This window comes from Nyctibius grandis, chromosome 10 (genome assembly GCF_013368605.1).
Source record: "Nyctibius grandis isolate bNycGra1 chromosome 10, bNycGra1.pri, whole genome shotgun sequence".
Classification (NCBI taxonomy): domain Eukaryota; kingdom Metazoa; phylum Chordata; class Aves; order Nyctibiiformes; family Nyctibiidae; genus Nyctibius; species Nyctibius grandis.
The window spans coordinates 3,486,262-3,558,157 of record NC_090667.1 but is presented as its reverse complement, the minus strand read 5'-3'; the positions used below and the strand labels follow the sequence as shown (position 1 = coordinate 3,558,157).

At 41.1% G+C, this 71,896-nt stretch overlaps 1 protein-coding gene across 5 annotated transcripts; it reads left to right on the top strand.

Moving 5' to 3' along the window:
* Positions 1 to 20,519: 20,519 nt before the first annotated feature.
* MACROH2A1 (macroH2A.1 histone) lies at positions 20,520 to 67,769 on the top strand. Of its 5 annotated transcripts, none has more exons than XM_068408429.1 (9): positions 20,520 to 20,610; positions 28,751 to 28,951; positions 42,163 to 42,269; positions 43,663 to 43,860; positions 46,426 to 46,533; positions 54,524 to 54,614; positions 58,456 to 58,545; positions 61,702 to 61,876; positions 67,033 to 67,769. In XM_068408429.1, exons 2-9 carry the CDS (start codon positions 28,780 to 28,782, stop codon positions 67,196 to 67,198), a joined length of 1,107 nt encoding a protein of 368 aa, XP_068264530.1. In that variant the 5' UTR covers positions 20,520 to 20,610; positions 28,751 to 28,779; the 3' UTR covers positions 67,199 to 67,769. The 5 variants fall into 5 exon arrangements, with proteins under 5 accessions (XP_068264530.1, XP_068264528.1, XP_068264529.1 ...); XM_068408427.1 differs by lacking the exon at positions 54,524 to 54,614 and adding an exon at positions 52,940 to 53,039; XM_068408428.1 differs by having other exon boundaries at positions 46,423 to 46,533.
* Positions 67,770 to 71,896: the final 4,127 nt, after the last annotated feature.

Below are 71,896 nucleotides of genomic sequence, written 5' to 3'. Positions count from 1 at the left end.
GTTTCAAGTTAAATATCAAACAGATGTGCACCCATTTTTTAAAAAAATGTTTAATATTAGAGAGCATGCCCTCATATAAGACTGGGAAAGCCTTTCAGGGAAATAAGCCTTTCAAATAAAAAGGCATATTAGTAAATTTTAAGGTGATTTTAACTGTATATTTTCAAGCATTAAAGGAAACAGATCCAGCAAGCCATAAAGTGACAAGTGGGAGGTGGGGAAAGATATATGGTACTAGTTTGAAAGAGAAATTAGACCTGGAACAGGGTGGAAAAATCCACCTCCCCTGGAGCTATTTGGATTCACCGGTTTGGGGGTAGGGACGTTGGAGCGAGGGAGGGAGGGCTGAAGACTGGAAGGCGGCATCAGCTCCCTCCTTCACCCCCTGGTAGATGCAGGTTGCCAACCAGCCAAATCACACCACAGAGAAGGTGGCAACCTCCAGGCTCATTTTATATCTCATGACTAAGAGGTAAACAGCAGAGAGTGCAGGTTTTTTAAAGCCAGCTCGCAGTTTGAATATTGTGCTGTGCCTCCAGTGAAGGCATCAATCAGCTCAGTACAGCTTTGCTCCAGCTCCCCTCCTGACTCTGCAGTGCCGATGGTGCAGGGCTGCATTAAACATTCCACATCCCCTAATATTTCTTGGCATTGCACATATTTAAAGTTCAGAACGAAATTACCTGGCTCCCATGATCTGCACCAGCCATCTCCTCTGATGGTTAACGCTGAAATTAAAGTATTTCCATGTGGCTGCTTGAATTTCTTCTCCTGTAGGAAAGGCCTTGCTCTGCTGACACATGACTCCAAATTACATTTCCATTTGGCACAGAAGGCAGTTTACATAACGTTACTCTATTCTGGGGCTGTTTTATTTGCAGTTTGTGGCACTGGGGAGGAGGGCTGATACCTTTGGTGTTTTACAAAACTCAGGTTGGGTCTGTTTGTACAGTCCAGGAAGATGCAGCTGGTTATTACTCCATCAGGCTGCTGTAGCAGTACCTGAAACCCTGAATAATCTGAAGTTGTTTTCCTTAATGACTGCTTAAGGGAAATGATCCCGTTTCCACTTAGCTTTGACAATGCAATCAAGAGGGGTCTGCAGGAATTAGAGCTTTGAAGACTCGGGGAAATAATTCACTTGCTTGCGCTCTCTCTCTGTTTCTTTTACAAGCCAGGCTGCCAGCTCGCACGTCCACGGCAGTCTCACAGACTAACTGTTAACTTCACTGCAGTAAATGAAATATGGTTTCCTCAGCTTTGGGCAAAGGAAAGGACATTTCTGTCTCTTTTAATCCCTTTATTTCTCAGCAGCAGTTGAAGTGGTAATGGAGCATAATTTACGTTTTGAGAAGTGTATTGAGGCTCTAGGAAGTTTATTCCTGACTCTGCCGCTCTTGCTGAGTGATCTCTTGGCCAAGGTCTCCTAATTTGGAGGACTCTGGAGCCCGGGGCAGAAGGCAAAGCCTGTGTTTAGGCAACCTTTGCATACCCCAGGAATGGGCCAAGCAGAGCACAGGCACCCGGAGGTCACAGCAGCCACGGGATCAGCTAACGGACCAGATCCATCAGAAGTTGCATTCCCAGAGCCTTGCAGGGAAGGGAGGTTAGTGTGTATTGGCCACGCTAACCGAGATGGCCCACCACTGCAAGGCATGTCCATTGTATCATGAATTTTAAGGTGAGAAAGCACTACTTTCATCCAGGCATATTTGTTTCTCTGTTCACCTACTTAGTTAAATTATGAAGTCTACCACCACCACTTAGGTCCAGCACGGGGTCATCAGTCACAGAACTAACACTGATTTTGTTTGTGTTCATTCACAAAAGAGCAGCTCAGCCATTTGGAGGCCTTCCAGCTTGATCCATCTCCCAGCAAGTCAGTGGAACTGAGGTTGGGCCCTTCATGCTTTCATCTGGGAGGGAAAATTAGCACAAGTCAGGCTGGAGAACGGGAGCAGTAGAGTACGCAGCTGCATTATTGAGGCAACTCAAATCACGACCCAACAGAATTCAATAGTGTTTTTTAAATTCAGTCCATTAAATCAGGACAACCCAATAAAACCAGCTTTTCACCCAAACTATTGAAAAAGAACAATGAAATTATCGCTTCTTGCTGGACCTGTTACTCAGCTCAGTAGGATTTTCCCATCCTTCGCTGAGAACAAATACAGCGGCTGCCAGAATGTCAATGTGTGGTACTAAGCAATGAGAATCATTTAGATTCCAAGCCATCCCATCCTAATCCTCGCCTCCCCACCAGCCGAGTTATTCGTTGGATAACCAGAAACACCTGGGTACAAGGAATTTCCTGCTGCAATTCAGCCTTAATTTCCTCAGATAGTAAAAACCCAAGGCTCGCAAAGGTGAAAGAAACCAGCAGTCAATCAAGTAAATCACCACCACCACCACTGCAGCAGTGATAGTACATTCTAAATTAAATTTTAATTCCCACCTGATGGTTCAGCAGGAGTTACTTTTATACGAACCATTCATCTGACCCACCTTTGTATTTCAGGCGATTTGTTGGGGTCCCATTAGTTATTAACACCCATCCAAGTTCCAGAATGGCTTTTTTCTGTGTTTGTGATCAGAATCAAAATGAGAAGCAAAGAAGGCAAAGTCTGTACGTATTAGCTGGACAGATACCTTAAGGCTACACAGACAATCTTACTGTGGAAAGCAATGAACAACAAAAATGCCAAGAAACCCCCCAGGTTCAAATATGAAGTATAAACGGGAGCAGGTTTGGGATCTTCTATTCATTTTTGGGTTAGAAAGTGGTTATAGTGCTTACTGGGATCATGCCTAGAGATGAGTTTTGTCACCTCTCCTTGTGGTGAGCAACAAAAATATCTGAGAATTTGGCACAAACTGCATGACATTATTCCTCAAAGAACCTCAGACATGAATTAGGAAAGGTGATCAGGGCTGAGGCATGTGGCCAGAGCTGCCCCAGGGAAGGCAAGGGAGGGCTTTTCAAACCAGCACTTTCAGCCTCTCATCACCTGGATTAATTAATTAAAAAAATAAAAGTAAACCAAGCCTTTAAATCCAGATTTTTTAAGAGGGATATTCATGGAGTTTCCATTTTCACATGCTCAGCATGGCATCTGCAGTCATTTCTGTTTGCAATTCTGCCAGATCTGTCAAAGCAACACACACAATTAAATGATGTTTTGGCAAAATTTACCACAAAAAAAAGCTGAGAGGGAGGAAAAATTGAATTCAATAGAAGATTCACCCAAAATTGCTGACATTCCTTTTTTCTTCTCAGTAAATCTCCAGATAAATATTCACAAATGTCTATGAAAACTAGATTCTTTATCCTAAGATGACACTTTGCCAGGCAGCTTCCTAACACGCTGGAAGACTATCAAGAGCAGGGAGCTGGCTGTCCTCGCTAGGCAGGGGACACCAGCCCATGGGGTGTGTTAACAGACAACTGTCAATACCAAACAAGGGAGACCTCCCCAGCGAAGGTGGTGGTAGGTGTTATTGGCAGGACCCATGAGACAGGCATTTCAACAACATGTATTACAGCTCCAGCATCCCAGGCACCGAGAAATGTAAGAGCACCCTTCTGTTGTGGGAGGCCCTTTGCCTTCTGGGGCAGGAGAGGAATATAGCTTTCTCGATCAGCTTTGTGATTATTCTGAGCTAACAAATGTGGTTATCAATGTGAATGCAGGAGCATCTTTAAGGAAGAAATTCGCTCTGACACGTTGTAATGTGTGCTTTTTAAAGAAAATACTATTTTAAAATAGTCATATTGTTTGTGTTTGAGGAGCAACAGCGTGGCAGCTGGGACGTCTATTTCAGTGGTTCAGTAACAAACTTTACGCAGCAGTTGCCTCTCACATCAAGATCAGTGCAAGGCAATTGAGATCTTTCCAAACCCTGAGCCACAGCAACGATGCACATGTTGGTGCTTGCAGTGATAAGCAGTGTCTAACCAAAAGTAAAAAGGAAGAAAAAGAAATACCCTACAACAAAGGCATAGGAAGTTCTGCCATTGCAAACGAGGAAGCAGCATGGGATGTTACAGCAACAACTGAGTGATGTTCTGCCAGCGTGAAATTCATGTTGGAAAACTGGAATCCTGCACTCACCAGGAGAAAACAAAGCAGACACCACGTTCAGGTCTTTATCCTTTCTGATTTCTGTCATGCTACAAAGCTGACCACAACCAGGAAAGGCTCCCAGAGCCAATGTCACCGTAAGGTCTCATACGTACTGCTGGGACCTTCTGAAGGAGGAGGAGGATCTCGAGCAGATGCCTCTGTAGGGTCCAGCTCCTCACGGATCAATTAACTCCCCGGGACCTTGTTCAAGTGAAGCCAAAGGAAGACCTGTCAAACTACAAGGGCAGCATTTCAAATCCGCTTGGTCCCCATTACTCAGACCAGAACGACAGGTCAAGATAAGCCCTGGTCTTGAAGGGAAGAACATCTGCAGTGAAGAACATTTTCCACAGACCAATTTCCAGCCCATGACAAGCCGATTTCGCAGGCAGAGTGTGCTTTTCATTACTGCTATAATGATACACATATACACGGATGACCATGTCCAACAAACAGACTTTAAGAAGGGAAAGGTAATGGGTTGACTGAACAAGGACCGCACCAGGAATAACAAACACAATCATATGAAAATAATTAGTGCCCTTTCTCAGGGGAGGAGCCCTTCTCTTCTCTCCCCTTCTTCAAGCTTTTCTGTATATTCTTCCCTCTCAGTTAGCCTGGGCAATTTTTTAAATTCATAAACTATATTCTGTAGGCGGGATTTTCCAGCCTCCTGGCTGTTTATAGCAATTAGGGTTGCCTCTGTAGTGATATCATGTCTATTTTAGAATGTTTATAACTCACTACTTTAACCGAATTTCAAAGCATATCTGTGTTGCCCAGCAACAGAAAAAAGCTGGCTGCTGTTTCCTGGACAGAAAATTAGGAGTGTAATCACCTAATGTCATCCTGTTCACTGATAATTAAGCAAATTATGTTCAAGGAAATGCTTTATATTAAAGTCACAGCAGTGATTTTTGCTTCCACCTGCAGGATCAGATCTTGGCTCCTCCTCTGTGGTTTGCTGAGCAACCTGAAAACCTTAATGTTTGATGAAAAGTGTTACTCCTAAGCCCTAGTCACTCATGAAGCCTCACAGCTGTAACTCCAACCAGTTCATGAGAGGGAGGGAGGAATCACACTCAGACCTCTTGAAATTCATCTCAACACCCCAACCACAACATGAGCCTATCAGAACAGTTTGCAGCTATTTTCTCTAGGTCTTCATTGTACTCTTTCCTTCCTATGGCCAGGAGACCTGCCTGACTCCAAGGTCCTGCATACACCCACAGCTCAATGACACACCCAAAATGCTCCTTGAGGTCTGCCCTTCCCAATGGTCCTCTTGGCCTTAATTCAAGCGGACTGACTCCTAAGTGTCGCTGGATGCAACGTGCTCCAGTAACAGTTATACGCTGTCTTTGGTGGTACTGATGACCCCAACGAAGCCTGGTCCCGTTGTGCAAAGGATGATGAGAACTGGGTCCTCCAGTGCTCTTCTCAGTGCCCAGGAGAGGAAGCCATGGGCATCCTGAACAGCTTAGTCTTCATAAAATAAGGCACATTAGTTTTAATCCCCACTAGATGGTGCAGGAAGTCAATAAATGTCAATCGTCCTCTAACACTGGCCTTGTCTTTCAAGCGCTTCCATATTCTACTGCAAATACCTCATCAGATGGTTTCTTTCATGAAGCCCCAAGCAGGGCTGGAGCTGGAATCTGAACAGCACCTAAACTCCCTGCTGTGCACCAGAAAGAGTTTTTAAACACCTTTTGGGCATAGTTCTGTGTGTTTGTACAGCACGTTATCATTTTGAAGAATAATAAAAACAATACTATATAGGAATAACTTGTAAGACTTCACAGAAATCTAGTTCTGCTGACATTCAGAACTTCTCTATGCGATTTAATAGGCAATCACATCCTTTTTCTATAATAGGATGGTTTAATGTATCAAAAGACAAGATCTGTTGTCTTATAATTAGATTGTAAATGATTTGAAAGTACAGGCTGTACAGCTTCTGGTACAAATGGTCTAATTCATGGTTAAAGATCTCCCAAACACTTGGATAATATAAAAATATACGTAAAGATAATGAAATCCTAATGGATTTTATAATTACTTCTGTCTTGCAAGATTACAATATCTTCATACCTCTATTTCAGTTTTCTGAATCTCAGGCCATAAACCAGAGGGGTCTTGCAGGATCAATATGCAAGTTATTTAGAAGAGTGTTTGATGCACATCTGACTTTCTGTAACACCGACACAAGGCAGCACGTAGATCTAAAACCAACAACAAAACATGCACACGCTTGGGTAAGGATGAAAGAGAGAATGAGCATGGCAGATGTTAGCTGGATCACATAATGCTTAGCTGGAAGGCACTCAGATGCTCTCTGGTGATGAAGGTGGAATAACATCCTGTATAGATGAGAATGCAATTTACCCAGGGAACTTGCAAGTAAATAAAAAAATACAGTACCATACTCATGAAATGAGCCCTCTCTCCTCAGTCCTAAATTTTGCCATGAGGCAGTGCTCCCAAATATCGCAATCTATATGGGTCAGATGAGTTTCCAGCTCTCTGAACAGAAATCAAATCCAAAGAGATAATGAGCCAAACAGAGACATTAATTATTTTTTATGTTGTCATTTATTTTGAGATATTTAACTAACGTCATAAAAATATATAATATACATTTTCAATAGAGAATTCAAAGTACCACAATCAAAGTTCACATGACCTTAGTTTCATTATGAAAAGTACCTGGATTCAATAAAAAGAGGACATAGCTTTATCCTAGACATAAATTTGGTTCAGGCAGCAATATTGAGAAAGGTTAAACGGTAAAGAAAACTAATCTCTTAAGGCAATATGAATCATAGGAAAAGAGGTGGTGGTAAAGCGATAATAAAAATCACAGCTGTAATTTTCTTCTCACCTACTAGCTAATGTACAGCATTGCCAGTGCCGCCGTACCATGGCGGTGGGCTCATAGACGTGACTGAAGAGGGACCAAATCTGCAGCGTTGGTAGGTCATGCGTGGGAAGTGAAGACAGGAGCAGATGCAATCTGCACCATATTAAGCATCGAACATCTCCTTAACATGGCTGGCTTGCAACCTTCAAAGCATCACCAGGGTAAAACACCGTGAGCACGTCATTTTCTGGTGTCAAAGGGTGCAGGAGCAGTGTTTCGGTGGAGCTGTGCCAGTTTACCCCAATGGACAACTCAATCCAATGTATTTCCAATTAGTGTAGTTGCTTATATTTTTGAAGCCAATTTAGATTAATCAAAGACAGTTTAAAACTTGTCCTTTACTCTTCACTGTTTACTCTCTTTGCTGTCGGCCTGAAAATGAGACCACACCAAAGTAAGTTGGTTTTATTGCCATTTGTACAACAGCTTCAGACTTTGATGTGTTCAAAATTTGGAGTCAAACTGCAAAGACCCACCTCTTGGACAGACATCTGGCCAGTCACTGGGATTCTGGAGCACTAATTTACAGACACATAGAGGAAACGTTCATGTTGTTCTGCTTTGCTTTCCAGTTGTTTCCATTATTTATTCTAAACCTTGGCATGGTTTGGGTTTAAGTTTTTTAATAGTCTCTTTGGGGGGGTCAAAACTGATCTGAAGAAGTAAAGTAACTCTTCTGCTAATGCTCAAATGCCATTCAGAAGCAGCTAACTGCTTGGCACAGCGGTACAGGCTTGCCACATAAAGGCCTTTAATTGTTTGAAGTTGAAGCAACGCTAGCTCTCTGCAGCAACTTGCTTTTTCTACAGAACGTGATAAAAGCTTCTAGGAAGGAATGAGCTTAAAAAAGAAAAAGAAAAAACAATGTCCTTGTTCTTCAGATTTATTTTGGTTTACTTTAGTCTTCTTGAGTCCAAATTGGAAAAACACAATAATGTGTGGCAAGGTTGTCAATACACAGTGAAAAAAAAAACGTTGTGTCTTGAAACTATTGCTTCCCGAAGGGTGGAACTGCAACATGTCTTCACAGATTCCCAAAAGAGATGACTCTCTCATTCGGAAAATGCAGTTTGGTTTCCCTGCTGCCATCAGAGAAAGACTTGCTTTAGACTATCATTCTGAAGGACAGCAAAGACTTGGATTAAATCTGCTTCCTTAACAAATGAGTCTGTCCCTGTATTTTCCTGATACCTATATGAAAATCTTTGCTGCACGTGCATTATCCTGCTATCAGTGCCTAAAACCACAACGAGTGTCTCTGGGATGCCAAAGGCACTAGCTCCGTCTTATATCTGAACCTCTTTGATGAAAACATTAATTGCACAGGCTGGAATTGAGTTGGCTCATGAGGAAAGGCTGATACTTCCCAGAAATAAAAATCCCACCTCTGTTACTCACCAGTTGGATGTGGACAGCATCAGCTCATATTCCTAATAATTTTCATATATGGGCATCAACCAGACTACGAAAGGGATGAAACTTGAGACCTCCTGCAGCGAGGCCTCTCCGGATTTGGTGCTCATGCAGAAAAAGAGAAAGAGCTGAGCGGGACTCGACTTTTTTAAGCTCTTGAGCAAATCAGAGGGCTCCTATCATGCTGGCTGTGCATGGGACGTGACCTTCTGTCACACCACTCTCCCCCTCTGGCACCCTTAAAATGGCAGTAAAATATTGGATTTAGTCATAATTTCTCTAACCCTTTTACTATTTATTGCCAGACCCTGCGGAAACCATTCCAGCATCTCTTCATTCCCATTTCTCTGGCAGCTCTGCCGCTATATTCAGGATTTATTTCTTCTTGAAAGCATAGACTAAGTCCTAGACACAATCACACTGCATCACTGCCCTGTGCAGAGGTTGTCTTCACATTCTGCTACGTTCCCTGAGAGTTTCTATATTATTTTAACACTGAAATTTTGTTTAATTACATTAACTCTGCTTTTATAGCTGCTAGCTCATCTGATCGCCAAAATATGGTCATTGGGGTTGTACATTTAAGTGTTTTAATATAGCACCATATCTCCTGTATGCCTTCTGGAGGAACAGATAGAGCCCAGCTAACATAATCTGGATAGTGGGAGTCCAGGAGCCAAGGAGAATGTTTTACACAATCCAGAGCCCTGACAAATAACAATGTAAGCAAAATAATAAATACCTCATGCAATACACTGCAAGTACTGCCTAATGAGAAAATACACATCTTCAGGATGTACATCTGACAGAGGTCTTTATTTGATAAAACCAGCAAACCCTGCTCCGATGGATCCTCTTGCAGCCTCAAGAGCTTAAACCTGCTCATTCCAGCTGCAATGTTGTATCCGTTTCCTTCTCACGCTATAATCCCCTCTTCCAAACAGTCAACGGCAATTCTTACACTTTGCCAACTGATCCCAACCTCCTCTTTTTAACTTCAGTAGTTAACCCAGTCAGACAGCAAAACCAGAGGGCTCCCCTTGCCTTTTGAGCAACGGCTTTTCATGGCTGTTGAGCTATTCCCCGGATTTAAAGAAAGGAGCATTGGGAAGCAGAGCTGCATTTGCATCGCAGCAACCTACGGCACAGCCATCTGCGAAGGAACAGCACACACGCACGCCCCAGCGACAGCACAAACACTGCTCTTTGCAGCAGGAGGTGAACGTTTCACCTAGAAACCAAAGGTGATGGTCTTCTATAATCCTCTCCCACGGCCAGTTCCCCATCTTCCATTTCTCCCTCCTCATTCCCTCTGAGTGGTAGAAGTCAGCAAAGACGCGATAACAATAAAACACCCGCTGTCTGCTTTGTGTGCGGATGGCACAGATCTCTGCAGAACACAAAAACTCACTGCTGATGAAGTAATTTTAAAACCATCTGTTGTAATTTACTGACTAATGAAGTGAAGGCTTGCTCTCCCCAGCCTGACTGCTATTTGCCATTTTTTTGGCACATATATAAAATGCCACTGGCCTCTTCTAGAAGTCTCCGGATACGATGGCACACAGACAGGTTGTGGTGTTTCAGCCCTGTGAGGTGACTGTCCTAACACTCTTCACCCCTGGCAAATGTAAAATCCCAAAACATAGTTTGACCCTCACTGAAAAACATTACAATAGAGGCAGTTTTGCAATACTCCAACAGTAAATTCTCTCCCAGTGGCTGGTCTGCTGGCAGTAAAGGACAAGATCACAGAAAATATACAGCAAACCCGAGTAAAACTGGAGTTCATGGCACAATTGATTGACAGAGGTTCAGATGCAACTCAAAAGGTAAAATCATGTGTTACCTCACCATCCCTTCTTTTATCTTATATAGCAAATCACCATCCTTGACTTTGAATTCCTTCACTCTTCTCTGATTTTAATGCCTGTTCATTTCTTTTGATGCCTGAAATAAAAATCAGTGTGCTGGAAATATTGCAGTTAATACATGGGAATCCAAATATCGCATTACTAGTGGGATCCCATCTGATTTCAGGTGCAACTCATTGACCTCATACCCCATACGCTGGCAGCTAGATTTTGTTTAGAAGCTGAAGAAAATGATATGAGAAAAGTTTATTTAATTAACAAAAAAAAAGAAATGGCCTGAGCTTGGCAGAATTTCCCACTTGTAGTTTAGGGAGGTTTATAGCTCGCCAGTGCCTGCAGCGTTCGTCCTTTGCACATTTCTCTCCCTTTGTGTCTGCAACTCCTTTCCATACCAGCAGGTATAACAACGTTGGGACTGTAAGCACCAAAGTACATGAGTATGCTGACATCAGGCCTGAAGCATTGCAGCAGGAGACTGGAAAGGCATTTTATAGCGTATCGTTTCGAGAGCGGAACGCTATAGATTTTGTTTGCTTTTTTGTAGCTTTCTTTAAGAAGCCTTCGTGGCGCGAGCTGCTGATTCAGCATTGCCTCCTGCGAGCTATGAGAGAGTGATGATGTGAAACTGAAACACTAGACCCGGGACTGGAACAGATCCTTAGATCAGCAAAGCCAATCTTCTGCTCTGGCAGCAAGCACATCACCCAGGCCCTCAGATTACAGAGGTTTTCTAAGGTGGCAAGCAAAATACCGTTAATTTTGCAGCCAGTGAGACAGCAGGAGTAAACCAGGGCTCGCTCTCTGAGACCACCCAGGCAGGGATGGCCTGCCTCCCAAAATGCTTCCCAGCGTTATTTATGACAGTCCCCGTGGCCACAGCGGCTCGCCTGCTCCAGCATCAGTTGCCAACTTTCCTTTTTTTTGGCGCTTACTATGGAGGAAATTCTCCCTTTTGCCAGGTGAAATGTATCCACTCGACTGAGGGTATTTGGTAGTAAATTCTTGCTAGGGCTTTGTTTAATGTTACTTGGGTCTGGTGCGATTTGTCCATCTGCTCCCTAGCTGCTGCATCCCTTCTGGGGGCCGAGATGCTCGTTTTATAGCTCCTGATATTTCCTTCTGTCTTCTACGACATTCTGCTGTGCAGGTGCCTGACTGATTTGAGTATACAAGCGTGTTTTCAGAGGCAAGGACCTGACAGACATTTCAATTCCTCCAAATGCCTGGGCATTTTCCAGCAGTTCTTCTGCAGCCTGCGTCATCTGCTTTGACCATGCTTCTTGTGGTGCTTTGCATCTCTCCTTTGAGTCCTTTGTCACAGGTTTAGTGTCACCGGTTCAGGATCAGACCTGGTTTAGATTAAATCATTAGTTTTTCTGTAGTCTCTACAACTGAAACTTCAGCCTGTATATTTTTCTGCTGCGTTGTGCCTGTAATTCGCATTGTCTCTGCAGCAATCAGGTTGTGTCATCATGTGCTTTTAATGGCTGCCAATTCCCTCTCTTCTCCTGAATAGCTTGGAGGAAGTCAGGGTAACCTGGCAGGCCCTGATCTGCCCGGCTGGTTCGCTTTCCCTTTCCTCTCTGCATGCTCCTGCCTGTTTTTTGTGTCCAGTATGACTTTAGATTTTATAGACTGCATCTCCACGAGGTTCTGCAAGCCATTCCTGTCAGGAAGGTGCAAAATTTCACCCTTCAAATCACCACAGCATGGTGTAATGTTTTATTTTTCTTTTTTTTTTCCTGAAAACTGTGACATAAGGACTTGCCTGGTCGCCAGTACTGCTCACATCTCCATTAGCCAAAGCAAATCCCATCATCGTTTTTCCTCGCAGTCTTACACACTTCTTACACTGATTTCTGGATTACAGCAGAAACTGCCTCCAGAACAGAATTGCTCGTCATAGCACCATTTATAAATCAGGTCTTGTCTTTAACCTTAAGCCAGAACTCATAGTGTAAGATAAAGTGGTGCCAGACCACACAGTTCATCTCTAAGATGGAGGTATAAGCCTTCGAGTCTGGCTTCATTCCTGGGCAGATGCCAGCCACAGCCATGCCCTGCCCAGAAGGGTCAGCCAGCTCTAGTTTCTCTTGCTTTGGCTGTTGTTCAGCACTAGATTCATAATAAAGCTTAGTGACAGATGCAATAAACCCTTCTCTCATCTACCTCCCATTGCTACCAATGCAGCATCATGATCTTTGTCAGATATATCTTGACCCTCTCATCTCTTCCAGTGCTTAATGCAGCTTCTAGTGAAGCACTGCCATCAAATCCTACCCTAATCCCATCCTAATCCTATTTTTTGCCATCAAGGCAAAAAATAAAAAATCTTAAATTGGGAGTTCGGTTCATCTGAGTGCTCCTGCTCCCTTCACATCTGTTCAGGTATATATAAAATTGACCGCTTACTTTTTTTTAAAATTAATTCACACATAGTGACAATTATTTAGCACTCGTCCACATTACCCCAAAGCCAACGCGAGCAAGTTAATAAACTGTACATGCCACCTTTGCAGCAGCGATGTGGGCAACACATCAACGGTCTGACAGCCGATGGAAGCTTTAACCACCCAACGCTCTTCCAGAACTATCAGTAAGAGGCATTTCCAGTAGCACAGTTCCAGCTAAACCTTAATCCGAGTCTAAAGCTCTGCTGTTTAAATGCAATTTAAACTCCACCTGCTGGCTGAGCTCCTTAACGGCATCATGTCTTCCCATCCAGATGGTAAAGGTGCTTAAGGATGCTCCTCTTTCAGTAGTAAGGGGTTTAAGAAAGATCTCACGATACATCCCATTAAGAAAAACACTAGGCAAGACTTTCTAAAGAGATTGATGATCTCTATAGCTCTGTTTAATAGAAACATGTCTAAAAGATCTGATTTGCAAAATCCCTAATCACATTTGAAAATGTTGGCCACAACAGCCCAGAAATATTCTGAAACGCAAATGGGTCTAAGGAGAAGAAACAAATGTCCCCTCAGTTTAAAAAAAAAAAAAAAAAAAAAGGAATATATTTCATGAAGAAGGCTTGAAATAGTGGTTTGAATGACCAGATGTTGCTTTTTTTGCCAAATCCAGTTTCCAGACATATATTTCAAGTACTTGTATAACAGTGGACTTTACTAATGGTACATACACACAGAGAACACGATACATATGCGTGATAACGAGGGTAAGGGGATTGGTGCAGAAAGCTGACATTTACTTCTGTTGGGATTCCTGCATGCCTGTGTTCTTACAAAACCATACATTGAAAGGAAATTAGGATTTTGTTTTGTCGTCTTTATTTCAGTACCCAAAAAGCAACTTCAGTGGAAAAAGTATCCATGGAGCAGTTTAAGAATATGAGGTGCATTCAGGAGAAATGCTGTGCACTAGTAAATGCTTCCATGTGTGATAAGGGTAATTTAGCATAAAACTACACATCTCTTATTTTCTCAAAACTGGCTAGACCTTAGAAAAACGTTATGATATTAATGAGATGGAAACCTCTGAGAATTCAGTGCATAGCATATAGGGAAATCAAAAATTAATTTAAGAGGCATATTCCCAAGCTATAGGGGTTATTCACAATAATCAGTACACTCAGGAAGTCACCAAATAATAGTTTCTTCTCAAAATAGTACATAGATTTAGATTTTCATTTTGTTTCATATTCATATTTTGTATTCATTTATTATCCAAAAAACAGTTTATGTGACCGTATTTCTATTGTATGAATTGTTTGGAAAGTATTCACCACAACTTTCACCCAGAGAATGCTTCACTTTCCATAGTTCAATTTGGGGGACAGGTCAACTGACACTTGAGACTAATTCTGCTTGCCTGGTTGATCCACAAGCCCCAGAATGGCCCTCTATGCACTTCCAAGCAAATATCCTGGCATATTTCTTATCAATATTCATCCCATTGCTTTCCATAAGCCATTTTTTATGGACAAAAATGTCATTAGATGACTTAGCAAGAAGCAAGTAGAAGGGAATAACATATCCCAAAATGAATTGTAGGGCTTTATTTAAAAGAAGCAACAAGGAATACTTTTCACCAAAAAAAAAAAAAAAAAAAGAGAGATATGTATTTTTATGTTACTGGCACCTGCTTATTCTCATTGTGTCTAGTGACATAATCTTAAGATGACAGAAAAAATGTCTGTGTCACATCTCTAGACTTTTGCTTGGGTTCAGCATAGGGACGTTTTCCTCCCTCTCTGTTTGGTAAAACAATGTGGTTCCTTCTTCTTGCAGGGACTATGCAGAAGGAGTTGGTCTGTCAAAGCACAGAAGGACAGACCCGTTTGCCTGGTGATATACAGTTAGTTGCATGCTGGTTACGCCACCAAAAGTGGCACATGTAAGCACAAACATATTGCAAAGCCCGTTAGAACAAAAGAAAAAGCAAAACCCAGCGATAATCATTGGGTTTCTCATTGTGTAAACTCTTTACAAGCACAAGTTCTGAGCAGTTGTCAAGTAACCAAGACTTTAATTAGAAATACTTAGTTATGGTTCATACCCTCAGCTTCTGTCCGCTGCCAGCCCACACAGCCTGTCTGGAATTAGCAGGAGCGGCTGACGAGGCTTGGCCCACCGGACTGGGAGTCAGCACTGCAGGAGATTTCAGCTGCCCAGAGCCTGGGGGTGCAATACAGGGGACTCCCGTAGAGGGAGATGTTGCTTTGTTTCCCCCTTATTATAAAGTTTTTATCTGTCCATTGCCATGTGAAAAACTTCATGTGTCCCAGTCATCGTGCAGACACTTCTCAACATGTAGGTTTTTAAGTTGAGCAAAGCATGCACTAGAACTTGTCCTTCATGTCTATTACTGAATTGCTTTTTTTCCGTTGTCCTGACATACAGCTTTGCTCCATATTTCTGATCCACAAAGACCTAAAGGTAGTCTGTCACAGAGTGACAGTAGTGACTTGGCAAATCCTGTTGAGACAGCATGGCTACATTTACAATTCATTACTGTTTTCTTAACCTATCCTTATACAATTTCCCAAAGAAGGACAGAGATGGAAACTGTTCTTACTAAGCCAAACATCTACTGCATTCCCAGCACTACTGAGCATTTCAGGTCCTTCAGAAAAGCCCAGGGTGACCACATCATCAGGCACTACTTTTGACACAAACATGCTGGAACAATCCATATTTCTGTGTCCGTCACAAACAAGCATCCAGCACCATCATTTCTTCTTTCTGTACTCCACTCTCTGAACAGAGAATATACTTCAAAATAAATAGAAGAAACAATGGTCTCTCCGATACGAATGAATTTATGACATTCAGGTTAAACTGAGGACGTTAGCCTCTAGTAATCTTTTGTTTGCTATGACAGTGGGTGATCTTCATAACTGCAATAGAAGTTTTAATTTAAAGAGTAGGGTTTGTCTCATGAGATGGATATGGAAGCCCCAGATTTCGTTGCTGCCTGGTATTATGGTGGACTCTAATTCTCTTGACTTCTTCATGAACTATATTCTATATAATGCCTGTTGTCCAGCACAGGAGCTTTTTTAATTAATATTCCTCAGAGAGGTGATCTGATTTTGCTTTTGCAGGCAAAGAAATGGGTCTGCTTTAAAAATAACCTCTTATTTGAAATGATGTATCATAGCGCTCTCATGCAGAACAGCAGTTAGTAAAGTATTCCATAGCAACGGCCACGTCTTAATAGAAGATCATCTGGACATCTCCCTCTGCATTTCTGCAATTACCAACTATGTTTCTTACCATCTGCAATTATATAAAATCCCTCTGGCAACTGTAGCTATTGCTTACATGGAAAATTAATGTTGGGGAAGCGATGGGATTTAATAACTAAAAATAAGAAATATGAGTTATTACTACATGACTATCCACCAAGGTTTTCACCAGCTACAAGGAACCATTGAGCACATCATCATGGGATGTAATTTTGAATCCTCTGACTTAATAATATAAATGATAGCTCTTAGATTTAATACTTTCTTTGCACAATAACCCAGAACTTTCCCCAGCCACTTGGCACTAAAAATGCAGTCATGCAAGAGGCGGTTTTGAATACCAGAAGAGAATGAACTGCTTTGTTTAATGCACAACCTGGAATCAGGTTGTGATCAGAGCAGAAGGCTGACTACACGAGAGGCAGACAAGGGTGCCTGTTCTCTGCGTGCTCCAGAGTGCTTCAGTCTTATTTTAGAGCACGCTTCTTCCATATTGCTGGACAACAAGCATTTATGTTCCCGATGTCACTGTGTCATGCTGCTGTTGGGCTACTGATTTTATAACTCAAAACAGCACTTAACTTTTATTTGGAAAAGCAGATTTTGAAATGCATTATATCAGAGGTTAATATTGTCCCTAATCTACAGATTTATTATGAGTTTACAGATTTTGGCTTTTTTTTTGAGTCACAGCATCCATTAGCTGTACCAATGACTTCACAACCTGGGTTAAAAAGTGCAGTTATCGCAGTGGCTCTCATTTTCCAGATTTAAAATGGAAAAAGTTTGCCTGCCTTTAAAAAAAAGAGACATTTTATTTAAAACATTTTCAATGCTATTAAGCATTTTTTTAATAGGGGACAGAAGCATTGATAAAAATTTCCATAATTGATATTTTTCTAGAAGAAAGCAATTACTAAAATGGCATCATTAAGATCAACGGCTCTGACCCTGAACAAAACAGGTATCAAAACACACTGTGGTTCCAGCATCAGTTTGTGGTCAATCTCACTTACAGAAGTTCCTGATCTTGATGGGCTAATTTTGAATAATGAGGAAGCTCCATATCTTTATGGTGGCTGGAAACCAGAGCGATGTGAAGGAAAAGTAAACACCTGTCCCACGCACATTCAAGTACTGCAGTGAGGAATTTCTCAATACAGTAACAACCACGGTGGATTACAGCAATATGCACGAAGGCCAGCGTTAGCCCTCTGGAAATCACAGTTAATACTCCCCTGGGACAGATACTAGGTCTGTGGGTTGCATTAAGAGCATGATGAGCACTGACTGGATTTGGTACGAGGTCACTGTTCCCATCTGACGGAGAACACAAGAATGTCAACAGCATTACGCACATTACAGGTACATATACGTGATTGTTAGCAGACTGTAAGGAATTAACTGAAGCATGGATTAGTCATATAGTCTGCAAAAAGAGAGGAGACTAAGCAGATGAAGGAGGTTCAGATAGTCCCTTCAGAGAAGTAGGTCGTGTCTGAGGAATCTGAACTTTCATTTGACCATGTGAAGTTGGAAGGAAAACAGCAGGGACCTGCTGGCTGGGCACACCACATCCTGAAGAGGTATTTCAGCAAACTGAAGTAACCTAGGACACACATCCTGAATATCCAATATAATAAACACACTATGACAAATAAACACCGATGACAAACAAGGTGACGCATTCAGAATTAAGATAGCTATCCTAAAGTGAAAATGCTTATCTAAGTTTAAGAGGATTACCATCAGCCACAACCCTTCCCACACTGCTCTGCCCCCTCCCAAGTAATATTTCCTTCTCCACCACCTATGCTGCATAAACAAGTTAGATGTTTATATTCTCAATCACTTAGAACTGTCTTCTGCAAATAGTCCCTTGAGGTTGCCAAAACTGATTACAGTCAGGGTGTCAAAATGAAGTAAGTACACAAGAACGTAAGATTATGAACTGTTTATATTAATCATAAAGACAGCAGAGCTCTGGAAAGGTGCTTTTTATCATTCTATATATAAATAAATACAACACTAAACTAGCAAATGAAATAAAATCTAAGCCAAGGTTTGGTTTAGCGAGGTAGTTTATGTAGTGTAGTTTCACAGGCTTTTGTAGCAATGCTCCCTTCTAGACACTCGAGACACACAATGTGCTCTCAAAATGGGCACTCTTTGCAGACCCAGTAGCTGTTCAGAATGGTAAATCTGTGCTTTGGTGGGAGGTGAGCCAGTCGATGTTAACATCAAAATGATCTACAGCAGTCTCCATGCAAGCATCCTATTCCATGGACAAATTGTTCAGGCCCTCTGCAAACTCAGGCAGCCCTCACTCCAGAAATTCTCACCAATTGTGTTTTGAAGGCTTTCTCCAAAAGCACAAAATCCAGACACTCCCCTTGAAAAAAGACAAAACGAACGATGATGGTAGAAGAGCACAGAAAGTGACCTACACTCGTTTCCCAGATAACTGCTTCTATCTGCCCTTGTAGGTCAGCTCCTTTCACCTTGTAGCCTTGTATCAACCCCATTAGACAACGTTGTAGGTTCTTTAAATTCCACATGGGCCTTTGCAGCTCATCATGTCAACAGAGATATTTGGTTTGAGGTTTTTTTTTTAATAAAACTTGTGTGGGTGACAGCAAAGCAGAGTGGGAAGAGCCAAGCATTGGAGGACCCGTTCTGTTTGGTGCTCTGCACAGCAGACGGGAAGGGTTACTGTGTGGGTAGCACAACCAGCAAGGAAAAAGAGAAAAAGAGAGCGGAGCTCCACTCTGCTGTGAACGGGGAGGAGGAGGAGGCGGGAGGGAGATAGTGTGTGTGCACAGGAACACAGGGAAAGTGGAGTGTGTCCTCAGCTGTGTAAGAGGAGCCATGGCAGATGGCCTAGTCAGTACTGTATCCATATCCTTGGGCTAAGGGCAATCAGGGACTATAGGGCACTTTACTTAGCAAGGAGTCTTTGTTAGGTGAAACTGTGTGTGTGACTAGCATTCAGGTGACAATTAGCACTCCGGGAGCACAGTCAGGCCAAGGCTGCATTTGACCGTGTGCTGCTCAGAAACGTAACAAGAGATGTCTTAGGAGACACAGAGCTTAACTGCATTAAAAAACAGACCAAGCCTGGCCATTTATATGGACGAGAATGCCACAATTACAATACCTGAGCTTGGCTAGTGGAATCACACATGATGTTGCTCTTGTAGGCCACAAGCATTGCACACAGCCCTGCACACACTATGTCTTCTCGCCCCTTATTCAGAAACACTTTTTGAAAGGATGTTTCTCAGATCAGCCCCACATTTTATATAGGCTATCCCCAGTTCCCTGTTTTTCATTCTTCCTTTAAATCATTTTATCCTTTCTGCTTTCTCTTTTGTATGGCAAAGGTACTGTGAATATGTGCTGATACTGAGCAAAATAAGGAGAGCTGGAGCTCAGGGTGATGAGAAGAGTGGAAGAGAGAGAAACTCCTTGCCTCTACTAGCTGTTGGTAGTCACAATGATATTAAGCAACTGTGCCACTGTCACCTGCCATTGCTCTAGCCGTGAAAGAAAAGCAAGGGACACTGGGGAAGAGGCTATGGGCTGGCATCCCGCTTTGGGCGCTGAAGAAAGGGGATGCTCTGTTCAGGTGGGAGCAGCAGAAGGGTCTGGGAGCATCAGCAAGCCAGGAGTCTCCCATGATGTTCAAAACTCCAGCTGCCTCGAGTCCCACCGTTGTGAACACAGAAGCAGTTTGTAAAGATTTGTCTGTCCTGCAGCCAAGACGTGCTGTGGTGGCTACCCTCTTCCACTGGCAAACAGCAGGCAAGGCAACTGGAAGAACAGAGGAGAGGAGAGGAGAAAGGAGAGGAGAAAGGAGAGGACAGTGGGTGCACCCTCCGTTTATCGGCTGGGTGTGCAGGCGAGGGGCAGCAGCAACCCAGCTCTCCCAACCAGGGAAGGCGCGCTCAAGCACCTCTGCATCTCCGATGTGGAAACTCTTCCAAAAGCTCCATCTGGGACCTGTATAAAATGGCAGCAAGCCCTTTTTGTGCAGCACGAGCAGAGCAGAAAGAGTGCCTACACCTCGCACCAGTGGTAACGATCCCATTGCTCGTTCTCGAGAAACTTCATTTCAGGAGGAATGTGGTGTTAACCCCCCCGGCTTTGTCCTCCCCACTGAAGATTTAGGACTGAACACGTTTGCACACAAAGGCCTGGCTAGGAGCAGGGAGAGGAGGGCCAGAAGCAGCTGTGGAGAACATGGTGCCAAGGCCCGGCCCCACACAGGGCCGGGGCTTTTCAGTGCCCGCATGGCAACCAGCTTCGCCAGCCGCCAGCGAGTGAGGGGACCCGAGAGAGCCGGGCCGGGAGCTGGAAGCGGCGGCCACGCTCCGTGAGGCGAACGCGGAGCCGCCGTGAGGGGGGAGGCGGGAAGGAGGGGGAGGGATGTGACGCGCGGGCGCGCGGGGCATTGTGGGAGTTCGCCGCCAGCCCCCTCCGAGCCGTTCCCGTTGGCCGCCGCGGGCGGAGCGGAGGCAGCGGGGCCGCCGCCGGCTGACGGGAGACATTTTGCCGCCGGAGAGAGCTGTAAGTCGTTGCCGCGGGGAGCCCGGCGGTGTGGGGGATAAGGGTGGAGGGGTGTCGCTGAGGGGGTGGCCCCGAATGAGCCGGGGTGGGCTGTGAGGGAGGTGGGGTCCTGCCCCCCCCCCCCTCCCCGGCTCTTCCCTGAGGAAAAAGCGGGGGCCCCGCACCGGGCGGTCTGTGGGTTCTGCCTCTTCTCGGGTGAAAACCGGCGAAATGGTGGCAGTGGGGTTTAGATTTCTGCGTCTGGGCTGTGGTGTGGAGGTTGGAAGGAGTCCAGCGCGCACCCCGCAGCTGCACGGTGGCTCCAAGGAAGGGCCGGGGTGCCGAGCCGCGGTTCTGCACGTCTCTCTGCCTTTACACGAGCTCCTTTTCCGTCTTTCCCCACCTCGGGTCATCGGGCAGGAGAAGATAATCTGGAGAGACTGCAAAAAGCGCAAGGGAAAAGCAGCAGAACGTGTTTTCGGTGTGTTTCACTTTGGGATGAAGAAACCGTGGCGTAAAAGTTACCTGCCGCATGCGAAGGACTTAATGAAAAAAAAAAGCCAAATGACATTTTTAAGCCTGTAAGCAAAGGCGTCCAAGAGTGGTATAAAATAAATGTTCGGCTAGAAATGAGGCCCCTTCTTCTTTTGCAACTGTCACTTCTCGTATCGCCTGCAATATGTCTGCCTGCAGGATCCGAGCAGCCCGTACGGGCTGTCTCTGGGTGTGGGTGTTCCTCGTAGGGGACTGCAAGTACTGCAGGACGCAGGTGAATGCAGGTTCCTGAGGCTCGGCACAAGGTGTATCACAGGAGCGCCTGGGTTTAGACCAAAGACTGACATGGTTCTGCGTGTAGGAAACAGTAAGGGGAACAAAGTGTTTCTGTAACTTGTATATTTCTGTAATCCTTTTGTTTCCTCTGTAATCTTTAAAAGTAAGTTGCAGGAGGCCCATGAATTTGCGTCTGAAGCCAGCAGTCCAGCTCGTATGCAAGTAGCCTGGTGTAAAGCTGAGGGTGCTTCATTTGTGTTGATGGGAGGAGACCAGTTGTTGAAATACATTTGGATGAAGCTTGTTATTTATCTCTTGACCATACAAACCAACGACCATTTTTTCCCCAGGACTGTGTGTGGCTGTCACTTAGCAACAGGTCTGTAGGGAACTTTGCAGATCCACTGCCTCCCCCATTCCTAAGAGCAGAAGAAATAAATGAGCTAAGGAGCAAGTAAGCAATTAATAAAAGCAGAACGTGAGTTCTTAGGCACAACCCAGAGTTAAAAGGTTTCAGTGGGAAGAAGGCGATTACAGTTGCTTTGAAAAATACATTTTAATGCAATTGGGTATGAGATATTTTGTATCAAGCATCTCTAGAAAACTCCCCAATGTGTTTTGGTTTTTTTTAAGTGTTCTGAAAGAAAGGAGTTACTCTGTTGTTTACTCTGTTGCAAGTTATTTTGCTGTGTTACGTTTCATAACCTTTCACACTGAAATCTTCTAGGCCTTCTGGGTTCCTAAAGAGTACCTTTGTTTTGTTGTGTGTAAGGCATACCCTTCTGATTGCCAGTAAAGCCAAATATTGACAGTGTAGATTAAGCCATAACTAATCTAAAAACTAGTAGGAAGATTAGAATTTGGCCTAATGACAGTTATATAGGAAAGTGCTTAAGCATTGCTTATTTTATAGATCAGCATTAGCAAAAAGAAAAATCCACCACTGCAACCTTAGTCTTAAGAGAAATCAGCGTGTTTAAATTTGTCCTTAGGAGTTGCCTGGTTCTGCACATAAAATTTCAATACACAGTAGTGAGCTTTGATGAAAGATATTCTCTTGATAAGATAGGTGATAGAGTCATATTCCTGAAGAATGGTCAAAATCTTGTGCTCTCAAAGAAATTCAGAAGTATTTTTGTACAACTCAGTCAACCAGGATCAAGGCCTGTTGTCCGTTCTGCATAACAGGTAGTCCTGCCCCAGCAAGGTTATAAAGTGGGGATAAAGGAGCTGGAATCTACAGCTGATGGCACAGGAGGAAAAAAAGAGTCTCCAGAGAGAGCCTCCCATGGGAGAGGGAATGTTGACCCAGTGGGCAGTGCAGCGAGCATTAGGTTTTGTCAGCTCAGTGCTTCCTAGAGGTAGAATCGGAAAAGAAACATGCAGTCTTTGTGGAAAGAGTGCAGTGCGTGCTCACTTGTCAGGGAAGGAGGCTATAGACCTGTGAAGAGGTTATAGTTCATTGCCCAGACCCGTCCTAAAGAGAGGATGGGCAGGATTCAGCTCGTGGTCCTTGTTCCAAAAGGCGTGGTGCAAGAGTCGCGCCATTCGCAGCCTTCTCAGTGGGTCGAGTTCTTGCACTCCCTTCCCTCAGCAGTACAGTGTCTGTCTGAAATTTCATTCTACATCTGGATTTTGCCTTGGAAGCATCCACGTGAATTCTTTATTGCGTTTTTGCTTTCTTCAAAAAATGTCAAGAGGCAAAGAGGTTTTCAAAATGTGCTTTAAAACAGTTTTTCTGAACATTGAATTTGTAAACGGTCCAGCGATTTAAGGTCATGTACCAAATTTTATGCTTCCTACCTAGTATACAAAAAGCTATAATGCACAAACAGGCTTGATTTCGTGCTCAAACTCCCAGCAGTGGTCAGTGAAGACAATTGTATTTACATTTTCCTGACTGTTGGTGGCAGGATGCCCAGCTGAAACTGTTGTCATGCTCCCAGTGCTGTTCATAGTGGAGGTTTGCGCATTGAGGGGATATTTGTTTTGGAGTTTCAGACCCATTGTGGGAGGGAGGGACTTTGGCCAGTTGAATACAATTGTGCGACAGTATTTTGGTTTGCACACAGAGTTTGTGAAATGTTGTTCCTCTTTGTCCCATCCTTTACATTATCACTATGGGAATGCTACTCTTATTGATCTGCAAATAGGAAGTACATCTATTGGGCATTCCTAGATGAGGAATGTTCTTCAGGTTTTCCAAGGAAAAATAAATGCATGTATGGTGCTACCTTTTCAGATGAGAAATTAATGTAGTGCTGGAACAGCTGTTTCACAGCTGGTTTCACTCCTCTGTTTCAGACCACAAAGAGTTACTGCACTGATGAAGCATTTAAGCTAAAATTTGAAATCACATCAGATCAAACGATAACTGAGTGATTAGCTTTTCTTTTATTGCTGTCATACCTAGAAACCACAGTCACAGACTGAGTCACTGTTGTGCTAGGCAAGCACTATTAGAGACCATTTTATACTCGCTTTATAAGCAGTGCATCTTATAAATGCACCAGACCAGCTTCTGATGAGCCAAGAACAGAGCAAGTTAGTTGTCAAAGCAAATTCAAATGCACCTTTTTAAAAAGAGTTCAGCGAGTGGCTGTTATTATAGTACATAAATATATTTAAGAGAGAATGGCAGCACTTACATCGTTAATCTTTTGAAACAATGGAAAGAAGATAGCATTGCAGTTAATCTCGTGTGATACAAAAATGAACTGTCCAGTTTAGTCTTTGTACTGGAAAGAAGAGAAAAATCGTTACGAAATCTTAGTATTTATCCTATTGTAGTAATGGTCTCCTGGAATCCACTACACTTACCGATGGGATCATATAGATCTGAATTTAATCATCTTATTTGCTGAGTGCAGTTAATAAACCAATATAAGTCCACAATCAGAACAGTCCCTGCCTGACAGCAGTAGCATTCAAAGTAATTTGTTAATTCGTTGAGAACCAGTACCTGAAAACTGTTAATAGCAGGTGGGGTTTATTATTACTGTTTGATGAAAGTGTCAAATTGACTGAGCTAATGAAGTACTGGTATTTGGAAATTAGGTATCACTTTACCAGGATGTGCAGGCTGTACTTTCAGAATTATGTGATGCTAAACATTTCAGAAAAACAGATGCCTGTGCGCATTTTAGGAAGATGGAATTTGGAAGTGTGGTTTAGTGGAGTATCTATCTTCACACAGAAAAATATGGCCAACCAGAGTTAGTACAGCCAATTTCAAACAGAAAAATGTTAATTATGCTGATTTCATTGCTACACCTTAACGTTTGTTTCTTAGAAACTGTATTTCTGGCTCACAAAGACCTAACAGCAGAGGAGCCTTGTAGCTTGGATCTTTGCTGTGAGCCAAATTAATATACCACCAAATTCTCATTTCTGTGAATTTTGAGATGTTAGAAAGCAGTATGAATCTTGCTACAGTCTTTAAGGGGTTTTCTAAAAGGCTATGAATCAGGTGTTAAATTCTGCAGCTAAGGCAATCTGTGTCCAAGCACAGCAGAGCCACTGAAGAATATAGCATTAAATTTGATTCAAAGGTGGACTTATCTAAGTTGACTCCTCAGTGATATCCCCTGATTATCACAGTGATAATTTTATGAGCTGTCACATTGAAACAAAATAATTTTATTGTCAAATCTTTGAAGACACTGCAATGTATTTGGTAAAGTTTCTCAGTAATTCCATTGCAGAGGCAGGTAGAGGGGGCAGAAAGGAAAGGACTGGTCCACTGACTGTGATTTTTTTTTTTTTTTTTTTTTTAAATTATCCTGCTCAAATCTTGTCTGAACTATGGCACATGTGATAAGGTTCCCTTTGGTTGCCTCCCTCATCTGCTGGCTAGCAGTGACTCAGCAGACAGCTCTGGTTTATTAACGCTGGCAGCATTCCAGAGTTTCTGGTGTTGCAGAGATAAACCATTGGAGGACATGTAAGGCACACAGTTTTCTTTGGTTTTTGATCTGTTGCCATGCTCGTTACATTCAACTTCAGTAATTTTTTTGTGGCTGTTGCAAGTGAAATCTCTTCTCTTTCCCTCTTCTTTTGCTGTGGAGAAGTAGAGAAGAGACCATGAGAGCTCGTTGGGCCATCCCTGAGCTCAAAGGCAGGACAAACAGGTTCTGCAAAGTAATGATCCTGTATCCATAATTAAGCCTGAAAAAAGGTCTTCCATGCCAGGCTCTCTTTTTCTCCTTCCATATTACATGGTTGGCAAAATGGAAAGTGGTACTTAAAACTTAATTGGAATCTCCCTCCCTCTGCCCTAAAGATACAGTGATTCACTGCATGTTGTAGGAGTGGGATCCTTGAGACAGGAAGCTCTGAAACTCATCTTTATCGCTTTTCACCTTTAATACTAAAAGTTCCTGAAGTTCTTGCTTTTTTCAGTATGCAAGCCCCCTGCCTTTCTGCCTCAGGCAAAGTTTTCCTCACGAATAAACTTACAGCTGGAAAGCTCTTCAATGTACAGTGTGAGAGGATCAGGTTAATTGTCAAGATAGGTGCAGGGTTACCTTAAATATTAATGGGAGAAATGTGACCAGGAGTATAGAATAAAGGGGGAAATTAACCTCTAGAAGTGACAAAATAAGCTTATTATGAAAGAAAAAAAATATATCATTTTATATATGGGTAGGTGTTACATAGCTGCAGATAACAGGAGGCTTGGAGGTATCAAGTAGAAAATAGTATGTTCAAGGGAAGAACATCTTCTGAGCACCAGATGAAAGAGGTTGGAAACTAACAGCAAAGTGTTTTGCTCAAGGGTGATATAAGGGAGGTTGATTTAGCATGACTGATGACACTTGACAGTATGTTAACACCAACTCAGCATCGCTTTGGATAGATGATATGTAGCCAGAGACAGTGATATACACTGCACATTTGTCTCGACATATGAAGGAACCACTTCCCTTCTCTATGAATAGTCATTTTCTTGGAACTCAAAATGAAAGGGCAGCGCTCTTTCATCTCTTTGTTACCAGCTACAGCACGGCCATCCACGTGTGTCTTCCCTTTTGATTGTTAGGTTGGGTGAGCTGTATTTACTCCAGCTCCTTCAAAGCCTCTTTGGCAGTAGTTTGGTATTGCTCCATGCTTTACTCACACTTTGATCCAAATGTTATAGCAGCTGATGGCTAGATGACATTCTCCCAAAGAAAAATAAAAACCCCAACATCAGAAAATAAGGGTTTCTTCCAGCTATTCCTACTATCCCATAAACTCACAAGCCAAATGTTTAATAGAAGTTTACTGTTTAAGGCTTGCAGATTTTCCCTATTAAAATTATTTTTTCATTGTTCACCTGTCAGTTACAAAACAAAGGAATTATGAGAGAAGCTAGAAGCACAGGTATTTCTCATGCCTGCCTTCCCAGGTGTTTAGTTCAGTGAATTCTTAACATTTGTGAGATTAAACATCTGTAATATTGATGAAAACGGATTATGAACTATGAAAATAATTTCTGGCAGAAAGTCCATAGCCAACCCAAAGCCACACCCGGCCTTCCTGCTAACAAACCAGAGCTAACTGGATGACAAAATGCAATTAAATGGAAGGTTTTTGAAATCAGTTGTGAGCTCCAGTTAGGCAGTTTCTCAAGGCAAGAAAATTGACTTTTGTCCTCTTCTTTGCAGAATAATAGTTGTTACAAAGCTGAGTACACAGCAGAGGAAAGGAGAAGGAGCCCTTTTGATGGCTTCCTCCTTCCAAAGTTTCCTGTCTGTTTTTTGCCATCAATTTCACAAAAGTACTGTGACTTTCATCTGAGCTACTAAGGTCAGATGGGATGGGATTATTTTGTTTACCTTTAAGAAGTAGTAAGCCCATTGCCTTTATTTTACTTAACATGTTATGCAAGTATAGACTTTTTGATGAATGGAATGTGGAAGTGGAAAGGAAATGTTTGATACTTGTGTTTCTTTAGTTATCCTGAGTGGTCTTCATGTGATAGTTATGTAGTCTGAATCTCAGAGAGATTTAGAAGATTTAAGAGAGTTTTAGAAGACTGCAGTACATGTCAGCACAGAGCAGAAGTTGCAAAACTTAGAAGTGTGGTTGCTGGACCTGTTTTGCCTATTTCTGAGCTTGCTCCGTTGTGGATGCAGACGTATGGCAAATACAGTTAGGTTTGTAAGGACAAGGGCAGCATTGAGAATAAGCGAGAGAGAAGCAAAAAGGGAAGCAGAGAAATGGTGTGATGGGAAGGCAGGCTTAAAGAGGTTTCATTGTGGAGTATATAAACACACCAGCGAATTTGCATTTGTATTAGGCAGGATTTGTGCAGCAAGGAAAGATGCACAGAGGCATGTGTGTCACTGATGCATACCGCTGGTTTCCCTAGAGTTCAGACGTGCAGGAGGGAGGGAGGGGGAGATGAGGACTGTCTCCTTTCCTCTGAGTCTATGTCAAAACCCAGCACATTGCCTAAACCTTCAAAGAAACCTTGAGAGCCTGCAAGCCCCCCACCTCTTTGGATTTGTCAGCTTCTCTTTACAGCCTGAGCAGAAATCAGAGAGAAAAAAATGTTTGACAGCTGTATCAGCAGTAGGTTTCTTCACCGAGATAAGCTGAGATACAGTTGTCAGATATCTGCTGGGTGTTTAGACCACTGTTACGTTAAGGAGAGGTGGCAGACTGAAGTTCATCAGATTCCTAGGGGGCATGTTGAAGCCGTACAGTCTTCGATGTGGAGATAGCTGGTTTGCGGTAGGTTCAAGTCTCAAGGGGTTCATTTCAGATCTTTCTGAAAATAGAACATTTAGTGTACAGGAGATGTAGTTTGCCGTGCATAGGCCTTTGTTCTGTGAACTCACCCATGAAAATCTAGTTCTTTAAGGAAGGTGAATACACTTTATGAAACCTTTAGTGGATACAGTTTTTCCTAGTTAGGAACATAATTATTCATGAGCATTAACAGTCCTACCAAAGTTGTTCAAATGCTGAGTCAAGAGTTTTTCCTAGAGAGCAGAGGGTTATGTCAGTCCCCTCACAGAAAACATCTTCTGCTTTAATGCAGAAGCTCTATTTTGCGTGAGGTCATTATCGCACTTTGCTCCATTAGTGGTACTGGGTTTAATCTGTTAGGAATTTCAGAAAAGTAATTCCAAAGCAGATTTAAATGAAATAATTTCTCTGTTTATATATTTACTGTATAAAATTATGCCAAGAATACAATGGTAAGTAAACATTGTATGGAAAACTATTTTCAGTTCTTGTTGTATATGCTCTAAAAAGGCAAATTGTCTGGATGCTTTAGGCACCCTAATGCATTGCCTACCCCAAAATACTGATTTGTCTTGAAATTCAGTATATGGTATTATAACATCAGTCCTTATTGATAACCTTTGATCTTTTTTTCTTTCTTCCTGATATATAGAGTGCTGTTCCAGAGCCAATACAGACAAAATGTCCAGCAGGGGTGGAAAGAAGAAGTCAACCAAGACTTCCCGCTCGGCAAAGGCTGGGGTCATATTCCCTGTTGGAAGAATGCTACGTTACATTAAGAAGGGCCACCCGAAGTACAGAATTGGTGTTGGTGCTCCAGTGTACATGGCTGCTGTACTGGAATATCTGACTGGTAGGTTTTGCTGAACAATGTGAAATAGCAGCAGTGAAAGTAATAATACAAACTGAATTTGCACAGAAAAAATGAAAAGATCCTCTGATTTATTGATGACTAAAAAAGTGAAGTAAGTGCTATGCTGATCGCACATCTAAGCCAAAATCCAGGTACCCCCACCCCTGCCTCACAGCTTTGATGGCTTTTGTGCATTGCAGTGCTGGATTTGCTTTGACCTGTTGTAAACACTCTTCTTCCACACAGGCAGTCAGAAGGATTCGTGCTAACATGAGTGCGTATGGACTGGGCCTTCAGTGTTGCAGCCCTGCCTGCTCCGATTTTGTGCTTGGTGGCTTTGTTTGGGTTATAGTTGTCTATTAAGCATATACATTCCTTTTAAATAGAGAGCTTCTCGGTGTTTACACAGGGCTGAGATAGCTTACAGCATTGTTTCAACATTTTTGTTCAATTTACAGATTATTTTCGAGACTACATACGCTGTTTGCGATGTGGTTGGTTGAGTCTGTGTATAAATGCACATTCTGTTCGTCTGCCCCGGATCAACATAGCTTATTTGCTTACATTTGTAGTCCTTTCTCTGTTCCTCTCATCATCAGAATGAGAACACCTTAAATAATTATCCCATCTTCACAGTTATCTTCTTGGAGGACTAAAGTATTATTTTTCCTCCATTTAGAAAGAAACTTCAAAGGAACAAAATGCTTTGCCCAAAGGCATACACAACTAGACATGCAAGTAAAGATCTTTACACAGCAGTTCTCTCAAACGAGCCTTAAAACTTTGCAAGTTTACCCCACAAACAACATTAAAAAAGCAGTTTCTATTGGAAAATTAACCCCAACTGTACTAGCATTAACATACGGGCTTTTCGCAATATTGGTTTGCTTAAAATAAAATAAATTTTAAAAAATGGATAAGAATAAACCACCAGTTCAGTCACATTCATGTGGCCAGGTTGACTTACAAGCATATACCTGTAGGCTAGGGATCTAGCAAAAAGCACCAGTGCTACATGGATTAGTGTTTGGAGACAGATTCTATTAGCATGACTAAAGAAAAGCTTGAATTGGATCTCATTTCTCATGGGAGTGTTTTGTTTTACAGTGCATCTGCTTATGTCAGCATTCTGGTTGCAGCAGATACAAGTGTTTCAAGGGACAGTAGCCTTTAAGCTATAAGGGTGTGCTGAGTCTCTGAGGAAGAGATACACTTCATTCTTTCTTTAAGCACAAAGTAGTGAAGCGTGTGGTTTAACTTTGCTGGGAGCATTTAAAACCTGAATGACTTGACTCTTAAGACAATTTTAAGTACACCTTATGATGGATATTGACATTGAAGAACAGAAATAGGCTGATTTTTTTCTATAAAGTTTCTTCCTCCCTTAAAGATGAAGATTGGTAACATTAGGAATAATTAATAGAGTGCTTGTTTTCTGTAAGGTATTCATGTTACATTATTGAATTTTCTCAGCCATCAAATATCTTTTTTTTCTTCACTTGTGCATGTTCGTAGTTTTCTTTATTTGGGCCTTTTCTTTAAAAGAATGCTTTTAAACTTCATTGCTGGCCTTAAAAAAATTAACATTTCCTTCAGCGAGGTTCCTGCTTACAGCAATAACAACTCAAATAAAATGCTTCTTAGGGTGAGGGGTGCTTTGAATGCTGCCCTTTTAAAGAAACAGAACAATACAGGTGAGCTTAAGGCACTGCTAATGAGCAGCACATGTTATTGGTTAACTGTTTGATTTAAAGTGTTTACTGAGGCAGTGATGGTTTAGGCAGCTAAGAGTAGGCTGGGGAAATAAAGGTGTTTCTTTAACTGCTGTGCATCCTGGGAAACTGTCTGAGGAGATTAACAACCAAAAAAAAAGCCAAAAAATAGTTGCCTACATTGCTGCTTTAGGAAAAAGGGAGGGGGAAGGAGAGCTGAGGGGAAAAGTACTTTTCTTTCTTTCTCCCTTTAAATATTTTGAAGCTGTTTTGGTTTTTTTTTTCCCCCCCTCTATTCTGAAGGCCAGGTAGATAGTCCTAGTATCCTGTGTCTCAGAGTTTTCTTTCATTCTTATACACAGATGCATCTCAAAAGCACTTTTCTTTCCTTACTGAGTTCGTAATAGTTTTATGTTTTATGACTGCTTCAGTCTGGTGGGGTTTTTTTTTCCCCCTTCTCTTTCTGTAAGTTTTTCACACTCTATATAGTGTAATTTTTTAGCATTTAATGCTCAGTATATTTTTTGAACTTCAGGTCATTCATCTTTTTTGGTATAACTCAAACACTCCCTTGAAATGGGATGCTTGGAGATTTTTGGTTTGTGTTCTTTTTACCTCTTGGCAATTATTACTTCACCAAACCTGACTTCTCTCCAGGAGCGTTTTTAAAGATACTCATGTCAGCACACGATCTGAGCCTAAATCAAAGCATTTCAACCATTTCAAAATAAAAGCAGGAATGTGACATAATAGGAAGGAGACCATGTGAAGTGGCATGCTAATAAACTGGCTAAATCAAAAAAGCAGTCCTGTGCATCCAGGAAGGAGAGGAAAAACGTAAAATATCAAAAGCAGTTGTAGGAAGGCAGAACTTCCAAAAAGACTTGGAGGGGAAATGACAGAGACGTGACCTAACAGAAAGGAACCTACTAAGGTTTGAAAACTAGTTCATGTGTGTGCAGGATATGGCACTGACTTTAATCCTTTAGAAGATGAAGTGCTAAATTTTGCTGGTCTTTGCTAAAGTTTAACTCTGGTGTAAATCTGAAATCAGCCCATAATGTGCTCAGATCCGGGATTTTGGTTTGGTTCAGTTTGAGATTTGAACCTCCGTAATGCTTCCAGCTCTTCAGACTTGGAGTTCTGTTCTGGATCCACCTGTAGTTATGACTTTATCCACTTTGTACTTTGAAGATAACTTACTGTTACCATGTATGTACAGCTACTCATCAGAAAGTAAAAATATACGTTCTATAATTTCTTGTAGTGTCTGGGCCAATTTGTAAATTAAGTCCTTCAGTCTGTGCCCAGCGAAGGGACTTTTCCAAACTACATTTATGTTGTTGTCACGCTTTTGTATTACATGTACAATTTGTCTTCTGTCTTCAGCTAATAAAGTGCTTTTTCTTACCTCACATATACTTGACATATAAGCAGGCTGCACGGCGAGTATTCTTCTCTTACTTATTCACTGAAGGTTCTTGTTCCCTACAAGTAATATTACAAAATAATTCTCTCATCAGCACAGCCAGTGTATGCAGTTTGTTTTCTTAAGCATACCACCTGCTTCTTCTTTCTTGCAGAAGGTACCTTTGAGTTTTACAGATACTGAAGCAAGAAGATATACTTCCTTTCTTTACTCTGGAGGAATAGTGTGGATGCTAAAGAACTGTCATGCATGGTTCTTCTTTATTTTCTTTCTTTGCAGTAGCAGTGCATGTAGTCCTGCCTTCTTGCAGGGAATAGTCAGAATATTTGATTAATTTTTGCTTATGCTGCAGAACTAATTTTGAGCATTATCAACTGCTTTAAGCTGTCAAGAAGTTTGGTGTTAGTAATTCCTTTTGTCGTCTTTCCTTATTGTAGCACTTGTTTTACAATGGTTCGTTGCCTATTTATTTTCCGTGTGTGTACTCCAGAAAACTGCAATCCACTCCTTATTTTCTGAGTGAAGTAGTGCATCAGTATCGGTCATGTCAAAAAAAAATAGTAGATCAGCCAAGAGTATGGCCACAGACTTCATTTGAGGCATTGCAGCCACTCAGATGAAGTTGTATGGTTTGTATTTGTCAGAACTGGTCCAGCCATGCGTGTAATCAGATGTGTTCCCTTCAACTGTAGAGCTTGTACAAGTTAAGTATAGTCCAAACTTTCTTACTAACCAAAAAAGACACTCCTTTGCCCTTAAAAAATAAAAATCTCTCGAGGGTATTTAACGGCAGCAAGAACCAGGCCTGCAAGTGATTTCTGCTTCCCCCTGCCCCCATCGTCTTCTTTACACTGTAAATAATTTTCAGTTGACAAAATGTCATAGCAAATGAGGAGAAGGAGAAGTTTATAAAACAGCAGGAGAACAGGAAGACAGAAGAAATGAGACTTTGATTTATATTGGTTCTGTACCTACTGAAGTAAGGTAGGAGAAAATGTTAAATGTCTGTTTTCTCCATTAGATTTTTCTTTCTCAACTGGATTTTTATTGCCCGTTGTGTACTGTTGATCGTGTATTTTGTTAAAATGGAAAGTAAATACCTTTTGAATGCCACGGTTAGAATTGCATCTGAGGCATTCTGGTGCTTACCTGAGTTTTTGTTTGCAGGCTTTCTGATGTCACCAGAATCCCTTAATGGAGGTTCATGTGCTAGAGCTCAGTTCGTTGCATTTTCACCTTGATGAATTTTCAATGTGGAGAACTTTGTTAAGCCAGCTGCTGACTGGCTGCAAAATGAAAGTCCTTCCTCAATGCAGTAAGTTTAACTGCTCACTTCAGGTGCTCACTGTCCAATGTGCAAGCTGATCAACTTGAACTGCTGTTCATCTCTTGCGTTCTGCTTGCTGCTGAAAATTTTTACAGGGTCACAGAGGAAAACAAGGATTTGCCCTGTTTGTCAAAGCAGATGTGCTGCTGAACTTCTGCTTGGAAGCAGAGGGGAGCTCAGAGGTCCACGGTAAAAAAGCATTAGGTTAAAAGCAGATTCAAGTTCCAGCCATTCTGAGAATACCATAAATAATGGTCCCTAGGGAGTAATGAAATCTGAGAATTAATTCACAGTATCTTTTTGATACTGTTGAAACGTGCATTCACTGGCAAGATACGTTTCTTCTTTTGAAACAGGCAGCTTTGGAAACACCAAATCCTTATTACGGTGTGGTGCCACAAACTGTGTCCTGAAAGAGGTTTAAAATAAATCAAGGGCTTGTAGGACCCATGCTTTACTTGAGGAAGTGTGAAACTACCTCTTCAGATCCAATGTGGTTTTAATATGGATTAGTACTGGACCTAAAATACAGAAGGGTTGTTTACAGCAATAGCCTCACAAGCAGAGACCTTTCGAAAATATCATCATAGCAAAGCTCCTTTGTAACATTCCTCTGTTATGTGAGACTTGGGTCATTCTCTTAACACAAGTGAGACTGTCACAACTGAAAATTGCTGCACTTGTAAGAAGTGCCTCCTTAGATTTAAAACTGTGCATTGTTATCAATTGAATGACCACCTTTCTTTCTGAACTTATAAATCCCTGAATCAGCCTGCTTCAAATGTGTATAAATGAAGAGTTTTATTTCACTTATAAGCCCTTCCTTGTCTCTAACCCTGTATGTGCCTATCTTAACTTGTAGTCCCACAAACTTCAGTGGATCTTGGAGTTACAAAAGCTAAGTTGATACAAAATTACTTATCCAACTAGGGCCCTAATGTATTCTCCAAGCTGTACAGATCAGGTTAGATGAAAACCAACAAAAGTGAAGGAATTTTTTTCATCATAAAAGCCCTAACAGTGCATACTGGTATGTCAGTATAGACACTTATTTCAGAGGGGTAAATAAGCATCAGAATTTACATTCTGGTGCGTGTTGTATTCAGATAATGTACAAAATGCTGGGCTGGCTTGGTTTGGTTTTTTACATCATGTTCACTGAATTATTTTCTCCCTTGAAAACTCTTAAATTTTAGTTGTATTTTAATATCCTTAGATTTAGAATGAAATACTCTTTTTCTAGTAACAGTCATTACATCTATTTATTTGGTTAAGTTGCAACAAAGTAATGACTTTACTATAAATATTGGTATCACCCTTTGTTTTGAAGAATGGAGTTTGTGAAGTTTAAAATAAAAATAAGGCTGATTTTGCTACACATTTTTTTTCTTCTCTCATCTTTGTCTTAACTTGTATCTCTTGTTGAGAAGAGCAAACAAATCTGTAAAGCTTAAGACTTTTCTTCCTTGGCGCTTTACTCTTGGGACTGACAGTTGTAGCTCAAATAGCCAGAAAACAGGAAGACATCCTGCCTTTCTAGAGTAGTGTGCAGTACTCACCAAGCAGTTTCTTCCCTCAGATTGTATCAACTTTGGAAGTTCTTACATCAAGTATTGTGAGCATGCTTTTTTTCCCATTTTCTTTTTTTCCATAAGGATTATTTAAGAATGCCTAAGTTCAGATCATGCTATGTGTTTGGTCTTCAGTCTTTTTCCTACAGTATATTTGTCCCTGAATTTCTTTTAGGGATGAAATTCCATGTGGATTTTTAGGTGCAGTCAGATGAAATGCTCCATCCTCAATATAAACTTCATTGGTGAAAAATAAATTTAGGAGGTGAACAGTGAAACACAATATTTAAAAAACAAACAGGAGGTACTTTCCCAATTGCAGAAATGTCTGTGATGTTATGGGTACCAAAAATGGATACCAAAAATTGATACCAAACCATTCTGAATACTTTCAGAAAACAATTAGACACATCCATAGAAATAAAATTCGTTGAGGGACTAAACACAAAGGTGACGTTTCTAAGTTGGGAAACCACTCAGCTGCACATGACTTCAAGCAGAGGGAATGTTCTGGAAAAATAGCATTTTAAGTTTGCCTCTTCCTTTAATCCTCCCAAGCATCTGCTCTTGGGCACTAGCTGGGGACAGGATGGCAGACTAGAGGTATTTTTTGCTCCGATGAATTTACAGCTAGTCCATACATTCACCTACCACAGAACACCCAAAGTAATAATTTTTTTTACATGCTTTGTTCTCGAGACACAGATTTTTCCAAAAAAAGATGTTTAACATGCTATATAGTCACTCCTATACTGTTTCTGTATAGTAATGAGGAAAATATTTGTAAATATTTTTCTTCTAAATAAAACAGTTGTATTTGTCTACAGATAATTGTATTTATTATGGCTTCCATTGCTATCTTGATACAAAAAGACTTGCTGTAGGGGAAAGACTTTGAGACAACAGCAATTTAATGAGTCATAATATTTTCAGGAATAAACATTGAGTCCCACTTCCCTCACTGTCAAGAGGCATTATCTAATAAAACCATTACCACCATCTGCCTGATCACGTTGAAATGAGTACGCTGTGAAAATGAGAGCACAGCATATATGGATTGCAGGAGCTTTGGTCATTGTTTAGTAAAGCCTTTGACACTGACTTGTGTGTCTTGCTCCTCTTTGTAGAGGCATGGGTATGCGCACCCTTGATGCACATATCCATTTCCTCTTTCAAGCCCAGGGTTTGGAGTCACTTCAGTAAAATCCAAAATGAAGTCCTTTCCTCTTGTTATTTTGTTATGTTATTAGTATGTTGTTAATAATGTTAACGTTCACTGAGTTTCAGTAGATGATTGGCATCTGCCACTTGACTTCTTTAATGGTTGGAAATGCAAGTTCCTAACATGCGCCCGCAAAGGTCAAAGACTAAGCTAGGAACAAGTCTTAAGACATGAGTAGTCTCCGATACTCTCTAACAGCCAGACCAAAGCATACGTGCCGCACTTGGTCAAGGAATGTCTGACAGCAGTTATATTAATCATGTTTGAGTGCATTTCTAAAACATATGTAAACTGTTAGGAGTAACAGCGAAGTATAAACTGCTAGATAGAGGAGGCTCCACTGAAAAAGAAAAAGGGTTAATTTGAGTTCGATCAAGATTCTCGAAGTCAGTGGAGAAGAAACAGGCTGTCTCTTAGTACTCGGGGTGTGACTTGTAAAAAATAACATTTGAGTTGAAATTCATTTTCAAGTTTCGTTGAAAAGTGAACTCTCATACCTTTTACAGATCGATAGTAAACCAAGAAAATTTTAAAATTAGGAAGTTGAATAACATTGGATCTCTTACAAAAGAAATAATGGATGGTGTTGAAGTATAAAAAAGAGCTGAAAAGAAGTGTGAGTCAGATCAGAAGGCTCTAAGTGGAAGTGGCTTTTGTGGCCTGAACTTGAGTTTTATGTAAACAGCAGTCTGTCATCTGCCTCACAGAAACGCAAAACTCACCATAACTTGGCAAAGTTAACACTTTCTCCTTTAAGGGGCCTAGTTTTGATACAGCTCAGACGCTAAAGACTGACGGGTTTGTTTCTTTTATCACATCCTAAGAGAATGATTGCCCTGTTGAGAGTTGAGGTTTCATCAAGGCTTGTTCAACGCAGTAAAATTTCTTGAACTGATTTTCACTACATCAAATTTCCATGACTTTGAACCAAGGCTGAGAACTGTTTTATTGGAATGCATAAGAGGGAAAGAGTTGTTAAATGATTCTACCTTCGCTCTTGTAACTGCGGATTCCAGGGGGACTGGGTTGAATACACAGAGAGAAGGAGGCAGGAAACTCTTAACAGTCTTGGTTGATTGGGGTTGATTGGGTTAAAACCTTTCGGAATCATGTAAAATGATGCTGAAGTCAATAAAATGCTGATGGAAGGATGATTAATTTAAAGTACAATAAACAGACTCCTTGTCATGTAGTTGGCTTTATAGCAAATACGTATTTTCTCAGTGGAATTGTATCAACATTCATTTTTATTTGATTTCTGGATATTGTTTTCAATTTTCTTTTGAGGAGAGGCTTCAAACTTTTTTGGAAACCCCTTTAGGAACTTGCGTGTTCAGAAATTGGCCTTGTGTCAACACATCACCTGTTAGTTGTTAAGAGTTTAATTTTCAAAGTTATGATTTCATCTCCCTGAAGAGAAGGTGGACAAAGGGATTCAACGCAACAGCAGTGTTTTAGCTTGAGTTGTAAACCAAAAAAAGAAAAAAAAACATTTGGGGGATGAACTCAGAGCAGATTGAATTGAGTATTTACATTTAGAAAGTATTACAGCCTGGAATGCATGATAAGCTAAAGGCCTTGTCATTTAGGCTTTAAAGGAGTTTTATTCAGTTAATGACCATTAATACGTTGTTTGAACATTAGGATAAATGAACTAGAGCATTCTCCAGGAGTGGGAGAGGAATGCATTTGCTTTTGTTTCCATCCAGGTCTGCAGTTTCTACTGTGCCTGCTTTGTTGTGGTCTAACAGTAATTTTTGTTTCATTTTAACCTTATGTTGAGTTGTGAAATACCAAAGCAACGGTATTCAAGGCAGAGCAGTACCACTGTGAAGCAGGGAAATGCAAATAATGAAATTGGGAACTTAGTAGGATGTCCAAGAGATGGCCAGAGCTCAGAGGCTCTGCAAGTAAAGGATGAGGAACTCGCCCTGAAATCTTGCTGCAGGATGAGGTTTCTGTGGAGACTTCTAACACTTTTTGGTTGTGTTTGAGTAGGAAATGCCTTGAGAACAGCTTTTCCTGTGGTCTTATCTCAGGCTTAAGTACAAAGATATACAACCTGTTTTCTTTTCTCCTTTAAAAATATTTAACGGAACTTTTGAAAACCTCAATGGAAGAAAAGCAGTTTTGGTTCAAGTTTTCACCACCCATATCCATTTGCCTCGTTCTACATATTACAAAGGATTATTTCAATTGATGTAAATGAGACCTACCTTTAAGTTAGATTTTAAGAGAAAACTTCTTAACTTTTAGGACTTTCCACTTTAACCTTCTACTTTAATGATGACTAAAAATAAGAAAAATATTAATCATAACTACGTCTTTTAAATCAAATTGACGTGTTCATGTTGTAGTCAGATTTCTAAGGCATCCATCCCTTTTCTTGCTGCGTAACAGCTGTCCGTCCATGAATATATCACGTGCTGACATGGAATTCTTACTTAATTATTTTCTTTCCTAATTATATACTTCTCACAGCTTTTTCACTGGATTGTTTTATATCTGCAGTTAAAGCAATACATGTTGTTTTTCTTTTTTTGTTTGAAGTTATTCAAAAGCACAGAAAAAATCATTTGTGCAAATGTAAAGAGTATCACTTCATATTAACCTGAGATTTCAATATGTAGTAATTGAAGAATTAGAACTTCAAAAGCTTGTAAGATTGAATAACTTGTATATTTTCCTCATGTTAAAAAGAACAGAGATTTTTCTGTTCCGTACTTCTGTAAGGTGTGTCTCATAGTTGCCTTTTGCCTGAGTGGTGGTGATGTAATTACTCTCTACGGGGGAAATGCCTTGTGTAAATATATGAAAGGAATGGAATAGACATTATGCAATTTGCATCCTTTTTGTGAGGCCTCATTTTTGTAAAATGTTCTTGTTTTGGTCTTCTGACTGGGTAAATACAAGCTGAGTGAATCCTGATGTCATGGAAGCTCTTAACACTTTCTTTTGCCTCAACACTGACAAGCAAAGCTTTCTCTCTTGACCCTGTTCAGTTGCAGGAGCTGATTTCTTGAATGTCTATTTTTTCTTGCTGTTGGAAGATTACCTTTAATGGAACAGAACTTTTCAATGACTCAAACCTTTGAACTTGGTAGAATGGCACTTCCAAAGATGGGTCTGACCTAAGAATTCAGATCCAATCTCAATTTTAAATACCTTTTCCCACCTACTACTCTGTCCCGTTCCACACCTAAATCCAGAGTGATTATTCTGGAAATTTGAGTCAGCTCCCTTACAGAGAGGGCTAGATTTTCATCGAATTTAAAGTTGGTTTAAAACATGGATGAATCGCCATTTAAATCTTTAGAATTAAAAGTAGCATAAACCAGATGTGAAAGTAAAGCTGGCTGCAAGCGAAATCCGGGCAAGTAGTCCAGACCCCATCCGATTCCAGAAAGTTTCATTTCTACCATTTGTAAGTGCTCTGGTCTGTTGGCTTTGGATTAGGCTTGTCTCTGTCAGTGCTAAATCAAAAAAATGTTGCCTATATTGGCTTCAGCTCGAATACCTCCTAATCTTCTGTTTTTAAATAGGGGAGAGTCCCCCTTTGAACAGACTCGTGTGCGTAGCTGAGTTTTGCTGTTCCCTGTGCTGTGGGTCTCTGCGTGCACAAGCAATACTTGTTATTGGAGAGCTGACGAGAAGGCCAGAAGAAAAATTCCACCCTCCGTGCCCTCCTCCTCCTCTCTCCGTCTCCCCAAGCTCCTCTTTTGTGGTCTTCAACGCCAGGGCAAAGCATTCTGTTCCTGCAAGGGAAGTGGGGTACCTCAACTTCCCTAAAGGACCATTAGAAAACTGTAATTTCAAAATGAGTTTCCTGTCCAAGGAAGAGGGCTTAGCACTTACAAGAACAGTTCTCCACTGTACAAGGCAGACGTTTTAGTTTTATGAGGAACAAATAAAACATTCCTCTGTGCTTTACGGGCATAACACTTTCTTAGACTCTTTAGTTACAAAATGACCTGCCAGCATAGTTCTGCTGATCAGTTGCAGGGAATAACACGGCCCAACTGTTCAGCAGTGCCTGATGCAGTAAAGAAGCGGAGGTGCGGGCAGAGGCAAACTGAAAAGGAGTCTGCTGTTTGCGGCAAATCCTTCCAACAGTTTTCAACCAGGAATAAAGTCTGAGATACAAACAAAACAATTCCTGATGTAGAGAGGTGGCAATGCTGGCATTAATAGTGACACAGACTCTTACTGAGGTCAGTGGTGATGCGCTGGGTGTAACCGAGTGTCCCTTGGAAGGTGATACAGATCTTCTGTCACCACAGGCGGCTGTGTGCAGTGCTGAATGCAAGCTAAACCTCGCATGTCTCAGCTGTGGCTTTGGAGAAGTATGTGAAAAGGATTATGGCAGCTTAATTGAGTTCTTTGGAGGTGTGGAAAGCATAGTCAGGTTGACCTTACCCTGCTAATCCTTCTTTAAAAATAAATTAAAGCAATTGTTGTCAGCGTGAAAAGTTGAGTTACTTTTGAGGGCTTAGACTTGATATTCTATCTCACCCTGTAATAAAGTTAATTGTGCGCTTTGAAGAACACAAAAATACTGAAAGCCTGCCAAAATCCTCAATGAAGCTTAACTGTAGAACGTCCAGAAGCAGCTGTAAGTTTTCCAGTAGATGTCATAACTAGCTTATTATGGGACTTAATGATGAAAAATAATTGGAGAATCATGTTAAATTCAGCCTCATGAAAAGCTATAGTCTGTGCTCTATAGTATTACTTAAGATTTACTGTGTGTTATGGTAAAGGTATGTGGTCATGTGCGCTTTGATTTTAGTCTTTTTCATTTTCGGATTAATGTTTTATTAATTCAGTTCTATTTGCCTCTAAAGCAAGCTTATGTGAGAGCTTTCATGGTGTAGTCGGCTGTTACATGTGAAATCAATCTCATACCCTAGTCTAATGTTAAATTTTAATATATTAGTGTGTAATAGATGTAAAAAAGGCATTTTCATTTTCTTTTTTTCTCTCTTTCTTCAAACGTTACCGGGTTTGTAAAAGGAAATATACCAAAAGCAATAGTGAAACACAGTCTGTACAGAGGGAGATTAAAGGTTATGTATAATGGGAGACAGCCATAGCATATAATTGCAAAGTCAGGTAAACATGTTATGTAATCTAATTGTTCCCCAGACTTTCTTGTAATTAATTGCATTCTTTGCCTAAGGCTCACTGAGTTGAAGACAGATAAGTTAGCAGGTAACGCTCTAGCCTTTCACTTCATGGATCCTTGCAAGGGAGCAGGTTAATCTTTCCTAATTACAATTAAAGCCATTATATGCACAGCTCTTAAACATATTTTGTCAGAACTGAAAATTTCTTCTAAGGAGATAATTTACTAGGAGCAAAAAAATGTGATTCATCAATTACTTTTTCTGGACAGAAACAACTTCTCAAAGAGAAAAATCATTAAGTCAGTGTAGCAGCAGAGTTTGTATTTTTAGTTTCCTAACTTATGTGTGCTTACATGCTTCTCTAATGTTAAAAATGAGAAACTGAGAATAGCATCTTTTCCAGTAATAAAAAAGTAGAAGCGATACAAGCCAGAACTCACATTTATGAAGGTTTGAGGAAAAAAAACTGTAGCATTTTTACATTTAGTACTCTGTCACCTGATAGGAGAGGGATCCTAGGACAGGAACACACAGTAGCCTTTAGAAGAACACTGAAAAGTCAAGAATGTAGGGGAACTGCTTTAAAAGGATAAACAAGTAAATGTAGTTTAGATCACAGGAATAAAAAGTGTGCATTTGCCCTTCAGCGATGAGGCATACAAAAAGAAAATGTAATTTTAGGGTTAGATGTCTGTTGAGGGTATTCTACAGCAGTTAGGAATGACATAATATAATTCAGATATCTTTTCGCATGGATGCTAAATAACACATTGATTTTTCTTAATGATCACAGTGTAATTAAAAGGGCCTTACTTTTTCCCCAGCGGAAATTCTTGAATTGGCTGGAAATGCAGCAAGGGACAACAAGAAGGGTCGAGTCACTCCTAGACACATCCTGTTGGCTGTAGCAAATGATGAAGAATTAAATCAGGTAAGAAAAAACTCCACTGTGTGAGGGCTAGGATTTCCTTTAGGGCTTTTTAAATTGTCTTTCCATATAGCTGAATTTTAACTCAAGACCTCTGCTTATTGAGTAGCCCACCGGGAAACAGCTCGTTCACTCACTAGCACACTGACTGTGTAACTAATTACAGCACTCAGCTTAATTATGTATTTCAGGACTCTTAAAATGTGTAAAAATGCAATGGAGATGCAATATGACATTTGCTTGCACTATTACAACCACTTCTGTTAGAGTGGAACGTTGTCATAAACTCGACAGAGACATGGAGAAAATCTTGTAGATGCTTTTGTCTGTTTGTTTTTGTTTTCCCCCTTAAGCACCTTGGGACTCAGTGGGACCTGTCCTGTTCCCGTTGAAGTCTGTCATTGTGACCACAGAATTAAGGGCTCTGGAAGTCTTGCAAGTCTGTGTCCTTTGCAGATTTCAAGATGCCTTTAACTTAGCCAAAAAATATTTGGGCATTGTTATTACAGTGTGAGGTGCTGTAAAAACACATCTGAAAAGATACTTTTTCCAAACCTGTGGATCGTGATGGAGCAGGAAAAAAAAATATCCCCAAACCACCCTCCTTCTGACTTTGTTTGAAATTTGATAATACTTTCCATTCATCATCCCTTTGTCAACTTGGAGCCTCACTGAGTTGTGGTTGGGGAGCAGTAAACACGAATCAGAAGGTGGGAGTACCTGAGGGACTTCGATGTCACCGTTTGCATCCTCCCAAATAGTGAATTAGTCCCAGTTAGATGTATAAAAAATGCGTTAAAGTGCTTTTAAATACAGAACATGATATATTTCACCTCTGCTTTTAAAGGCTTGAATGAACTGCACACTTTTGAATATTGATCTGCTTTTCTTCAACTACATAAAGATTTTTTTGAAGAAAGACTTCCAGGTATAGAGATTTGTATAATGTTACCCTCCATTTGAAGTTTCTTTTTTCTAAGAAAAAAAAATCTGTTTTAAGAAATGCCCTTTCAAGAAAATTCAGCAATTGGGACATATGTTGTGTTCTGCACAGCCCTCGTGTCTGTGGCTGGGGCTGTCCTGTTTGCTGGTAGCTGGGTAACAGTCTTCATTGCATGGCTTCACAGAAACAGATCTTGTGTGAGCCCAAGAGATATTGACAGTAAGAAGCATATGTGCAAGAAGAATACACATTCCCTTTGTAGTTAAAATCTAGTACATGATCGACTCCATTTCATACATTTCATATCTCTCTTCTTCAAGGATAGTTGTGTTGAGAAACATACAACAACCAGTTAAAACTCAAGGCAATGTACCAACTTTGCAGTAACTGACATTTTCTATTTATTGGTGAGTAGATGCTGAAATTTATCATCTGTAACTTCTTTTTTATTAGCTATTGAAAGGGGTCACCATAGCCAGTGGTGGAGTGTTACCCAATATTCACCCAGAGCTGTTGGCAAAGAAGCGGGGATCAAAAGGAAAACTGGAAGCCATCATCACTCCACCTCCAGCAAAGAAGGCAAAGTCTCCATCACAGAAAAAAACTGTATCAAAGAAAACAGGTGGCAAGAAAGGGGCAAGGAAATCCAAGGTAGAGTCATCTCTTTATTTTAAACCCAAACAAGCTTGCTAGTAGTAGCTGTAGGGAGCATCACGTAGGGTAGACTTTCTGTTCCATGTGTTGTTAACAATAGGGATTTCAGTAGCAGCCTGAGCAAATGCTGCAGGAGTGCTGCCCTCTCCCTAGTGCAGCTGGAAGTCTGAAAACCCTCAGAAGTGGCACAGGTCTGCAGGACAGGCAGGCAAGCTGGAAATACTCTGTACGAAGCAGTCATTAGGTGGGCACAGGCTGGAGGCACCAGAGGCAGAAGAAGAGAGTGTATGGGGGCTATATCGTCGTGCCTTACTGGTGAGCAAACAAGACCTTACGTAGCACCTGTAGGGGTGGCTTTGCTGTGACTGCCAGGTGCCTGCATTGGGCTAGGCAGAGTAACCTTGCTTGGACTTTGTTCAGGTGTTGTTCAGGTATGTGTCTGCACATTACTTTTTACAAAAGTAAAGTCACACTAAAGCAGCATTTTGCAATTGTAAATATTGAAGAAAAGCAACAGCCTAAGTCACTTGCGTTGTAATAGTGTCCTCAGCCATCAGCATGTCAGAGTCCTGTTTTCAAGTGTTGTATTTTTCTGTTGCTTGTTGGTTTTTCTTAATGGGTTTTGTTTTGTTCCAGCTTAGTATAAGGTTCCTCTTAGTTAGCTGATTAGATGAAATCCAGAGAGTGTGAAATACTCCTCCTGAAGTAGGATGCAGTTTTGCTAGAGCAGGTAGCTGAGTCTCTTGCAGCATTAGAGAAACTGTATTGTGGCTACACAGAATTTCTTTGGCTGAGGTAAAGACCCACAAATGTCCCCCTCTGTCTTTAGTATGTTATAGAGGAGAATCATCCATGTTTAGACTTGTTTTTTTTTTTAATTCCTAGTAATTAATTAAACTCATTTGAAATGAAGTGTGGAGGTGAGGGGAAGAACAAGAGGACCAAAATGTGATTTTTCTTATGTTAGGAAACTAAGAATAACATCGTGTTTTAAGCTAAGGAGAACATTCCTTCATTCCTTTTTTTAGTTTCAGTTTGTAGGAGGAGGGAATCTTTCTAATGTGTGCGTGTGAAACCAAGGATTTTTTTTTGCAAAAAAACTACAGTGTAGTAATAGGTTATGAAAGCAGGAAGAAAAATTACGTGAATTTCACATGAAATGGACAGTGCATGTGGGAAGTTGCCATCCCTCTCAAACAAAGCTTCTGTAGTCATCCTGTATGTGTCTGTTATTGTTTACTTGGTCACTCTTCTGATTGTTTCACTTCTTTGTTTTTTGAACTGTTGAATTTAGTTTTGTCTTTTAAAACACTTAGCAGCTGACCTTTCAAGTGCAGTGCTTCTATTAACCATGCACTAATAATTTCCCTAAATCTGGAATTTTTTTTCCCCTGCTTGGTTACAAAAGCAGGAAGTCTGTTGTGGGGTTCTGTTTTTCTTCCACACAATAAACTGTATTGTCTGCTTACTATATTGGTATTTGGCTAACAGTAAACTCCTGGGGAATTGAAATAGGACCCATGAAAATCTAATTTTCAAAACATTTGTGTAAAGCATGGCTACAGCTTCTAGAAGCACCAATATCCCCTTGCATCAGTCATTTGAGTTGCTCAGCCACAGATTTAGTTTATATACTTTGGAAAGGGACAGTAGGAGAACAGTGGCTTGCTTTATATTCCAGGTGTGCTTTTTAACTTCAGCACAGGTATTGCTGAGGCACCAAATATTTATATTAAATCCTAACTAGTAATTTTATTGAAAATATGAAATGATTTTTGGCACCAATTGAGTTTATAAGCACAGCAGTCAATTCACTGTCTTCAGGAAGCATCCTTTTCAAAATGTTCCTAGTTCTCATTTTTATTCAGTAAATCAATTTGTTCCTGAAACCTATCATTTTACTTCAGTAATACAGTTGAAAAAAGGAATGGTAGTTGAGGGGAACTCCCTCTCCCCCTACAGTTTTACTGGAGATGAAGGTGATCATGTTAAACAAGACAGAGAAAATTGTTCAGCCCATTTCCTACTACTAGGCAGGTAGAAAGTAGATGTATCCTTCTGACAGTGGCTCTAAGGATGGCCAGATTCCAAAGCAGTATTTCTAAAAATAAGTTTGTGAAATCTGGTAGCACCTCCCTTCCCAGAGAGAGAAAATTTGTGCTCTGACAAGTCAGTTTTTAGGTTAAAATGAATGTCTGCCCACACATACAAGTTAGATACATCATCTTTTTCCACACAAGCCATTAGAAAGTTGTTAAAAGTTTGGGGCTCTTTATATGTTTTCCTGCAACACTTAAGACAACACTCATCTGAATTGTGCACTGTCCTAGGCAAGAAAAGGCTTATGGAGATATGCAGGGGTTGAGGTAATTTTTCCTGTTGATTCCTCCAGCTGTAATCAGTCACTTTAGTTAGACTAAAAGATAAAATCCAAACGTCAGTGTTTGTACTGGCATTTTATTGCCTGGTAAGCATTTATGGCATGTCATAGATCTTAGTGTTATTAAACGGTGTTTTTCTCTCAGCCTTGAGTTAACTAATTAACTATATTTTTGGAAGAAGAAGCAGGGAGAAGTGAGCAAATCAGCCAGTGCTGACAGTACAACAGAGGGAACTCCTGCAGATGGTTTCACAGTCCTGTCCACCAAAAGCCTGTTCCTTGGCCAGAAGGTATGCTCCTGTGTTTTTATAAATGAATACCTGTATTTCAGTGCTGCTTAGGGAACACCCCCTCCCACCACCCCCTTTTCCCCAAAACGTCTAGGTACAACGGACGTTTCCCCACTGAGCACTTGAGGACGTGTATGATATTAGTTTTTGAACAAAGAAATTCTCTGAAACAACGTTTAGAACATTTTAAAAACACATAAATGAGTCTTCATATGGCTACACAATTAAATACTCAAATAGGAGGAAAGCCTGTGTGCTTGTAATCTGTCTCGCCTTATTCATAAACAGCACAATTGTTACAGCTAAGCTTCTGCCAAAGATGAGATTATTGTAAGAATAAAATATCTTTTTCCAGTGGGCAGCCCACTTCATTGCTGATGTAAATGATTTACAGGTTTTTATCAAAGCCTATTTTAGACATTTGTTCGTAATAGTGATTTTGTGTTTTCTTCTGCTTTGTTATTTACAAAAGTTAATGCTGTGTAATAATGATGCTGTTATGAAAAGCTAGAAGTCAACGATCCTTTTTCCCTGTGAATATGCTTTGGGCCATGGGGTGCTTTAATACAAACACATATCTGCTTAAAGAGAGGATCCATTTGAAGAGGCAATTCATTAAATTAATTTGGTCTTGTATCTTGAAACCTGCCTTTAGTTCATGATACAAAATTTTCTTAAGTAAAACTGCATCTTTCTTCTATCATTCAGTAATCAGATCATTGTGTTGTAAGTCATAAAAGATGAGCCATTGTCCATTGTGGAATGTATCTCCTCTGACTCATTTTTATTTCATACTGAGGTTGTTCCCCATTTATCCTTCCAGTTTATTTGCTAAGTTTAACATGCATGAGAGTAACGTTACTTTTTGCCAGACTTCTGATTTTCCACATTTAATTTTACAGCTAGAGCTAGACTGCTGGTTTGGTAGGTTTTTTTGTTATTTGACTACTGCTAGAGGGGTGGTTTTGAACATATTTTTTAAAAACGTTTTAATTACTAAATTAGAACCCAAAATTTATAAACTACTTCACTGTTTCAAGGAAGCAAGTAACAGCAGACTTTTGGACCTGATTTTGAACTCCTTTTAGTTACCATAGGAAACCTGTAATAGGAGCTAGCCTTGTGTTCCAGCAAGAGTGACCCAGCACATCAATGGGGTGTTGCTGTCAGGCTCGGTGGAGGGGAATCAGGAACTCCAAGACTGCTTTAAGCTGTGGTGAGCAAAGCCAGTGTCTGTTGTAGAGCTTTCCAGTGAGTACTTTGTACTGGGAAATAGACTTTCTGGCTTTCTCATTCACTTGGAGTGAAAAAATTACTGCTATGACATGTCCATCCCCATACTGGTTCATTGTCAGTTAGCCTGGCACATGAGAGGGGCCAGGTGTTAGCCTTTATTTGTAACAGAGGACACATAATTAAAAGAAAAATGAAAAGAAAAATGAAAACCCATTTGTCTCCTATGAGGGAACACTCCAAATGAAATGGATTATTTTCTGAGGGGTAGAGAATGCATAGGTGCTCTTGAGATGTGTCTAGCACAGATTATATTTTGCTTTTGATTCCCTGAGAGAAATTGTCTTTAGAGGCAGTAAATGGTTAGTGTAAAAATCTTAAGAAAAGTAGGCCATGTCTAACAAAGACAAGGATTTTCTGTGTCCTATTACGTGTGAGTCAAAAAAGCATTCTTGCCTTGTTTGAGCTGGTAAATGATATATTAATGTCTTTGTTCTGATTTACCCCCAAAATAGCACATTTAGACCATCCTAAATTCTTTAAGCATTCGTGTTAAGACTGAAAACGTGGGAAGCTTAAAATGAAAAAAAAACTTTCTTTGTGCCATAGTGATCAAAGAGATTTTACTTAGCATAAAAACAGCAAAAAAATGTATTATGCTGGCTTATTCCTAGAAATATTTTCAGACCATTCCCCAGGAATTGTTTTCAATACATGCATTTTCAGTATCATCAAAATAATTTTGATTTTCTTGTGATAAAAAAGGCAAAGGTAAAACTTTCAAGGATGGAATTGGTGGGAGTTGAAGGTGTCCTCTCTCCTAAACTTGAGGTGTGTTTTGCATGGGCCAGGAGGCTCCTGGGTGTGACAGGGTGTCTGCTGCTACGTGCAGGTTTAGCAGACTGCGAGCTCATTGATGGTGGTAGTTGTGAATTATGGAAGTCTCAAATAATTGCTATTTATTTTGGAAATTTACAAACGAAAAATAACAATTATCCATAAAAATTCTAGTAACTTTGAATCGGTTAAATGCTTCTGCTTAGCCATTTCTACATGCAATTGCTGTTTAAAAAGATAATACTGATTTTTAATATATTTATCTAAGTTTAAGTCTGGTGCTTAACAGCAAAACATCTGTTTTGTTATAGTTGTCTTAAATTAGTGCCATTGGTGCCATTAGTATTCATAAATGTAACGCACTAAGAATTTTCTTCACTGGGGATTCTGGACAGTGGTGTTGCAGTTGAATTCCTTAGCCTTGTGCATATTGCTTTTTTCCAAGGTGTGTGAGGGCAGAAGGTGTTTGTCTGTTTGGAGGAGGACCTTTCTTGTCTGCAGCGTAGCCTCACTCTCCTTAAACAGCATTTGGAGGGAAGGAAAAATCTGCTAGTCTCTTGGGTAGGGAGCACAGTGTTTGGGTGGCTCAGCTGGAGGCCTGGAAACCATGGCTCCTGGCTCCTGGCTTTGGCTGGTTCAGAGATGCTGTAAATCACCTCTTCTTTCTCTGGTGCCTTCCCTATTTGCGAAATGGAGATACACTCTTCATGTGGATGGTAGGAAAGCTTAATATGTTAAAACATTTTGAGCTTTTCCATTTGAAAAGCAAAAATACTCATATTAATCACAGTTATTTGATTTTTCTTGAATTTGTAGAGATTTTCAATATACTTTCACGTTCTGTGTGTTCTTAATAAACTACAGTGCAAACACAGAAACCTGAAACCAAAGAACCCAAACAATTGGTATCTTTCAAACCTCCTGTGACATCCTTGAACGCCTTCACAGCGTGTCTCTCTGGTCTGCAAACCCCCTATCTGCTAGATCAGGAAATAATTTAGTAGATGCAGAGAAGGAAGAAAATAATCCTGTTCTTGGTATCATGTCATTCATAAGTGTTTAATGGGAAAAATCTTTTTCTTGGCTCCATGTTTGCAGAAGGGAAAGGGAAGGGTTTCATTTGCAAGAATGGTTCTTCATCCTTCTGATGAATTTAATTTAATTACTGAAAACACAAATGAGAATGTTGCAAACCTGGGTATTGTTCAGTTTTTAAAAAGTACTGTTATTGCATTAAATCTTTAGGAAACTGCTGACATTCAGCTAGAAATTCTTAGAGAAATGGCAAAGCACCCTTCTGTAGAAGTGTAGCAGTGCTACACTAATTAAGTATTAAAATCTAGTTAATAATGTAAATGATTGGGCATCCTACAAGTGACATCCTGATAGAAACACGGTATTCTGCACATCAACTAGTTTGTTTTTCCTGAGACAGTTACGGAGTAGAGGTGGAGTTGTAAGACCTCAAGCCTAAGCATTAGGGTTTGGACTTTCAGAGAGAGCATAGCTTGTTGTCTGCAACAGGCATCTTCAGTTTTCTGTATGAAACTATACCAGAAAAAGTTCCAAGACTTTAAAGGTAATTTTCTCTGAAATAAGAAATGCAAGGCTTGGCTCAGAAACTACTCACGGATGTGCTAAGTGCCATCTGCATTTTATCTAACTCACATTTAATTTAAATGTTACCTAAAGTTATGTCCATCCTTTGTTGCACATGTATATGCAAGTTGTGCCTATTTATTTTTTTAAAGTGGCCCTTTAGGGAATCACTTCTCCTGTCTAATACATGCTTCATACTATTGGGTAGTGAAATTGAGCAAGTACTCAATGGAGGATTTAATTCTGTGGGAAAACTTCTGATTTTTTTTAATTGTTTTTGGCAATCAGATAGCTAACAGTGCGTTGAACAGTAAATGCACAATTTAGCAAAATAATACTTAGTGCCAACACACGCTATCAGTGATGGGCAGCTTTTTAAGCATTTTGTTGTTGCTGTTAAATTGCAACTTTAATTGATATTAAAATAAATCCCATATATGAGTAGGCGCAGAGATAGATTAAAGGAATGAAACCACAATGGTCTGCAGCCAGTAGATCTGGGGCAAAAACTTGGAGAACACAGAATTAGCAAAGCGAGTCACCTATAAAATGAACAAAATATGCTTAGGAACATACTAAAATCTCCACCAAACAGTCTTTTGGTGTGTGCATGTGTTTTGTTGGTTTTTTTATTTCAAAATTCATAAAGTTTCTTTTAACATTTTGGTTTGATTTGTTTTGACTTTTTTTTTTTTTTAAACAGCAGTTGCTTGTAGTCAAACTCAAGACTCAAACTCAAGTATGAATAACTCGCCACGTGTGAAGTATGAAAGGATTCTCAGCTATTTGGAAAACAAGTTTTCCTAGGATTTATTACAAATTCCCCAACAGACCTCTACATAAAACAGGGTTGAATTACACTAAATTTTAGCCAAAATCACCCTGTTTTGAGGGAATGTAGTTTACTCAGGCAACATATGCAAATTATGTGAAATTTCAGGCTTTTAAAAAGAGAAAGAAGGTCAATTCATCTAATCACATGAATGAAATGGAAACAATTTTCTCATAAAACTTGAATATGTGGCTGTTGGCCTCCTTAAATGACCCATTCACTTGTATTGGTTAAATGAATTGGCTCATATTCCCTATCAATAAACTCACATACACAAGGAGAAGATTTGAAGAGTTGAGTTTACAGAACATGGATTACAAATCTAGAGACAAAATTCAGTTTTTTGATGAGATTAATTGCCATGCCTGCTTGTATATGTTATGCTTCATAGGTTGAACCCAGCAGGCTCTGGATTAGAAGGAAAGCCTGGCTTAATGGCAGCTGGCTTTAGGACTTGCAGAAATGAATGAGAGCTTTCTCTTTCATAGTTGCTTTCCACATTGCCTAATCAGCTCCTGCAATGATCATTTTAAATGCATGTTGTGGATAGAAACGTGACTTATGATGTAGATAATGTATTTCCCCATATGAAAGAGTCTGGAAAATTTTTTTGCACTTTAAAGAGTTTTAAGTTTTGGCAGTAGTAAACTTGGTGCATGTGAAACCAGACGTCCCAACGCTGGCTGCGAGGCAGCGATACAAACCCCTGGTGTTACAGCCTTCCCCACGTCCCTGCCAGCGTGCTGCAGGTTTGACTTTGGCCAAGTTTGGCATTAACATCAAATTGCCTCAGATTTCGGAGTTGTTTCTGTGGTGTGGGTCACGTGCTATGATGGGACACCCAAGCTGTCAGTAGTAAGCAAATTGTACTATCGCTTTACACCTCTAAGCACTTCCAAAGAAACTTCCTCACTGGTATGGCATGGCAGGGTCAGTTCATTACCATTGCTGGTCTTTTCACTGACTTCTTATTTTACAAACTGGTTTGTGAGTCCTGCTCAAAGTGTGTTGCTAGAAGTTGAAATCTGCACTTCCTCGTATTTCATTAATTCTTTTTATTTTTTAAGAGCACATAGTGTGGATGTGAGGTTAATCTCTAGATATCTGTGCTCACTTCCTCGCCTTACTGTATGCAGTGAGAAATCCTTCTGATTTTGTAATGATTCAGACAGCAGTTGCAAAGCATGTTTTAAACACGTGGGTGTTAATGAGAGGAGTTAATAGGCGTTAGTGGGTGGGGTTACAATCTCTCTTTTCATAAATGACAAAAGGAAATAAAGCAAATAAAATAAAACCTAGAAGCAATAAGCACATAGTAGTGCCTGCTCGCAGTACCTCACCAGCCATCCACAAAGGCAGCAGAACTGTGCAGCTGAAAACTGACATCCCTGCGATACAGAATGAGGTGACCACTAATGAGGAAAGGAAAAGCAAGGTGTCCCCTTGTTAGGATGGCAGAATCCCTGGAGGCAAGTGTGTGCTTTCTCAAAGACGTGCTCATCTTTGCTGGCTTATGGAAGGAGGAGCAGCAGCTTTTATCCAGTTTCAGTGCTAAACATCCCGTAATTGATGCTTAAGAAATCATTAGGGTGTCCTTCATCTATACTTTGAGGAGAAACATAGCCTCTTATAACGCCAAAATAAGAATCCCAAATAGTGGTCAGCATAAAGCCGAAACAGAGCTTGTTAGTAGGTACATTCACGTCCTCCCAGTGTGAACAATGTTTGAGTCTTGTGTTTGAATTTTTTTTTGGATAATAACCCCCCCTTATGACCTGCCTTTTATTTTGCATATTTGTTTGCAGTGATGCTCTCTCCATCTGTGTTGCAAAGCTCACTTTTCTGCAGCTTCTCTGTGATTTCCCAGCTGTCCTGTTATTTCCCACCTCATGCTTTTCTTTTCAGCTGAACCTTATTCACAGTGAAATCAGTAATTTAGCCGGCTTCGAGGTGGAGGCCATTATCAATCCTACCAATGCTGACATTGACCTTAAAGATGACCTAGGTAAATGGGGCATGGGTTGACACAACTAACGGTCACATGGAAATTATGGAACCCAGAATTTACTCTCTAGGGCTTCATACATTTAATAAGAGCAGAAATTCAAATCGCGCAGGTTCTGTTTTGTTGAAGAACTATATTCAAAAGACTTTTTCACCAAATCTGAACACTTGCAGCTATTGCTAGTCTTCCAAGTTGACTTCAGTTAAAACAAATCATTTAAATTCTTTTCCATAATGATCATATGTGACTGTTAGCTACTTTGGGGGGTTTCTTATTTGGATACTTTGAGGACTAAAATACTTTTTTGTCAGGTTGTGTTCAAAATAAGCAGTTTCTCCATTCTAACTGCAATCTCAGGATTTTTTTCTGATACTCAGAGTAGGCATAAAATTTGTAAAGAGGAATGATGAAATAATCAACTATTCCCAAATCTTTCCTACCTTGATTTCGTGTTTAATTCAGCCAAATATTTTGTTTCCATTATGCTTCAGTTACTCCCTGTCACTTTCACATTCTGCTGAAAACAAATACTGACATTATACCAACACTGAACTTGTAGATACTATCATAGATGGCGCATCGCTTTTGAAGCTTGTCTTGTTCCAGATTGAAAAAAAATTAATTCTTCTTCAGTAAAAGTCTGTTCTTCAGCAAAAGTAAAAGAAAAATTAACTTTTATCTATTATGTACTGCCTTCCCTTCTTATCCTTGCTGTTGTCTTTTTTTAAAACTTCCTTAATGGAATATAACCCATAATTCTTCTACCACTCCATTTCCTATGGGAATGTACATAAGTAATTTAACAAGAGAAAGATTTAAGAAGGCTAATTTTTAAATCAGCCTTTCTCAGAAATATGTCTGTTTTTACATGTGTCTCAGCCGTTCCAACACATGATTAGCAAATATGCCTTACCTTTAAAATACAAGAGCAATCATGTATATTTTTTAAGCAAGTTCATGACAACCCCACGTGCAAATACGTGGTTTCCTCCGTATGAAGGAGACTGTCATTTTAGAAACAAAATAATGAATCGCTATACATACAAGGACTAGTGCCTGTCAGCTTATTGATGCTGACAAAATGGAGAAACTAGTTATTTTGTTTGGCTTGATGATCCTGAATTTCTTTTTTTAAGCAGATTCCATATTTTAGTATCATGCTCTGTGGGGAACTGGTTGTTCTAGGTTTCTACAAAGTGAAACGGGGTGTTAGCTGATTTTAAAACTTTGGAAATGATCTTGTGTGATTGCTCTGACTTGTCATTTTAAAATTTATTTGATCATGTCATACTCAAGATTCCTCCTCCTGTTCCCTACACCCCTTTCTCTACACACACCTGCACACACAACTCAGCATACTCCTTTGGCGCAAGGTTTGGAGATGTAAAGGTAGGAAAATATGGACGTTGGTACATGTGTAAATGTAGAGCCTGTGCTGGGTCTCTGTCCAACGTGGTTGATATACATCTGTTTACCTGTTGTAGTTGCAAGTTGTACAGGCTGACATTGCCACGATCGACAGTGATGCTGTCGTTCACCCGACAAACTCTGACTTCTACACCGGTGGTGAAGTAGGTAATGGAAAGTTCAGTGCTGCGGAGTTTGTATGTGTGTGCATGGTCAATCAGCAGCCACAAGCTTGTTGTAGCTATGCAGATTTGCATTCATTTCTCACTTCCAGCAGTCCTGACTGATAATGAAATGAGTAATTGCCAACCCAGTAGGCATTTTTGATTTTTATCACCGAATCAGGCTTTCAGAAGTAACAATAGAATGCACCAAAATTTGAAGTGCAGGAACAGTACGTTCAATACAGGCATGTGACCAAGGCAAAGGAATTACCGCATTGTTTGTTTGACATGTGAAATGCCTGTCTTGAATAGGGTTTGAGTCTTGATCTTTAGATTTCTAACCAGTTCCAGTGCACCCTCTCCATGCCAAGTTTCAGATGTTCACATCTGACATGCTGGATCCAGCCCATCTGTATTTTCTGAACTCTTTAAGATTTAGTTTTTCATATTTTACCTTACAGACCGATTACCTTCACAGCCCTGCTCAGCGGTCCCCACGCTCACAAGCACACAGCTAGGGACATTATACGCTTTTCAGGCAGTTAGTTGTCTAAGGCACACCGATGAGAGAAGGCATGATAGCAAACATGACAGACATCTTAATTCAGTATCTTAAGTGTCCCCTGAGTAACTCTTATTGTAGTAATACCCCTCTCTGCGTACAGTATTTTGAAGGGTTTCATAAAAGGGTAGCAGTACTTGAATGGATCTGCCTTGGTAATTTGAGAAGGCAAATCAGAATTTGGGCTGAACACAGAAGGTGCTGGTAAGGGTGATGACCCACCATGCTTAAAAAAAAAGTCACCTGATCCCAGCCTCTGTTCTACATCTCATCTTAACCTCATTATCGCTGTGCAAGTGGTCTCCCTCCGCGCCTGAGGCCCCGTTTCACTATGGGCTTGGAGGGACACGCGTCCTGCTGCAGAGCTGGCATGTCCTACACCACCTGCTTTTCTGAAGGGGCTTTTCTGACTAACACGCAGGCGAACGTAGCTCTGTGGAGCCTGTTGGGCAGAACAGCTGGGACTTGGCTGGCCAAACATTATGCAGAGACATTAAAAGTGTCATAATACCCAGTATCTGAAGAATATGCTTCTAAAGTCTGGCAGACTCGTGGAGCTAACGTGCTTGTCTCCTACCCTTTGACAAAGAAATGCTTTGCCACCCTACAAAGAAAATTGTCCCTCGAAGCTGTACTGCTCATTCCTTAGTGTAGGTGCCTGTTGCCTCTGACTGCTGTAAGGAAGAATAGAAGTGCACAAATGCTTAGCTTCCAATGATTAACTTTTACCCATCGAAATTTTTTTTTTTTTAATTTTTGTTGTTTTTTTTCCCTAACAATTTAAATGTACTGGGGGCTTATCCTGAGAATTTTAGAGCCTAAATTTCTGCTAACGCTGTTTTCAACACTGATACCAATGCCTGCTTGGAAAGCATGAGATAATGATCTTATTCTCATGGGAGTGACACATATTTATGCCTGTGAGCAAATAAGCTGCTAACCTTGAAGCTGTGAAGCAAGACTTCCATCAAGAAACTTGCTAATGTAGTGGAAAGTGGTTAAATATAGCATGTCCTTTCCCAGATGAAGCTAATTTACAACATTGTTCTGGAATATAGTTTCAATATAAACCCTCACTATTAATCAGAAGGAGGATGTAATTGAGAAGTAAATGCAGAAAACTTCACCAATTCTTACCAAGTAAGACTTTTGCTCTTCTTTGTACCAGAACTGCAAAGAGAGAGCTCGGTGAAATAAACTGACAGGGTTGTTCATTGCTTTTAATTATAAATTAATTCCCAGTAGAAGGGAAAAAGCTGATCCTTCTGGATTGAATTAAACCAAACTAGGCTAAATTCCATTAAATGTACGACAGCTTTGCAATGGCAAAGAAATGACCTACTTAATAGATCTTTTCTGTTCCTAGGTTCTGCACAAGGCTTAATTATGTTTCCCCTTGAAACAACAGAAATTAAGGATTATGAATGGTCCTGGGTTTTAGGACTGATCTGAGTTCATGGACTCAAGGGGAGTATAACTGGAATATATACAAATATAAATAGGAATGATATGGAAATACATACCATGAGAATATAACTAGAATGGCAGGCTGTTTCTTGCCCTCCCCATTCCTTCTCAGAGGGATTTTATAAGACCCTGGTGTCAGCCACGTCCGCGAGGCTGGTTCAGCAAAGGGCACTGTGCATTTCCCAGCACCTCAGTTCGGGGTGGATCTCCTTTCCTAGCACGCTCTCCTGAGACACCTTGCTGCCACAAATAAAGCCATTGCTGTCTTTTGTAAGAGATTTCTAAGATGGTGCCTTCCACTCGGTTGTACAGGGATGGGTAACTTTGACTTTCAGAAAATTCTTAGTGAGGAGTTTGTCTGGAGAAACTTAAGACTGAAGTATTTATATAAAAAAGCTTAAATGAGCACAAAGAGCAAATTACACTCTGGCCTACACAGTCTGACCTTGCAAGGCAGCTTTTGGCAAAGGTCCATTGTGAATTGGTTATGAAAAAAGCAAAAGAGAAGGCATACGTTTCTTAATTGTCCTCAGCTTTTGTACCCCAAAACAATAAACTGCCAACAGCAAAATAGAGGCAGGCTCACAAAGTTTTTGGATGAGCAAACAAATGCATTGTTTTCCGCTTTTAGTCTTCATTTTGGAAGAAATTTAGCAATGGTGTCAAAACAAAAGCATTTGCTGTCCTCTTAGTTCTTAGAGCTGTAGCTCTGTCTAGTAACCTGAATCTTGGAGGAGGGGCTCTGCTTCCTCGAGCATACAGTATGTGCACTTCCATCAGAAAATGCATTTTTTCTTTCTTCATCAGTGAAAAGTAAGGGGTTTCACCAAATAAGTGTCTAGATCTGTAGAGATCCTAGTTCTGAAATTTTGGAAATCAGTTTTCAATTATCTCAAATCAGAGCCTTTATGATATCACTGCTTTTTACTTATCTACCTTTAGAATTAATATGCACAGTGCAAAATGATGTGGGATGCTTATGTAGTTAGGAAAATGCTTTCTTGGGCTGTTTTTTTTTTATATTAATATTTAAAACTAGAGCTGCAAAATAAGATCTAAACCATTTAGTGATGGACTGCCTTTGTAAACAGCATACCTTTTGGTTGCCCTGAAACACTGCACAGCTCTTCTCCTCCCAGAATGACTTTATCCAGCTCCTTAGCTGTAGTTAGAGCAGTTCATTGGAGGAATATGTTCCTTAGAGATTCTCCTTATTTCTGAGGCTCTTCCTCTTGGTTAAAGGTGGCTCAACAAGCTGGGCAGTTACCAAGTAAAGCAGCCCGCTGCACTCACGAGACTGTTTCATTCCTGGTGCCACCTGTTGGGGTCAGGGACCAAGATCAGGTGAGTTTCAAATTCTTATTGTGGCAAATGGCTCTTTAAAACAATTTGTAAGAGAGAGGGGAAATGAATCTCAGGGGAAGGAGTTATGAACCTTCAACCACTCTTGAACTAGCACATTCTCCTGGAACATTTCACACTAACAGGTGCTCATGGTAAGGAAGGAGGTAGGGATGTCATGTCAGATGTTTGACATTAAAATCGGAGTCTGAGAATGTTAGCAAGGGATCCCGATGTGAGGTTTTTGGGTTCTTAGGGTTGTCTTTTTTGGTTTTTTCTTTCTGTTGTTGTTGTTGTTGTTTTTAATGACTAGCTAATTCTGAAGTCCCAAAAGGTTTAGATCTTACTTTGCAGTCCCCAAAACAATGTTTGGGCAGAAAACTCGAGAGTGATGTAATAAAAAATAATGCTGAGTCACATGTCTGCTGTGGAAAACCTGGGATCGGAGGAGTTAAAATAACAATTCTCTGTTCAGGGAGCACTTTGGAAAAGAAAGGCGGCAAGGAGTTTGTGGAAGCTGTCATTGAGCTTCGCAAAAAGAACGGGCCGTTGGACATAGCTGGAGGTGAGGTTCTGCGCTTCGGGAACCTGCAGACAGCACATGTGGGCACGGGTTTGCTGTCTGCGGCAGGCGCTGCAGCCAAGCTCCTGCTAGTGCAGCGCTTGGGTTCGTGCTGCCTGCAGACAGCTTTTATGGGTTACGTGGTATTTGTATTTTCCAAAGTTAAAATACACACGTTGCATCTTAAGTAACCTTTACCAAAGCACCTGGGAATGGTGTAGTGGTGTAATATTACAAGTAATAGCAGACTACTCACAGGTACGTGCCTACACAATGAATGTTGGTTATTAAGGGCATGGTTAAAAGCAATTAATGAGATGCTTGCTTTTCAGAACAGTCGAGTCCAGCTCTGTTAAACATCTGCTTTGCTGAAATGCCGCTGACTTTCACTGAACTTAAGCACGTCCTTAAAGTTAAGCATCTGCTTGGGTACTTTCCTTAATCAGTGCCAAAATCATCACTATAAAAGCTTACGACTTTTTGATGCCTAGTTATCAAAATTTATGTAATATCTGAGAAAAATCTACTATATGAGTGATAAAGTTTGGTAACGGCGATATATAATTTTACACCATCTGTGAAATTGCTGATACACGTTGTTCATATAGAAGGCTGATTCTGCCATCTGTGTTTATGCTATAAAAATAAATACAGTGTGCGCAGTTTTGTAAACGAATTCTAACTAAAGCTGAAGGGGAGATGTAAGGCTTCAGCTCTGACAGGAAAAATTACAACTGTTTACTTCTGGTACTTAATACATTGGGGTTTTTTCCTTGCTTTTTAAAATTTTTAATAAGTTTTTCTTAGAATTCTTGTTCTGTAAAAATATGTAGAATCAATTACTCACTTTTTTTTTCCCTGACTTCTGTACAGTATTCCTTATCAGCCCAGACCAAACTGCCCACAAACAGGTTGGAAGTTGGAGAGGAAAGATTTTTCTTCTCAGCCATCAGACCATCCCTCAGATCTGAGGGCTGCTTGGCAGTCTTACCCTGTGGGGAGCTCTACACTACACCAGGAGAAACTGGCTGTTAGGGACTTGTTGGAGGACTCTAGAGAAGAATTGACACACATCAATTTCTCAGTCATATGGATATCCAGTTTTCAGATTTCTCTATTATATGGGTATCCCTTTAATCTACCAATAGCCAGGATCCTCACCTGGAATATAATTGCAACTAGCACAGAATGTGCCCATGGTTCTCTCTATTTCTGCAGCAAAAGCATAACTCATTTCCCCTTTCACAGCATTTGCATTTGAAGTAAGGGACAACTGCTCTTGGTAATTAATGGTCGTCCTCAACAGAATCCTAATGAGTTAATTAATGACTACCCTAGAAAACACTCCCTGAGAAATGTTAAAGTTGGTGATGCGTATCAGTAGGGTATTTTCAGGATGAAGATACTATCCACATTTCACATCTGACTAGAGATATGTCAGCTGCTTTTAATAGATTTTTCCTGGATTTATGATGTGTGCTGAATCTGCCAACATTTTAGTTGCACATTTTGACTAATAAGCGTTGTCTGACACTGAGGCTATTCAACATGTTGAGAATCTGCAAACCCATACAAACCTAAATGCTTGTGTTTCCGTTGTCCTTCAAAATGTTCTCTTCTGATTAACCCCGGTCACAATGCCATACGACAGCCTATTTTCTCTTTCCTGCAGCAGCTACAGGATAGTATCCATATGTGGTGATTGTGCTCCCAAGAGTTACTTCTACTATACTTAAATAACAAAATGCCTCATAACCATTCCAGAATGGAGTAGAGGATTTGTGGCCTCTAAGCAACTTTACAAACCTGATTCTTTTTTTTAATTATTGGTATTTTTATTATTGTTTTTGAAGACATAAGCTGCCATTTTATACCTACACTTTTGTGGCCATGTATTATTACATCCCAAAGTGTGTGTGTTAGGGGGCTGACTCTTTGTGAAGGTTCAGTGTATGCTCTTGGGAGATGTCAACTAGGTGGTTTTCTTCCCTCAGCTCGTGATTAGGGTGGTTTTCTTCCCCCCCCCCCTTTTTTTTTTTAACAAACCAAAGTTACAAGTTTTAATTGCCATCACAGACCTGTGAGTTCACAAATGGCAGGGATCCTCTCATCCTGTTTTCTGGCAGGCAGAGCACAGTCTGCTGTTGCTGTGTGATGGGAGGTGGTGAAGGCAGAATGTGTTCTGCTGAGAGGAGGCCTCTCGTTTGGAGAATCCCTGGCGCTCAGCAGTCTGTAGGCAGGCTCTGCTGCAGCCTCTTAGTCCCACATGTCTGTGGTGGTACCATGGTGATAATACACAATTAGCATGGTAAAAGTTCTTCTTCATTTCTTTGTACAGACAGGGCCTTGCCCGTTGGTATATAAACAGCGTGAATCAAACATTGTAAATCTATAAATGCATCTCTTCAAGCATCTGTCCAGAATGTGATGAAAGAGAGAAACTAAAACTGCCATTGTTTAAGTGGTCTTGGATGACCCATACACAAACAAGCTCAAATAAGACCAGACCTAAAGTCTTGAAATTACACAAAATGTCTTCTTTACAGCTACTCAGAAACAAAGCTGGAAATAAAGCAAAAATCTTACTTCCCCTCTTTTCCAGCCTTCCTCACCAGTTTGCAGAGCACTGATCGCTCTGAACTGATCCGGTTTGGGCTGTCGTGTGATCAGAAGCTGGCTAAACAAACTCTGTGTTTAGCAGGAGTAGCTGAAGGGCACTCAAGTCATAACTTTGTGCCACTGTCCAGCATCCTGATATTTACTGTAGCTCTGCAATAAACTGAACCAAAGCAAGATCATCCCTTGAACAGGTTCACGTTCTAGCAGATCACTGCCTTCTTCCTTACACATTACACAGGCTTGCACAATCCCCAGTATAGATGTGTTTCCTTTGATGTCAGCCATGAATTCTTGCTTTCTCTAAAATAAGCTTGATTATAGCTATGATTTATAAATTACCACAGCAAAGTGCAGCTGGAAATGGAAAATACAAAGTGTCTGTAATTGTGCTGTTATAGTTTAAGGCTGTGTGATTTGTAATCGAAAACATTCCCGGGGCTAAAGGAATGTCTGTCAGTTGTTTGCTATTTTAATCACATATGCACTCTTTTAATCCTGAGGAGAGGAAAGCAATTACGTTTCACTTTCGGTTCTTACTAGCTGTTGTCAGCGCTGGCCACGGATTGCCGGCAAAATTTGTGATCCACTGTAATAGCCCAGGCTGGGGCTCAGACAAATGTGAGGAGCTGCTGGAAAAGACAGTGAAGAACTGCTTGGCTCTGGCTGATGAAAAGAAGCTGAAATCAATTGCATTTCCTTCGATTGGCAGTGGCAGGTAAGGCTGTTACACCAACCCGGTGCCAAGTAAGTCACATTTTCTAAGTGCCATCTCATATGTTCCAGTCCCTTCTCAGGTATAAACCCCATTGCTACAATGCTGACTTGATTCTTCTTCATTTAAATGAGTTCCCTTTGACAAGTCTTGTAGTGATCCTTGCAGAATCTTAAAGCATAGGTTAAAGAGCATAAAATGAACTTTTAAAGAGGATATTAAAAAGACTTTTTTCAGACTGTCAATTTGTTCATATAAATTGGGGATGTGGAGGGGAACATGAAGAAAAGGGGTCTATTTTACCTAGTTTTAGTGCATAAACATGCTGCAATGTATGTCTTAGGATGGCCAGAAGACATGGCTTAGTGTTTGTTTAAGCAGCAAACCTGAAGTGCCTTGATTCGCAGGATTTGCAGAGTCACTTCAAGCCTTCACCCAAAATCTGTGAACTGAATTCCATGCAGTTTTTACATCATGGGACTCTTTCAGGAAAAAAGGCCCTAAAAACCTTTGCCAGGGTATTTGAAAGCCAAAGTCTAAAGCTGAGGTCCTTTGGCTTTGTACAGGATGCTCAGTGCCTTGGGAAGCTGGATCATATTCTTAAGAGTCTGAATACGGACTGCGCTTTTAATCTGAGCCTCTTGGGTTTGGGGTGGGGAGGGAGATTTGGAACACTTGGCCCCTAATGATGGCTCGGTATGAAGACCAAGGGCCAAATCTAGGCTGAATTACACAGTTGTGTATTTAACCATGAACAACTTCCCCTTTTGAAGTTGCCATGAAAGACGTTGGCTGCTGCACAGCGAGAATATTCTTCCCATTGTGCCGTGTTGCAACACTTGATTAATTCCTGCATGTTCTGTGGGTTGAGGCAGGAAGTGCTGTTTGGGTGAGTGACAGTAAAGAAACAGAAGTTTCAGTAGGGTAATAAATTTAAGTGACTTGCAGCAGACAAAGCTCCAAATCAGGTTGATTGGCATGGGTGTCATTTTAAGGAGGTAACATGAGCAAACTTTGTGGAATGGTAGGGAAATACAGCGGAGGGTTCATACTAAGCTGGTGAGTTAGCTGTCAGGTTCACAGGCTGGTCAGTACAGAGAGAATCTCTGAATTGCTCTTTAGGAGAAACTGTGTTCCTCCACGGACTGCAGAGTGACTGTGGAATTGATTACGTAGGTGCCCAAAGCGAGACTATGTAACGTATCTTCCACAGAGCCCTTTCTTTTCTGGATAGCTCCCAGCAAAGAGCCATTCCCAGTCCTTGTTGAGAAGTAGTTGATTGGTTTTGGAAGGTGGTGAAACCCTGAATAATCATGAGGTTCACATTCTGTTATGAAATCTGGTTACTGACAGGCAAGGTCTGTGGCTAAAAGTTCTCAACTTGGCATATGCTCGTCATTCTCACTCAAGGCAGTTGAAGTGGTGCTTTTAAAAGATGGAGAGGGATCAACAGGCCTTGAGAAATACATGAAGTATTTTCCATTTTTTCTCTTAATTAGAGATATTCAAGCATAAATTAATTTTGGAGAGAACGGAATATATTCTGACAAGACTTTCTACTTGTTTTTATGAAGTCAGAAGTGTAAAAAAAAAATAAAAGTAAAGTTTTGAAAGACTGCAAATGCCAAAGACACCACATGTATGCAGCTGTTCTGGTACAGACATCTGTCAAGCAGACATCACCCAATAAACCCACATAAACAGCTTCATTCTCTTTTATAGTTGAGGAATGGGATTACATGAGGGCAGTTCAAATAAATCATGGTGGGAAATAAAATAGCGTACTTGTAGCATTCAGTGGGCCAGATGCTCAGCTACAGCCAGCTTGTGGAAAGCCCAGGCTGGGTGCTGTGCAGAGGTGGCCTGGAGTTCAGTCTGGTAGGGCCAGCAGGAGAACAGGGAAAGGAGAATTAGAGATTGAACATGAAATCATCCTCGGAGTAGGCGTTTCATTCCGAGGCTCTGCCTTTGATCTGAAGTGACACTACCTTGGCTAAAGTCTCAAACTGCCTTTTCACAAGAACTTAACTCAGACCAGTAGATCAACGCAAAGGGCTTCTGTTTCTTCTTGCAGCCCACACATGGCCATTGGGTCAGCATCCTACTACTGATTTTTCTGCTCTGTCTCTTTTCTCTCTTTTGGGAGAGTGGTCCTCAACAACGACTGTATTCGGCTTCCCTATTTGGGTCCCGCACTTCAAGAAAGATGTTGAGGTGTTGGAGCGAGTGCAGAGGAGGGTGACCAAGCTGGGGAAGGGTCTGGAGGGTACGACCTACGAGGAACGGCTGAGGGAGCTGGGGTTGTTTAGCCTGGAGAAGAGGAGGCTCAGAGGTGACCTTACTGCAGTCTACAACTACCTGAAGGGAGGTTGTAGTGGAGTGGGAGTCGGCCTCTTCTCCCAGGCAACCAGCGATAGGACAAGAGGACACAGCCTCAAGCTTCGCCAGGGGAGGTTCAGGTTGGACATTAGGAAGCATTTCTTCTCAGCAAGGGTCATTAGCCATTGGAAGGGGCTGCCCAGGGAGGTGGTGGAGTCACCATCTCTGGATGTGTTTAAGAAAAGACTGGACATGGCACTTAGTGCCCTGGTCTAGTTGACATGGTGGTGTGAGGGCAATGGTTGGACTCGATGATCCCAGAGGTCTCTTCCAACCTGATTGATTCTGTGATGCCCTTTGTGCATGCCTCCCTTGGACCGGGCTGCTCTTCATTCGCTTGCCCTGTTGTGACCACCTTGCTGGAACACTGCTGCAGTGGAAGTTGGATGACTTCAGAGTCCCCTGTGAGCTGTTCAGAAATGGTGTATACCCTGATTGTGATGCTGGCCTGCATGACAGTGCCTGCTCAGGAACAAAATTCCTCCAAGATCTGCTCAGTGTATACCAGGACGCAGTAACTAGTAAGTGATGAGATGCGCAGGCATGCTGAGTCTGTGTCTTTTTCTCTGTGTAAGCCGACAGTAGGAGTAGCTCCTGTGTCAAACCTACGCTCTCAGTTGATTAACGTGTCACACAGCTGATTCTCCCTGACCAGCTCATTTGGCTTTGGAAGAGCACAAGGTTTTCTCAAGACGCTTTTTCCTTTTTTATTTCCTTCTTCAGCAAAAGAAAAAATTGGGCATTTTCAGAAAAGAAAGAAACAGCAAGAGCTATTTCATGTCATAATTTTTGAAATATAAAAGCATTATCTTCAGGCAGCATGTATCATATCACATTACAGGCAGCACTACCACAGAGTTGCTCTCGGAGTGTATTTTATGGAAGGTAATGTGCAGTCAGCGGGCCGTGACACAGGCAGGTGCCTTTCTCATTTTGTGTCTTGCAGCATGTAATGAGAGGGAGAGTACAACAGCATTTTGTTATCAGAGTTTGGTGCTTCAGTGAGCACATGGTAAGCGATGTTGCACCTGTTAGTGACAGAGGTGAATTTAGCCCAGCTTCTGCTGAGGAAACTCTGAGAAACTCAGCCATGTGGGTAATCTGTGAATTAGTAGCAGTACTAACAGTATGCACTTTGTAAGAGGGAGTATTGACTATCGGATACCTGTAAGTGCATGTCAGGCAGCCAGGTGCTGTTCAACAGCGTCTTTCAAATTCTGTTTGGGTCCTTCTCGTAGCAGAGTGATCGTGTCCTGTCACCTTCAGGCTGATAACTGCAATGCACCTCACTGCAGCTCGGGGAGGGCTCGGACTTTGGCTGGGGCGAAACTGCAGTCTGGGTGGGTAGTGGTACTTCATGGGTAGTTCAGCAGCAAAGCTTAGGCCATGTTTGAAGTAGTTACCAGGTGTCATTTCAGGAGTTTGCCATGGCCGGTGATGGCTTTGTTCAGACCGCTCTACTTGTGCTTGACCTGTTTTAAGATTAGATGAGACTTTCAGACAAGGGTTGCTAGTTAAAAATGTGGAAAAGAGGGTAGATTTAGGTTAGATATGAGGAAGAAATTCTTTACTGTGAGGGTGGTGAGACCCTGGCCCAGGTTGCCCAGAAAAGCTGTGGGTGCCCCCTCCCTGGCCGTGTTTAAGGCCAGGTTGGATGAGGCTTTGAGCAACCTGGTCTAGAGGAAAGGTGTCCCTGCCTGTGGCAGGGGGATTGGAACTAGATGATGTTTTAAGGTCCCTTCCAACCCAAACCAGTCTGTGATTCTGTGATTCTATGAAAAAGCTTGTAAGAAGGGTTCCCAGATTAGGCACTGGCTTTGAAACTCAGTCATGCACAGTTTTGTCATCTGAGAAAGCAACGAGGTTTGTTCTGTTTGTGCCTTCTCCAGAAGAAGAAGGCAGGAGCCTCTTCTTGAGGCATTACTAGAGGATTAGAAAGGCCTCTGGTTTTTAGATCTTTCCCGTGGTTACCAAGCAGATGTGTTTCAAGATACTTTTCGTAGGACTGTACTTACATTGAATCATCCCGTAATTAAAAAGTGTGTAAGGAGCCTTGGAAGTATTGCTGAGGTTGGCTTCAAAAGCCATCGAGTCACTTAAGTCTCCCCTCAGACCTGACACAGCTACTTTGGCTTCCCAAGCCCAGTAACGTTAGACTGACCCCCTTGGACACGGCTCCCGATGACCCAGGAGAGCAGACTCAGCCTGCTTCACTTTTCCTCCCACGGTTGACATGGTAAGGGTGGTGCCAGTGGTGTCTCTCACTACCAAACTACTCGAACTCATTCATTCCTCCTTTTCAGTCTGCAGCAAGGCTGTACAAGTAACTTTTTAAATGTTGTGCTATATTATTAACCATTAATAGTGGTAAAACCGTTTTGTACCTTGTGTCTTTTCATGCTTCATTTTCTGTGTCAAGTTCTTTATCCCTTTTTATTTTTCTTTAATGGTTGATTTGCTTTCCGGATGCTAATGGACACACTGCTTTCCTGAACACTTCAGGATGTTGGTTTGTTAAATGAGAATGATTGACCCCTCAGATATTGTAAGGTTCAACCCATTAAGGTGTGTGGACTCTATCTGTATTTGGGGAATGCTTTTCTTCTGTTTGAACATTTTAAGTCTTGCCTCAACAAACAAGTTTGTAGCTTCTCATTCACACTGCAAACACTGGCTTTGGAGCTTGCTTTGGAAAGACAGCGCCTTCCCTCCAAGGTTATGCCACGAAAAGCTTGTTCAGCCAGTCTTGATGGGCTTTCTTTTTCTGTCTCTCCTTCTAGAAATGGCTTCCCAAAGCAAACGGCTGCTCAGCTCATCCTGAAAGCCATCTCCAGCTATTTTGTGTCAACAATGTCCTCTTCAATCAAGACGGTGTACTTCGTGCTCTTCGACAGTGAGAGTATAGGGATCTACGTGCAGGAAATGGCCAAACTAGATGCCAACTAAGCCTAGAAAGCTCCAGTACCAGCCCCTTCTTCTGCCCATGGTCCTCCCCAAATCCTTAACTCCTTGTGAAGCAGAGCATCCCTCATTTTAAATTTTGCTCATCTAGGGGAAGAAAGGTGGGGGGTTTTGTTGGGTTTTTTTGTTTTGTTTGGGAGGGTTTTTTGTTTGTTTTGTTTTTACTTTCTAAAATGTTTTCTGTTGGCACTGATAGGTGGCATTACTGCTGTTAATGCACTGTACCCCAGGCATCGTCTGAACTTAGTGTAATCTAGGAGATTTTATAGTTTTATTTTAATGAAGTATGAATTGAAGCAGAAAGCTGTTAGGAGTATGTAGTCTTTTACTTGTGAAAGAAACGGGCCGACCCTATTTTGTAACTGTGTTGTGGTGCTTTATCAATACATCGAGTGGCGTTCCTTTCATTTTTTAAAAGAACAGATGCTATAAACCTAATTTGTGTTTGTTTATTGTCTTAATGATAAATCTGGAAGGAAAAAATGCAGAAACCCTTTTGTCCTTAATTATATTTACAATTTTGAAATCGTGTGAATTGATTTAGTAAAATGTTTGAACTGGTGCTGTTGGTGTACTGGAATTAATTTTTCCCTTAGCCCTTCTGAAAAGTTTGCTATGAGAGGAATGGTAAAACACCAGATCTGACCCCGGGGCCTGGAAATGTGTTAGGAGATGCTGGGCCTCTTACCTGTGCTGGCTGGAGGGGTGAGTGCACGGCCGTGCTCGCAGTAGGATCTTTCTCCAGTGAGTGTTCAGACTTTTCAGTCAGTGCTTCAGATCTTCCTGTTCAAATCTGCCTTAATTAGCTGTTTGGTCTGGGAGGTTGAAGCCTTTTAGATCCATGAAGGCCTGGCATTTTTTGAACTAGTTCCAGTCATTTAATATTGGCCTGTTTTAAGTTATTTTGGTTTTTTTCCCAAATATTTATGAGTCCAGTGTGTATTGGATGCTGTATCACTTGCACAGCTGAAGTCCATACCAACATAAACCTTTACAGAAGCCACTTGGTTTTGTACTTCCAGAAAGGTGTTCAAAAGCTCTTGCATATGAATGCTGGCTCTGAAGAGGAAGCTCTTCCTTTGAAGTCTTTAGCCTCCTTTCTAGGTGGTGGGCATCCATTTTCCACCTTTGCTGAAAACTCCATTTGCTGATGAAAGAGTTCTTCACCTCCACGCTGGAGTGATCCAGAGCAGTGAGTGGACCAAATGGGACTGACTCTTTGGTAAGCTCAGGAATACCAAATATTAAAAATGTGTAGCTTAAGCTCCTGCAAAAGTTTGGGGTTTTTTTTGTGGAGAAGTCTAGATGCTTGCAGCTTTCAAGTGGACTGCTGTAGAGGAACAACAGCAACAACAGAAGACAAAATTTAAAATGACAGTGTTGTTCTGAACACATACTCAAAAGGAGCAAAGAGTAAATTAATTTTGTGCCTCTAATACGTAAGGTGTTTGAGCATACACTGGGCTCAAATTTAAATTTGTTAAATGGCCAACATGCATCTGCTGTCATTCTTCAAAGACAGCGATTCAAGGGGCAGTAAGTGAAATGAGATGCAGTAGGATTTAATTGTGAAGTGTGTTGATTCTTACAGTGACAGAAAACAAACTGCACTTTCCCCAGGCGTCACTAGGTGTCACCGAAAGGATTGAAAACCAGAAAAAGCCCTGGATGAGCAGGTACCTGAGGAAACGCTTGGGGTGAGAAGGGCCCTAATTTTTCCAGCACAGAAGAGGATTTTTAACACAGGAGTGCGTTGTTGGGACCCAGGTCCTTTTGTACAAAAAGGCCCACGAACAGCTCCCACCTGGTGAGGATCGCAGCTGTCAGCACCATGGCCCTGTGTGACCAGACATGGTTATCAAGGATTTTTTTTACCTTGTCTTGAACAGGGGAAACACTCTGCTTCCCACGGCGGGCAGGGCCACAGCCCCAGAGCTTTCAGAAAGTCTCTCTTGTCGTTCTAACTCATAACTCTGGACAGTGTTTTGCTCCTGCATAAAATCATTCGCAGTGTTGGAGCTGCTCTCATGGGGGCATCACTGGATTCTCCTGGACAAATACCAGAACATCCCCTTCTTTCTTAGCTGTTCAAAAGCCCGTAAACCTCCGTGTGTTCAGAGAATACTGTGACTCTGTTGCTTTGACCCAGCCTGTTCCATAAGTGACCTTGAACTACTGCGCAGCTGGTCCCCACCACACTCGTGAGCCTGCCTGTTCACCCACAGCTCCCGCAGATGCTGCTCCGAGGGTCTGAAGCCCAGCAGGCTCCGTCAGGACAACCAGAGATCCCCAAACAAGCTGGAACTCGGCCACATGGGGCAGCCCGAGTGGATTATGGCATGTATGCAAGAACCTAAAAAGTACCATATCAGGTTACACGTGCAACAAGAAGAACAGGAGAAGAAATTCCTGCTAAGACAACATTACTTTGGGAATCTCCCTTGCATTTTGCTTGGTGTAGCTAAATGTGCAAGCTCAGTTTGAAAAAAAAAAAATAGTAATCCCACTTTGGGAAGGGCACATATGGAACATCTCAGTGAAACTGCCTTTACAGCCTGTTCTCTTACTGGTAAGCACATTGGATCTTCTCTGAAGAAATACAGTTAAAATAGACATTCTCTCTTTCACTGTTTCAATACTTTCAAAGGTTAAAAGCATTTTGTGGCCAACAGCATTTTCAATTCACTGTTTCAAACCCTCCTCTCCACAACTTTCCTGCTTCTAGTCAACTGACTTTTCCCACAGTAGAGAATAAAATTCCCTCTAACACTGTCCTTGGGGTGCACCAAACTGTGTTACTCCCCAAGTTCCCTCTGATTTTACAGCCTGTCACCCTCCCAAAGCTTTCCTCATGGTAAGTTGTCAGCCTGTCCAGTCTGTTGAGCTGCTCTAACCATCCTACCACACTTCTAGTCAGGTTGCCAGGCTGGGTCAGAGCTGCAATTAGCTGGTGACAGAAGCGTCACGGTGCCCCAGAGAGGAAATAAGCAAAAACACAAGGTTGGGGTCATTCCCCGCCTAAAGAGGAAGAGTTCACGACCATGCTGTAGCTCATCTGCCTCTTTGAATCCTTGTTTCCTGAAATCCATTTTTTTAATCCTAAAAAATGGGAGCAACGAACAACATTTGTTTAACTTTCACTTTCCTAAAACAATTTGGGAAGGGGAGGTTATTTGCTGACAGTAATGAGGCTGTGCCTTCTGGACAGGTTAGACTTCCACTCTCATGTTACATTCTGCTGAACTCAGCCCTCCCTACTTCACAATTAATTTAAGATTCAGTAACAAATCCTGCTGCGTTTCCTTCAGCTCCTTCTGGCTGCCAACTTTTTGGAAGTTTGGATTTAGCGTTGTGGCACGTTCAGAGGTACAGCACCCTGCAGCAGGGCTTGGGGCATCAGTAAATTACAGGAGGGCCAAGCAAGGAGCAACCCTGAGGGGAGGTACAGGAATACGGTGAGGACTTTCCCCTGTTCCCATCCCTGTTGGCAGCCTGGGGACCCCGTTATCATCAGTAATTAAGCTTCTAGGATAATTAAGAACAAATAATTGTTCAAATTGTTTAATAAATTATGGATTTTTTTTTTTTTTTAAATCTAATTTTGGATTACTAACTCTTAAACCATTTGGCCACTAACACAGCTGCCTGCATACCAAACACAGTCCCTCCCCACTGCCTTATGGTTGCCAGTGGGTACAGAGTTCAAACTGTTGCTTCCACCTAAAGAGGCCGAGAGCCTCCCTGCCTGCCCCGTGGCCCTGCCCTGACCGAGTGCCCATCCTTACACTGTTACAACCCTGCCCAAACTCATCCCCTGAGACAAGCAAGCCCTGCTGGCGAGGCTGCGCTGGAAGGGGTCCCGTTTTCTGGCCATTAGGACATGCCAGTATTGCACAGCACTTCAGGACAAGAGGGCTGGCATGCTGAGGAGGGTGGATGTCCTCGCAGTGCTCCATTTAGCTGGTTATTTCCAGATTATGCTGGATTTCCATTTGCTACATGTACATTTTCACAGAAACACCTGCAGCTAGCATCTCCTAGTGGCGTTATAACCTCAGACATCAGCTACAAGACACACAGGATGTTACTTTCCAAGCCCACATTCAGTTGTTCCCGCACTGTTTTTCCCCAGGTATTGATCATTCTTCCCACAGACTAGATTAATTAGCACTCTGATCATCTATTGAATGCTCTCTCTCCTCTGCTATGGATTGAGAGGGCATTGCCTAGGCTGCCTCTAAACTCACATTGCAGAAATACAGTGTGCGGTGTGGTAATAAACACTGCTGGGACAGCCTCAGAACATCTGTTCTCCAGAGATTTGTCAGGAACAAATGCTTTCATGTACAAGATTTCATCATAATTATAAAATGTCATTCAAGGCCTCATTAGGAGCAGCATCAACATAATTATAAGCTTAATATAAAAAGATGGATATTAATAGCTAGATAGAAGAGCTTGGAATCTTTCAGCCTCCAAATGTACTGAGGAGTCCGAACGGGTCCGTGTTTGCACAAGTGTGAAGAGTGGGATTGGGCTCATTAGGTGTGAGCAAAGCCCTTGTAGAAATGTTTTTGTTTTTGTTTTTTTTTTTTTTACTAAAAAGGGGCATCAGGAATCTGTTTGTTTGTAAACTCTCCAAAAAGCAGAGTACATACATCCAGTAATCTGAGTTTACAAATT

Bases quoted from the DNA above. Each gene is read 5' to 3' on its own strand.
- MACROH2A1 (XM_068408426.1), top strand. From the start codon at position 28,780: ATGTCCAGCAGGGGTGGAAAGAAGAAGTCAACCAAGACTTCCCGCTCG. The intron at 28,952-42,162 runs GTAGGTTTTGCT...CTTTTTCCCCAG, and splicing joins TGTACTGGAATATCTGACTG to CGGAAATTCTTGAATTGGCT. The intron at 58,546-61,701 runs GTGAGGTTCTGC...GGTTCTTACTAG, and splicing joins GCCGTTGGACATAGCTGGAG to CTGTTGTCAGCGCTGGCCAC.